The 72089-nt window shown below is 40.5% G+C and overlaps 1 protein-coding gene and 1 pseudogene across 1 annotated transcript; both read left to right on the forward strand.

Annotated features, from left to right (window-relative positions):
* The first annotated feature begins 27617 nt into the window (after nt 1-27617).
* Nucleotides 27618-46548, forward strand: LOC122360223 (lysophosphatidylcholine acyltransferase 1). Its single transcript, XM_043260644.1, is given in 15 exon segments — nt 27618-27942; nt 37013-37152; nt 37753-37967; nt 39044-39156; nt 39372-39432; nt 39785-39843; nt 39944-39978; nt 40055-40109; nt 40953-40999; nt 41001-41033; nt 44068-44184; nt 44688-44841; nt 44969-45067; nt 45154-45295; nt 46186-46548. Coding segments are annotated over 15 exon segments (1533 nt in total). The 5' UTR covers nt 27618-27831; the 3' UTR covers nt 46338-46548.
* A 12415-nt stretch (nt 46549-58963) lies between these two features.
* The window catches only part of LOC122360794, a 23803-nt pseudogene continuing 10677 nt past the window's right edge, over nt 58964-72089 (forward strand).

The following is a 72089-nucleotide window of genomic DNA, read 5'->3' on the forward strand; positions in this document are numbered from 1 at the left end:
GTGTGTGTGTGTGTGTGTGTGTGTGTACACTGGTATTGATTTGGTGTAAATAACAAATGCTACAATAATAAAACACAATTATCTGAGCCTAAAATTCAAGTTATGAGGGCAAAAAAACTTAACCTCTTCTACGTATGTCAAATTATATAGTTATATCACAAGAGCTCTGTTTCTGCCCAATGTCTGCGCCATGGCTAATATGATACTGATTTTATGCAGTAGTCCATTTCTTTGACAAAACTGCATTGCTTTTGCTCAGTTTTGCCAACAAAAATAATTCCAATCAAAGCCACAGCAGAACTATCGTGTGTTTCTTTGCTCATCTAGAGAGTCAGTTCAGTGAATGATTCAATAAGAAGGTCACTCGTTCCTTAATGAATTAACTGTTTGTGTGTAAATACACCTAAATGCCACTTCAGGCACATCTTCTGGAAACACTGTTGTCTTAAATGATTATGTGTAAGAAATTCTACTTTGAATCAAAATATTCCTTTCTAAATGTTTATTCAATGTGTTTCTCATTTAACACAGTAATGACTGTAAACGAGTCAATCGTGATGTGTGATCTGCGTATCCTGCGATTAATTATAATTAGATATAACTGTTTGACAGTCGGTGCTAATTTTAGTTTTGATGTACGTTTCATGTTTTGGATCCTCAATACTGAATTGATTTAGTCTAGTTACAGTTTACTAAATATCATAAGACTGTAGTCATGCAGTCATGCCGTAAAGTTTAGTTAAACATTTCTCAAAAATACACAAGGTCGTAAACTCATTTTTATGACAGAAGGGTCAATAGGTTTTCTCTATTCGGCAACGATATCAACACTGCACTAAATAATAGACGTGTTTGTTTAACAAGCGCAGTAGATGCATCACTCTAAAGGGTGCTTCAGAGTTGCCTAAAGAGGCCGATCAGCCCTAAAGAGCGCTGCGCCTCATCGATCTGTAGAAGTAAACTTGAGCGGTTTCCCGCCGGCTGCGCCTTCCTCAGCTGCGTCTCCAGCTCTGACAACATAAAAGATGCGCTCTCGCCCGATGCGCAATTCAGAATGGCGTCGAGAAGTAAAATACAGCGCAGACAGGAGAGCGGCCGCTGATGAAACAGAATGCAAATGAAACAGGTGAGGTGAGGAAGGCAGAGCGCGAGGACAGCGAACGCGCCGCCATCTGCCTCTCTCCAAACCTCCAGAAACATCCATCCAGAACAGACAACATATTCCCCTCATCAGCCGCGCGGTGACAAGCCTCTGTCACACTACAGCGCAGCCCAGGCAAATTAGAGTCGCCCGCTGAGAGCTTGTAAATGGGAAATGGAGGGGAAAGTCAGAGCTCCCGATGTGAGAAACTCGCACAGACAGACACACCGAGCGACTGTACAGACGCGGGACAAATATTTGATAGCCATGCTGTCACTGCTTCTTAACAGCGTCAATGAAATCGACTTGACAGCCACAGCGCAGGCGCTCACGAGCCAACAATGGACAGGCGCTCACCATTTCGGGAGCTTTTTTCAAGCGAGTCGGCTTGAGTGACACCGGCGCTAACCTCCCAGGTTACACTAACAGACATCAAGGCACCAATCAAGGCTGCCAAAGAGGGCCTGTCTCGCCGAGTTTGGATGGGAGCTTTCCGCTCGGCCGTCTCCGACTGACAAGCACCTTAAAAAGGCCTGTCAGTTGGACATGAATTGCAGTGACCTCCAGGGCCTCATCCAGGAAATTCAAAAATTAATGTAAATGTACTTGAGGGCTGAGCCATTCTTCTGTGAAGCATTGCCAAAAATGAAATATTCAAAGGTGAGAGTTAATACCTAGGAACACGGTGGACAGATCTCCTCGCCTCCGTTTGGGGAGAATTCTAGCCGAATATATTTCAGCCTCTCCTGATTTGAGAGACAATTTCCAGCCACTGAATTATTCAGATGGAGAGCGTTTGGAAACGATACGCTGCTTTATCTGAGCGCGGGTGTAATAGGTCGTCATGTGACGCTTTGGGGCTCGCTAAACGAAACGCTCATCTCCTTTGTGATTTCAGTGAAGTCTTTTGGTTTTACTGCGATTTCTTGAGCTCGAAAGGATCGGCACGCACACCAAAAATTAAACCTGTCGATGAATTACAATGACTGAAGCTTCAAAAAGAAAGCAAAAGCAGGCTAAATGGATCATAGCCGCGATGTGTGCCGATTCCCAAGCCAGCTGAACCAATTTTGTGAACAAAATTTAGGTTGCTTTTTCATGAGAATCCTCACGAGCTCCTAACCAGGGTCAGTGGTTTGTGTTCAACTGATAAATGGCAAAAATCAACAGTTGACTAAAATAAGGGATTTCTTTAGTAATCGGTAAGATTTATGAACGCATAAATTTTCAGTAAATTCAGTAACACTTTAGTACAGTGACCAGATCGCACTCTGAACAAGCCTGTTATTAACGTATTGGCTGTTCTTATTAGATTCTGCATGACCACATTTTGCATCCCTAATTCTACCTAATACCTAAACTTTACAACTACCTCACCTGGAAAGTATCATAACTGATATGTGAGGTGCACTAGATTCCAGACCTTTTGAGACAATTCGGTGTGCAGCAGACAAAAGAGTCACTGTACATTCAATTAAGTCAATGTACATTTCAACAGTTGCAGAACTTGACAACTGATGCATGGAATTAATTTTTTTTTCAGACGGCACCAAGGTTATGGTACTTTTAAATATCGTGAATGACCCTTGCCAATTATACAACAACATAAGTTGAAGAACGGATGGAATCACTAATCGACACTGGCTACTAGCCCTTGACCTTCAGCTGAACCTTGGCTTTTGACCCTAGCCTGAGAAGATCAAGTGGTGAAAACACGCTTGTCTGCCGTGCCTGTGGAAACATAAATGCATGAATACATCCATGTGTGTCGTATGAGTTGTGAAAAAAGAGAAATGTAGATGCATAGCTACCAGATGAACTAAGAGCATGCACAAATATACATTAATTAAGAGCACAATCCTACAATGAGACCTGTCATGATGCCGTGGCTAAGCGACAAAAGGCTGCTATCAAGCAGATTCTTCTCCAATGTGGGATACGTGTAAGAAGAGAAGAAAAAGTGGAATCATTATATATATATATAATAACACAGTGAAACACAAAGCACACTGAGCAACCCTACAATAGTGAGCTGCACTACTCAAAACAGAACAAATGAACCCAGCGCACTGCATGCCTTGATTTTCAACCGCACTTGCGTCGAGTACAGATAGTAAGTACGGATACAGATTGTAGTTAAGAATTGTAATCGTGTGGAATTTTCCAAGTGTTTTACACTCGTACGCCGTCCTGGAACAGGTACGGTGTGAAGCATCTGATGAACAGTGTATTTCTGGAGACCGGAGAGTGCTGGGAGATCAGGTTGAGGTTCATTGCGCACATTTCTATTCCTCACACCTGCTCTGTTCACATTTCCTCTACAGACTCACTCCAGCGCTGTCTGTCATTTAATCTCCTCAAACAGAGCAGCTCGTCCTCACGCCTCATCTGCCAGGGTGGGCTGAAGCCGTCCTGTGGTTTCCAACATCTCAGCTCCACGTACGGATGAATAAAACACCATATTAATGAATTTTGGATGAAAGCTTCACAGAGGGGGCCGGTGTGGCTCATTAGCACCTATATTATTGATCACAGGATTCCTCTGCGCTCAGGAACGCGCTGCTCTTCAAAAATGCAAATAACCAGCAAACTGAATAATGCCTCTTTGACTGAACATATTATAAACAAATCAGCATCAACGGGCGACGCTGAAATCCACATGATTAATGCAGTAAAGATTGTCACGCTTGATTAATGTTTCACTGTGTTTCAGAATTACGGGTCATGCAAAATACAGCAGGAGCAGAGAGACGCTTCGTCTCCTGTGATGTTTTCTGTTGATCTCAGGATTTCAACAGGGGCCTTTTTAAAGTTTAAGGACTTGATTCATTAACAGAGACAAACGGTTTATAAGAGACATAAACAACCATATGAACTTATGATCTAGATTAAAAGCACAACACAATGCTATTTTAGGATTTGTTGAGCAAAAAGGTGATCGAAAATACAGTTTGTACAGTAGAAAAAATAAAAAATAAAAATATGCTCATGAACCCGATATTATGGAAACCCAACATGTGCTTGTGTGACTGGAGGCTTATGTCCGCCTCAGGCTATGGGCTTTTACCATCGGACGACTGGAGACTAGGGTCTGTGGACGGATGAGGTTCTCAAGAGACTGCTTTTTTGAGTGAATATACAGTATTCATCATGTCTGTGTACGATCTAATGTCACACACACTCACTCCATATCCAGAGGACTCACAGTGCACTGATGACTGACCATACACACACAGTCTGCTTGACTTAGTAACGGTGGGAGACAAAATACCTTCAAGAGACGATTGCTGTTCATCCAAACTGGTATGTTTGAAGAATATCCAGATTGAAGAAAACATGATATTTTTAAGAATATCCTGGCTGCTTCCCAGTGATGGTACTAAGGGTGTCAAACTGCAAATGTACCATAAAAACCCCATAAATTCAGTAGGAGTTGTGCACCATGTTCTAGGTCAAAGTCTGTGATCAAATGAAGCTTTTTTGTGAAAAAAGTGTAGATAATGTTGTAAACGCTATACAATGATCATAAATATGGCACCTCAAAGATGTTCAGGGAAACTGATTTAAATTTGTTCCTCACATGAAACATCATAGTGGAGAAGTCATATGCACTTCTGTTGGTATTACTTCTGTTTATTTATTTGAAGCTTGGCAGACACTGCCATAATCCACTTTTATTATATATATGTGTATATGTAGCAATTTTTGATTTTCAAAACAGGTCTTAATTTTGATTTATAAGCTTGATTCCTAATGAGGACCAAGAAAATGTCCTGTTATTACTATTCTTGTGTGTATTCTTGTGTGGACATTTGGTTCTTATAATGTAGGGAATACCAGCGCGCACACACACACACACACACACACACACACACACACACACACACACACACACACACACAGCTCTTCTCTCATGAGGCTCCAATCCTAGAGCTGTTTGTTACTGTGCATCGGCCTCTGATGTCTTTATGATGGGATGAAGTGGGAGGGATAAATGACAGTAATACTAATTACAGCATATCGAATGTGTTTTTATGCACATAAAGCCTTTTTTAATCATCAAGCGCTAAGAGGATTTGCTTTGCATTTGAGAAATCAGAACGAGTTATTTATTGCTTTTAGCTGTGATTTATTATCTGAGGGTTCATAATGCAGCACACAATCGTTATACAGGATGTTATAAATAATAACGAATGAATCATTTATTTATCTTCTTTAACTTGGTGTAGTGGTATTGCTGGTTCCTTGTCTGTCGGTCACCACAAGTTAGGTTTAATTGTCATCTTGGTTGCGCCGCACATGATTGTTGTCTTCAGCGTCTGGCCATCTGTTCGTGAATGACTTATGCCTCTATGTCGGATGCATGAGCATGCCATCACTGCAATCTTTCTCCTCGCGGGAAAGGAGTGGCAGCCTCTGTCTCTATCCATTCCGGTTTCTGTGTAACAGGCAGGGGAGATCTTTGGGAGATCTGAGGGTTACGGGGAGAGCTTCTCTGCCAGGTCCATCCCTGCAGACCTCTCCTCCTACAGTAAATGTCCCATATCGAGTATTTCAGCCACCACCAAATAGTACACGGAATTGACCAGCCAGCCATGAACATCAAGCTTGAGGTGGTTCCTCAACATGAGTGCTAGTGTTTTTTCTTCCCAGAAGTGCATAAGGAGCTGATTGGCCCCTTTTTGGGCAAAAAGTTGCTCATCTGCTTCCTCTATCCTCACTGCCCTTGATGGCGGGCGGCTCGGGGAATCTTTGACATTCCCCAGGTGGAGCAGCCGCCGCCACTTGGAGGACTGTCCTTGTCTCCCATCCAAAGCCTGTAAGCCGACAGTGGCTCTCACTGCCAAAGCTTACAGTGTTGCAGGATAAGACACCTCTGCCCCGCATGACATGGCTATCCTGCAGGTCCATCAAGCCAAGGCACTCAAACAAGAGAACGGGGGTTGATGCAGACCCAGCTATGGAGCAGTCCTTCATGAAGTGATATAAACTCAGCTTTGCTAAGATTATAGATGTCGACAAAGTCCACTTTCTTGATACTCCGCAATTTGGCAGGTTGGCCTGTTTGGCAACACCTTTGAGGACTTTGCCCAGCAGTTCTAGGCAGTGCAGAAACACACTAGCATCCAGGTCATCAATCAATTAATCATTTTTATTTATATAGTGCTTTTAACAACACAGGTTGCATCAAAGTCATCTAGCACATCCTACCTCGCAATGGTCCTCCAGCAACCACTGCAGACCGTGCCTGATCATCGACCAGGATAAGGAAATTATTCCGTCTCTCTGTTCTCAGTATGGTGAGTATATGTGCGTCTCACAAATGAGTATGCACGGTCAGTGCTTAGTAGCCTGAGTTCCTTCAGAGGTTACTCCCTGACCAAGGCCGCCCTCAGCACAGATGCACCGGCACAGACCTGGCCTTGAAAAAGGTTCTATGAAAGTAAACATTTAACAGGTCTTACTGGTTGCTCCTTACTAGTCCAACACCAGAACCAGATTTTCTGTATTCATGCTCTTTTTGCCCCTCTCACACTGTCCATTTCTCACATTGTCCTAAGACGGGGTACACAAGTACTGTCCTGGAGAGTCGCAGTCCACCCTTAAAAAATAGCTGAAATCTGCAGGGCTGCAAATTTCCATGAACAAACTAGCCTACCCCTGTCCTAAGACCACGGCCTGGATACGTGCCCAAGGTTACCACCAAGGCTTTTCCACGATAAGGTGGTGAACCTGCAAACACTGCCCTTGACAGATCCAGCTTTGCCATTTCTTGGACCCGTAAGAGTGTTGTGTATATACGATGGTGATATGATGCTCATATCAACACTTCAGTATATACGTGGACCGGCAGCCGTGCTCCAGTACTCTCCTTTGGTCCTCGTGGGTGCCAAGGTCAGCAATGTTTGCGTAACCTTTGTCATGTATGTAACCAAGACATTCTCCCTATTGCATTGTAGTTAAGAATTACTGATGTTTGTAATATGATAATTCTGAAAATATACTGGATATATATTTTATTGGCACAGATGTAGTGATTGATGAATGAGCTAAAGAGCTTGAGTTCTGCTGAAGGGCAGACTAGAGTTTCTGATGAAAAAAAAAGAAGAATTCCTGTTCCTTATCATATTCTGATGTTCCTGCATAGAAGCAGCTTGTTTCAGCAAATGTGCTGAACTCCAGTTGCAGCATCTCTGATGTTTTCTTCTAGGTGGCTATTTTGCTTTCTCGAGAACAGCTTGCCATGAAAAATTTAGCAAATGCAAAGTGACTAATGCATTTTCTCAGTCTTGGATAAGAGCAATGAAAAATTAACAATGAAAATAATTAATTTGATTGCTGCCTACAGAACTAAAAACTCATGTTGTGTTGGATTACTTATTCATGCCGATGCAAATTCCTCACTCAGCAACACCCAAAATAACGTAAGAGCTTGTTCTATAAATTCTGAAGGACTCTTAACTTATGTTTCTGCATGTAGAGATTACCACACGCTCCCCTGCACATCGCAATGCTGAAAAATTAATTGTTTTTATTTCAATTCAGCCCAGGCATTTAAAATGCATATAACCAGAGGTAAACAAGCATTCTTAGCAGTGTTTCATTTTGTAACTATTAATGCTTACCTTATTTCTGCCATGTCTCCGTGTCACACTAACATGCTGCTTTCTTTTCCTCTGGCTGCCTCACTTGATGCTCATATCAACACTTCATTCTCATGCGCTTTAATACGGCACCTGCTTCACTTTATGTGTCACGTCAGAGCAGAAAACTACATTTCATCCGAAAGAATTTGAATACCGCAATAAACTTTTTCAGAGGTCCTGCAAAACACTTCTGGAAAACACTTCTCAAATTAAGGACTTAAATCATCTTAAATTAGAGCAGAAAGTTGTCCATTAAGTCGTGGCGTTAAATGTTGCAAAAAAAACAACTAATATATGAAGTCTGAGAAACAGTGAGTTTAGTGCAATGAGGAATTAAATCCTGTTTTTCCTTGTTTTTCTGTTAATTTTACACATGTACATACTTTTACACACACACATGCATATATTTAAGAAATAAAAACACTACTACTAACAATAATAGTCTTGAAATTGAGTTACCTGTACAAACATACACTGCATGAAAACAGAAGCTCTGAGAGTGTATGAGTGTTTCCTCATCTCAGTCTCGACCTCACAGGCTCAATGCATCTTGACAACAAATGGATATAAGCAGGAGAATATGTTTCTCTTCACCCCACACGTATTACTAATACATATTCTGTTGGCTGCATGGCATAAATACTTGAATAGGCCTCCATTTGTAACTTGCAGCAAACATTTGGGGAGATATGAAATATATATTGTCGTTTGTAATGGTCCTTTGTGTCACGGTCTGCGGGGACGATATTGTTCTGCGCACGACGGAGTAAATTGAAATGCTTTCTGTGGGGAGTTAGCTGAGTACAGAGAAAATACATTTCATCTGACACTGTCACTGTAATTATGCTCTCCTATTATCTTTCAGCGAAGGGAGAGAGAGTCCAGGCTGTCGCTGTGCTTACTGAGGCGACCGCAGCATTTGCACCAGGGAAATGATCTGCTAAAAGCAGGTAACATCCAGAGGAGTCTGATGGAAGCCCGAGGTGAAGGACGCAGGATCTCTCCAGACCGACAAACGCTGTGCAGCCTCACCACGAGTCAGACGGTTTTAGAGAGCTTGTCCTACATCTCCCGTACAACTCTGAACTCCAGTCCGTGTCTGCTGCCGCTGCTTGAGAAACATCTGCTCTGCTTGTCTGGAGATCGAGGAACACGGCAAATAGATTGAAGTTACACAGATCACGACGAGCCAGATCAGAGTGTCATGACTTAAACCTGGGCCTCACGCAGAGACCAGATGTGCCTTGCCTTTTTGCCTTTACTAAGGACTGAGATCAAAAACTCTGTTACTGAGTATGAAATAGCGCACCAACAAATGAGCTTTCTCATTTATTTATTCAAACTCTTGCTCCTGGACTTCAGTAGGACTTAAAGTCCCTAATTTTATCCCTTAAAATGTCAGCTTTGAGCTTTAAACCTTTTTTTTATGGCGATGAAAACTATTTATGTCTTACAGTTGAGTGCAACTCGACACCGTTTAATATACATGGATCATGAATATGCTAATTAGCCCCCCATTAGTTCTGAATCTCTAACTGTTTCCAGAACCAAATGTATTCTGACTGAAACGCCTCTGATTGGCCAATGTGTTCAAGAAATTTATATATTTGTGATTGGTTGCAATGCTCAACACGAGCTGAGAAACACAACAACAACAAAAAAAAAACTCCAGTGGAGAAATCATGTGAAAAGCAACGGCGTTCAACAGGTTGAACCTCAAACCTGGCTTCATAACTCTTGGAATATAATGCACAAGTTGTACAGATTTCCTTCATGGCATTTGCTTTTAGGAGCTCAACGGCATCCGTCCATATTCATCACCGAGTAAAGCCTTTCTAAAATATATTGTTTTGTATTTCACTAAAGAAAAAAGTGCTTAACGCAATATTTTAATAAGATCAGATCGGTTCAGTAGAATCAATAGCACTGCTGAATATAACTGTACTGAGTGTAAGTTACTTGAGTTGAGTTATTGATTGCATTATTCTTAATTCTCAAAGTTCAACAGATTATTGTTGTTGCTAGAAACGGGTGTATTTTGAAGCTGCTAATATCTGCACTTCGTGTGTAAGTGTTTCCTCTCGGCCGTCTGACCCGACCCAATCTCTCTTAACCCTGCCGGCTGCAGACCGACTGACGGGACGCTGGGATTCGCTCGACTGACCCCTATTTTGGGAAGGCCAAGCGCTTTGTGTGTGTATGTGTGTGTGTGTGTGCAGACCTCAGATACAGCACAGCACCAGGGAAAGAAGGAGGTCAACACTGTCACTCACACACACACACACACACAGGTCTGGCGTGGGCCTCATTACCCCCGCAGCTTAAACACACAGAGTCCATGAGCCTGCAGACAGGAGTGAAAGCAGTCTGACTGTGCCTGAGCTGCTCATGTCAGAACACACACACACACACACACACACACACACACACACACACACACACACACACACACACACACACACACACACACACACACACACACACACACACACACACACACACACACACACACACACACACACACACACACACACACACACACACACACACACACACACACACACACACACACACACACACACACACACACACACACACACACACACACACACACACACTCACACACTCACACACTCACATACACACACACTCAAATACACACACACCCCAACAGAAAAAAACTGTAAACTGATTATTAGTTTTGACTTCAGGGATCAATTTAGTGATCAAATTAATCAAGGTTAATCAAGGCTATATTAATGAATACTAATGATGTTCATTGTCACAATATTTTGAAAACTTACAAATGTCACATTTTACAAACTAACTATATAAAGATATTCTTTATAAAAGTTATGACTCATCCACACCCCCCTAAAACACTCCCACTTTTCTACATCACTGAGTTTATTTTCAAACTCCGCCCAAATGTCTATATAGCCCAGAGACTAGAAAGTGAGTGATTTTAACTCTAGAAGAACAGTCTGGTGCTTCTGACTCACAACCTTTCAGTTTGTTATGTTTTCTTATTAAAAGAACCTGCTACTTACTAATCAAATTAGACTTTTGAGCAGTGAAGGGTAACATTATTGCTTGTTGTTTGCCATTTCTCTGATCAAGGTATAACATTTGTGAGGTGCAATGTATAAATAGACAGTACTGAACCATGATAACGAGTGAATATGTCGTCACTGGATGCAAAAAATGCCTCATTTGTAATGGCTTTTATTGTTTTTGTGTCATAGAGCCAGGACGCGGCACCTATAAATTAATCCCCAATGTAAAATGTGCAATCAAAATGATTTTATTAATGGCCAGGCTTTCACAATCATATATTTATATGCATTTTTAGATATTACATAAAAGGAAAAACCACAAAGCTAAAAAAAAATTGCACATACATTGTTTTAAGTTGTTGTTGTTGCAGTAAAATATACATTTAAAATTGAGTAGATGAAAGAAGCACAAAAGTAATTAAGTAACGCAACATTACTTCTAAAAGTTACTTTTTTAACACTCTTTCCAAGAACAGCTTATTATTTTAACTTAAGTACTAAAATATCATCTACCATCTCACTTCTAATTCGGACACAGTCACAGTTGTACATTTGAAATGCTACATATGTTGACTTTAAAACCAGAGTGTAGTGAAGGACCCACAAGTGCAAACACACACACACACACACACACACACTCTCTGTCAGGAGCTCTTACAAGCTCTTTCATCATTTGACAAGAATCAGATTGAGCTGCGGCTGCAGAGAGCGGCTCTGATGGGACGAAGGCCACCGTGAGGTTATCAGGCCCTCCTCTCCCTCAGGACCTTTATCTAAAGCCTCTTTGATTGGAGGCCCAACTCACTTTATAGTGCCAAGAGACCCAGCCCGTCCGGACAAGCAGATAAACGAGGCCGGTTACTGATGTCCGGCCCGCCTGACACCAGCCGGTCGCTCTGGTGGACTTCTGTCCCTCGACCCCTCTCGACGCGCTACGACCTTCAGGACAGGACTGCGGCTCCTCTACAGGGCTTGATAAGGCCACGAGGACTCGATCTAGTGTCCGAAAGCCTGGCAGATTAAAGAGTGGCAGGACAGATAGAAGCGCTGGCCTTCGATCCGCCGATAATCTCCTCATCCTGCTGTGATAATATATATTGGATGGTCTGGTCTGACTGGAGGCTGTCTGGAGAAACACACAGGGGATGGATAGCGTTACAGTTAAACGGCAGCGCTGATGGATAATGGGCTAATGGAGAGCGCTAAAGGTTAATACGTCTTGGAGGGAATATTGTATGGCAGGAATGGTGATCTCTTCATAACTATCCCATCTGCTTCCATTAAGCAGCTTCAGCCACTGGCTCTCGCTGAGAGACTTAATCGTTTTGAGATCCTCCACGGCAGTCAGGTTTATCACACGCCATTGAACTTTCGCTTTATTTGATGAGTTAATGGACTGGCATAATGTTAACAGTGGGAAAGATGGGGTGCTTTACGTCTGAATGTATTAATGAAAGGGCTAAATATTTCACCAGTGGAAATGGATTCAGATCCACGTTATGTATTTGCGTGCACAGACATACCGACGGTTTAAATCCAGATAGATTAGGAGCGCTGGTGGAATGAGGGCACTTCAGTTCTATCATGTGTTTCTAGTGCTCTCGTGATTTATATCTGACTGGAGACGCTGACGTGCTTCGGATTATACTGATCCTCCAATGAAAATCACATCCTGGAGAATTATTTAAAATGACTAATATTCACACGCTGTTTTTTTTTTTACAGAACGACTCTACTATTACTCATCGAAGCTGTAGTCCATACCTTTTTTTGGTTAAAAATGATCCAAGATCAATATTTCAGTAAATACATAACCAGCCAGTGTTCAAAACTATCACCTTACTTTATTCCGATTCACAACGGTTAGTTTATAGTAATGTTTTCTAATCTGAGCGGTACGAGTACATCATTACGTCACGTCTGTAAACATAAAGAAATCGTCCCGGCCATGCACTAGCTATCACACGAGGATTCTGCAGGAGGAGGATCGTTTAGCTTTTCTTACAGCAGCTGGAATAATTCAATCGCTTTGATGGCAAATTGTAATCCACAAAGGGTTATGAAACACATCTGAATTTACAGATAGCGTGGGATTACACAATATTTGTATCATAAAAACAACCGTTTCAAAGGGAGCATAGTTTGCTTTTTGGGTTAAAAGGGGTGAGGTTAAATCTAGATCTAACTCCTCCCACCTTACATACACCTAAGCCTACCAACTCCGCCCCCTGGACGTCGAGCAAGCCACGCCCCCTTTATATTTTGTTCTGCAGCAAGGGGATACTGGACAGATACACATTCACCTCAAAATATTAGATTAATCCGCGCTGAAGTATGAACCCGTGCAAGCAACATTATTCCACAAGGAAATGCAGGTTTTAAAACAGAGATGGCGAAAAGAGGCAAGACCTTTTAGACCTCTTGTTTAAATATACATATTTGCTTGTTATTTATTTGCAAGTAACTGATACAATTATAAATCACTTATACAATTCTAAAAAAATAATGAATGAATTCATTTATTTATAATATTATGAAAATAAATATTAATATGGTGACACAATTATTACTGGGAGTGTACGCCATCAATCTCTATACACAAATGTTTTTTGGCAACTATATACATTACAACATTAGGGGTTCATTCTGACAGAGCACTATAGACATTCTAGTAAATAAAAGCAACTACATGTCAACTAATTGTCTTTACTTCACTTCTACATGTGTACTACCTCTCAGAGTAGACTGTTAGGGTAGGGTTAGGGTTAGTAGAAGAAGGTTCTGGTAGTCAGTATGTAGTATGTAGTGAACTCATCAAAATAAAGTGTTAAGATAAAAATATTAAGCAGACGGTCTACTAATACTCTAATGACTGCTAGTTAACATGTAGTTACAGAGTTACTCGTCTAAAGTGGATAAATTGTAAATATATTGTTACTGGGGTGAATTTCTTATTCCTAAAGGAACAGTATTTGTATTTCAATGCTTTGTGTATTTTTAAGCAAAAAGAACTGTATTTGCCTCAGAAACCCTTTGCAGTTTTCTCCTAACTAATATTTTTTCCATCAACGCTTTTGGTGAGAGAATGCAAAATCATTGAGACATAATATAAGAGCTCCCCAACCATAACTCTAAATCAAAATAAACACGCTGATCAGTTAGATGAAAATTAGTTGGATGAAATCTATAGAATGGTTGAATCCGCATCCTAACGGTCTCTGACAGAAGCTCACGGTCTGCGTGTGTTTATGCACGCTTGAGAAGCTGTAGTGTGCACTGGATAGGGCTTGTAATGTAAGGCTTCAGCATGTGGCTCACGTCCGTTTCCATCCGAAGCGCATGCAGATGCAGCCGAAACATTACAGTCGCTAACAAATGAACTAACAGACAGTCCTCTTTATTTATTGGCTTGTTCTCTCTAATAAGAGATATTATTCACCCAAATGCAAATGCAGTCTCAATCAATTTGCGGCGTGTCTCACATAATAAAAGCGATCCATTTCACGCGTGTATCTAACAAGCTCCTTGCAGCCGAATACAGTCTCCGGCCGGGGGCCAGAGCCCGATAACGCACGCAAAGCAGAGCATTAACCAATAGTCAAATTTAATTAATGGCTTTCCCATATGCATCAGGAGGATAATTAAGCATTCGCAGGTGAAAGGGACCGATAGGAGTGGCCTTCCTGGACAAATCAAATGAGCAGCGATAGCATCGACGGATAGCCTCGCTTTCTTCAGCCCGCCGGTGTCCTTCGGTTATCAAATTATCACCAAAATTTGTCCAGCGTCCTTCGGCGAGAAGAACTTTAATTATGGTCCTGTCTGATGGCAGGTCATTAATAAAAGCTAGTTATCTTCATTCAGAGGACGGGGAAGGCCTCTCTCCCGTCCCGGCCTTATCTCATAAAGAAATTTGGGATTTTCCTCCAGAATAATTCAAGATGCTATCCAGCCGGATATTCAAAATGCTGTAACGTGATAATCGTTGTGTAATGGAAAACTTCCTCGTGTGTGTTCTGTGGACAAATGTGCTGGAATTACTCGCGCCGGCTTCATAAACATTGATGGATCTTACCAACCTGCGAATGCAGATAAGGAGCGAATCACGGCCGGCTTTACTTCTGCCACATTTATATTTAAGGGCCTATAGGTTACATATGCATTACTGACTCCTCGGCCACATACATCAATGCCACGGCCGAGAAAAATGAAGGGCCGGTAATAACGCTGAACGTGCATGTGTTAGCGGCCGGCTATCGCTCACAAATGCTGGGTAATGGTGATCTCATTTCCTCCTCTCTCACCTCCACGGCCGCTGAGGTGTGTTGTGTATGAACCCGGGGAGCAGAAACATGCTTTAACCAGCTCATCCATCTCAGCTGAACTCGAGCTTCTTGAAGGAGTTCAATCAAATCAGTCGTTCAGCTTCAGGTCCAGGGTTCATATTCATTCCTGGAGAAGAGTTCGTGATCAACTTGAGATGTTTGAATCTAGGTTATGTTTATGTATATGATGAACTAAACAAGTTGCGTAATATACCAGTTTATACTTCACTTAAAGGAATAATTCACCTAAAAAAAAGTGAAATCGGCCCATAATTTATTCACCCCCAAGCCACATGTCGGCGCATAGCACAGAAGAAGCTGTTACACCTTTTATTGTAGCGCACCTAGCGATTGCATCCGTAGCGACTGCCATCGTTGTTTTGCGGGCTGTGTGACGCCAGAGCTGGGAAACGGGAATGCATTGATTTAGTACGAGTTCACGGATGGGAAATCCAGCGCACTTTGACGGTTGGAAAAACGCAGGTTACAGGTTGACAGGAACGCAACACAAGCTCAGAAGAGGACAGACGAACAATGCTAATCGCTATTAACAAATTAAAAGTTAAAAAATATGTCAGAGGATTTTATTATGACATAATCTGCATTGGTTCTTATGTCATTCTAATATAAAATGTAAATGTACCAGTCAATTTTATACCATGCCTCTTTAAATATTAGTTTAGTATTGTATGCACTAAATTTGTTGACTGCATTAACTAGTGGCAGGACTAGTCAGTTCAGATGTACATGTGAATATGAGACTGTAGACAGACGTGACGTGACGCCGGACCCCAGGGCTCAAGCGGTGCACAGGTGCAGGTGTAGTTTTATCATCAAAACGCTGCATGTGTTTCAAATCACTGTTTATTAGCAGATTTATTCATCAGGTGAGTATTTTGTAATTCATGATATGAAATCGTACAAAACACGACATCCTTTTGTGGAAGTTCTGTGGTCTGTTCCACCCAAAACTTTCTTTATTTATTCATGCCTTTAGCAGGTTTTAGTTTAATTCAAAGAGACTTGCAAAAGCAGTGACTTCAGAAGATTGCATGGGACTGAAACGTTGATGGTGATTTTTTTTTTAAGTCTAATAACTTTTGTAGTTTGAGAACAACATGAGAGTAGATTAAGTAATTTTTTTACGTATTTAATATTTCACACCAACCTTTGTCAGCATCCTCTTTTCTTACAATCAGCGGGCTGAACCCTGTCTCTCGGTTTCTTTGTTTGAGGATCAGGCCTCAGTGAGACTCCGAGTGGAAAGTTCTTGAAGTGGAAAATGTGTTTGCTGAGGAGGGATATTTTGGCTCCGGAGTGTGACTTATGTCTCCTTTTCAGCTGTAATGTTACTGTAATAATAAGCCAACGCACCGCTGCACAGACACAAACACAGATTGCCATCCTTCAGAGTTTATGTGCACGAGACGTCCAAGAACTCCTTGCAAGATACTACTTGCTATTGTCCAAACCAGAAAAAAAACCCAAAACAAAGTATTTGGTTTTAGTATGTGACTCATCAAACAGACATGATGGACACCTTTAAACGTATAACTCTGGCAAAGTAACCCTTATTTATGGATGCCAAAATTATGAAGCTAAGAAATATCGATCGATTGATTGATTGAACTACATTCTACTGTGTAATGGTATATATTCCTGTTATAATTTCTTCATGTTAAAGTGAAGCTTTTATTTTGGTGGGTTGTTTTGAAGTCTTTCATTTCTGTGTGTATAGCTTTTCTCAGACGAAACGATGAAATGCTCCTAAAGTGACTCATTTAACATAAGAATACGATACTAAACCTGGTGGTTTTCTTTATGAGAGCATGTTGATCGTTACCTGTGGGACGTCCCAGCGCTAATGATGCTGCTTTCAGTTCCCAGCTCTGATTTATTCTCCCCATCAAAGCTACAGCACTGGAGAACAAGGAGCTGAGAGCTGATTAAGGGATCAATAGTGAGTTCTGTCGGGTCATTGAGCGGCCCAGACGTGCCTGTTGTTCAAACGTCCAGATCTATAGCCGGTGTCACTTCTCACGGCTATCGAGGAAAACCAGAGCTTGCTTAAAGAAGGACTTTAATGAAACATCTGATGTAAAACAGTCCTCCACTCACCGACATGGAGAGCCCAAATCAGATCTAAGCTGTCTGCTGAGATGACTTGATCGGCGCTGGCTGGTGGAGTTATGCTGAAGTGCTTCATGCTAGCAGGCGAACCCTGAGCCGGCTGTCCCGCGCTGGCACACGGATGCTGAAAACCATGAGGGCTTCGTTCCTGAAACTACTGGGGAAACACATTCAGGTCGTGATAAGGGATGTGACCGCGGAGGCTCTATCAGCTGTTAAACAGAGACGTTGCATGCAAGTGAGATTGATGATTAGCATTTGTGGCCTTGGGAACGCAGGTCTCCTGCGCCTGAGATAACCGGGAGCAGAGAGATGGACGAACCTCAGCCAGTATGCAATTATTCCTGCGTCCGCTCTGGCAAACAAACGGCGGCAATGAGCTTGTATGGCATTGTCTCTGAGTCAGTGTAATCTGTGAGAAGTGCACAACAGCCAATCCCTCGTGACACAGCCTTAGACTGGAGAAGAAAGCCAGATACAAGCTGTTCTGACACACACACACACACACACACACACACACGTTTATTTCTGTGAATTGTGGGGACTTCCCATAGACTTCTATTACTTTTATACTGACCAAACAACATTTTCTATCCCCTAACCCTAAATCTACCCCTTATAGAAATGATGTTTGCATTTTCAGATAAATATCATTTACTTTTACATTTTTTTCCCTGGCGAGAACCACAGGCCAGCTCCACAATGTCCAAAATGTCAGGTTGTACTATACTAGTGGGGACATTTGGTGCTTACAGTATAGCATAAAGAAGAACACACACATGCACACAAACACACAACCCTGACAGATGAAGACTTTGCTAATACACACACACACACTAATGATGAGTTCAAGTTTGATTTAAAAAAAAAAAGTCTATTAAATACTATTAAATGTACTGTTTTTTAACTGCTTACATTTTCAAAACTCTTTTTTTTTAAAGCTTTACCCACAAATCCAAGAGCCACACACACAAAATGCATCTTTTGCAAAATAAAGCACTGTATTCAAAACATCACATCTCAAGGGAAAACATTTGCAAACACATTTGTCATAATATTAATTCCTTTTAGATGTGTGTGTGTGTGTGTATAGATATGTGTGTGTTGTGTTTTATGAAATTCATCTGAGAAATATTGTATGGTTTTGCAGGTTTTGTTTGTGCTTCTGCTGCTTGAGAGTCAGCTTTCAGAAACTGTGTGGCAGGTAAAGAAGGGTTTTTTTGTATTCTCTGTAGTTTTTAAGCCATGTTATTCCATCTATTTTCAGTGGCGTAAAATTACATTTAATTGAATGGGAAAAGAACAGAAGCTACACAACTACTGATGGGATTACAGTCTAGTAACATATTTAGAAACGCACTGGCCTGATCAGCTCACCTCTTCTACTGTGAAGTCCTGCTGTAGTAATATCTGTAGTCTGTGGTAGAGTTGTCCTTCTCTGAAATAGACGTCATCCGGAGGGGAGCATATGTTGCTCTAAAACCTGTATATACCATTCGGTATTCATGGAGCTGCCCATGCCGTGAATTGTTGACGTAATGTACCGTAGATGATTACATTTTCAAAGCCGTATCATTTTGATGTGGAGGAATCTAGTTTTTAAAGTATTTGCACACCCTTTCACAGATTGGAGAGCCTCTCTCCACCTTTATTTCTGACATATTCTGCCTCTCTAAGACATCCCTTTTATAGCTAATCCTGTCAATTAACATAATTAGTTGCTATATGTTCTCCCAGCTGAATATTTTCGAACGTTCTAGCTTTTTCAGCCCTCTGTTGCCCATTCATCAACTTTTTTGAGACCTGTAGCAGCTGTTAAAATTTAGAAACACTAACATAGTAAACTATTTTAGATTATTTTATGATATTACTCTTAGTACTGTACTGAGCAGAAAAGAGTTCTTTCAGCAACAACGGCAGCAAAGATTTAATGTATTTGTTCTCTGGTACGACGATAAGATGGGGATTCGCTGGTTTTGTATTTCCTCTGTCCTCACAAGCCAAACTCCAGGTGAGAAGAAAAGGCTTGACATGCGATGCCTGCATGAGATATTGTTTTTTTAGCATCTCCATCTGTGTCTCGGTCCCTCTCTCGCTTGGCCACATGATGGTAAAACATCACTAGAGCTCCTCCATCTGGCAGCACTGCGGCACATCTCCTCAAACACTTAGAAACATTCTGGAGTTCAAAGACAAACTAAACCTGTCTTTTAAAGTGTGACGGCTATGTAACAGTACAGCTGCTAACGTCTTCAGAAACATATAACATACACCTCAAAACGGCTGATTTTAGCCACATGTTGTTGTGCCGCAGCCACAGCCGTTGTGACGCTAAAACGCTGATATATGAATGACCCTTGTGTGTTTACCATTCCGCTCTCATTGTCTTACCAATTACAAGTATGTTTGGGGTTCGGCCAGCGTTTGAAAGCTCTCTCGGGTCACTGATCTTTACCCAAACACACTGCTCTCAGTGGCTAGGAGACAAAAACCAAAAAGTGCACGCCGGCCCTGGAGAGCCATATAAAAGCGGGCTCTGTTTGAGACACTTGAGCCCGCCGGAGGAAACGCAGGAGGAATTTCATCACTTTGATACGGCACTCATCACCACAGATGCTTTCCGCATTAGACCAAACAGCATATGCCTCTCGCAGGCATTCTTTGTGTGAGATCGTACACTGCTGCCCCGCTCCAGCTCCGCGCATTTGTCGCCACGATGACGGACAAACTGATGCGAAAGGGCACCTTCCTACGCTTCCTGGAAACACAAGAAGGAACAAATAGGGCGGCGAGAGCCACTCGGCCAATCAAAGGCCCTGCTTCCACCGTCTTTTTGATCCGGCTTGTCGAGCAAGCATTTGCGGTTGTTCAGACTTTCTTCTGTCATGTTTGACATCGGTCTGTCTGCTGACAAACGCAGCCGCTCGCCTTTGATGCCAGGGTTTAATTATGGCAAAGCTGCCGGCGCTGACTGATCGCAGTGTTGTTAATTGCTCTTGTACAGTAGTTGCGCATTTGAGCTCTGGTAAATCGGTGTGCGACGTTTAGATCAAATCGCCCCGGCAGAAACAATTAGCCCGATGGCGTGCTAGGATGATAGCGGCCGGCGAGATAATTGTTTTATTTCAAGAGTCGTTTCTGAAAGCTAGTAAACGCTATGAACCATCTGCAGATAAGAAAACAAGCAAACAAGTGCTATTCGGACCATTTCGAGTCAAGCGCTCCTCGGAAATGCCGGAGGCGAGAGGAGACGCGCTCAAGAGCTTCGTCAAGGACTACAACTCCAGATAACCTTAAAATAACAAATGATGCTTGGGTCAATCGCCCGGACTCTTATCAGCTTCGGACGGAGCTGGAGATCCGTGCTCACTGTCAGCTAACACTCGGATCTGTCAATACCTCGCAGTGAGCCAACAACCTCAAATCTGAGGCCAGTTACGTAAACACAGCCAAAGTGTTAAAGGAACGGGTCGTCCGAGATGTAGACGAGTTGGTTTCTTCTTCAGATTTGGAGAAATGCTGCATTGCATCAAACAGCCACTAAAAGCATCACAATAATCCACAGCGCTCCATCAGTTAACATCTGGAGAAGACAAAAGCCGCAAAAGTGACTGGGTTTGGATGCGGAAGACAACAGGAGACGCACTGGAGGAAGAGTTGTTGTGGATTCTGGACTATTTTAACCAGAATTCCTTTTTTTGTCAAATGTCTATGTTCTGGACATAAAGAAAGATGTGGTATCTCGCTCGAGCTTTTGCAGCGTCTCCAGTTTCACAGCATCAGAAGAAAGGCAGACAAGCACATCAGCGTGAACCTGAGAGACACAGACGAGATGTTTCTCCATGACACCTGTGAGCCCGGAGAGCGACCCTCTGGCCTTTCATCTGTCAGACGCGCTCTGAGCGTTTAACATTACGGAGCACAGGTGTTTCGCAGCCGGGACGGGGCTGACAGACGGGAATGTCACCACACAGCCAAACACTTGTGTTCTCCACAAAGATCTCTCTTGTCCAACAACAGCCTCGCCTCTGTAACATCAAGGCTTCGGTTTCCTCGCTCATATCGCAGTGGCGCAGGCCGGGTTTCAAAGCTGCCGCAGGTTTTTCCAGGATCCTGTCTGAAACGGAGAGCAGCTGTCGGTGACGAACGCCTGAAGATCCATGTTTAACAGCCTCATCCTCATCTTCATCCTCACCGCAGCTCATGAAGACTATATATTACATACGGATCGCCTCTGTCGACCTCTAAACATTAGCGGGGTGAAAAGCTATGTTTATTCCATCGAAAAAGCAAATATTAATCTGTATGTGTAGCATGTATTAAACCCATGAACGAGTTTCCAATCCCTGTTCTTTGTTTTATGCTGTTCTGTTATATGTATTTGTCATAATGCCTGTTGTTAGTTTATTTATCACTGACTGACTGTTCACTTTTCTTTCTTAACCTTTGAATGTTACTTTTAGCTTTTTCTGTGAAATCTGAATTCAAAAAAACAACCAACAAAACCCTAACTTTTTAAGTTATTTAAATTATTAGACTCTAGACTTACACGTTTATCCACTAAATGAACTTATTTCAAATTTCTAAATAGTCTGGGAATAAAGGTTATGATTTTCTGGTGTTTAAATTCGGCCCCAGTCGAGCCTTACATAGGTCTCCAGCTGCTGGATATTTTATTTTTATTGTCTTTCACAATTTTTTTTTCATATAATGACGCTCCAAATGTTCTGTATATGATAGATCTGGACTTCAGCACTTGTCCCATTTTAAATGAGTCTTGGCCCTCATTTCCAACATTTCCAGAATTCGGCCTGTATTACAATTTGAGATTGCATGGGTCAAAAAAAGAGAATAAAATAAACAACTGAGCCTTAAAATAAAAAAAAAATCTATCAATTCAAACAATTGTGCCATGATATGATTAAAAACATAAACATGATATAAAAAAATAACATGACATTTAACACACAAACATATATATATATATATACAGTATATGTGTGTGTGTGTGTGTGTGTGTGTGTGTGTGTGTGTGTGTGTGTGTGTGTGTGTGAGAGAGAGAGAATTTTACCATCAGTGACACACATCATCTCGACACTCGATTGAATTTTGCGTTTGCTTTGTACTTCTCACAGCTCAACTTTGTTTGTTAAAGGAACGTTATTTGTTAACACACTTTCTGTGTGAAAGTCGTGCAGGAAAGCGAGGAACACGCGCCCCGGAGGCTGCGGTTCTCGCAGCTAATGCATGTTGATATTAGTGTTTGGATATGTTGTGAGCAGGGCAGTGTGTGATTGACAGGCGGCTGCGGCTGGTAACACAACATCAGTCCGTCTGTCAGCGGCGCTCCGCTCTGGCCCCGGGCTTCGCTATAATGCAGCTGAAGCAGAAACACAGCTCTGACAGACACAGCTTCTCTCTCTCGGCTTATTTCTGCCTTCTTCTTCATCGTGGGGGAGACTTATTGGATCGGTGGCGTAATAAGCCAATACGCTAATGAACAAATAATGCACTAAAACGCACCGCTGTGTGCTATCAGCTGTTGGTTTGTCTCCTACAGGAGAAGTTCTCATGAAAACATCACACGCACACATCAGGCCTGGCCTCACTGTAGAGTACTGATAAACACACCCAAAAAAACTCTTTGATGCAATAATTATCGTAACCCAGAGTGTGTGGTTTTTGATCGTGTATGTTTTATGTAAATATAGAGTAAATAATAGTAAGATATTCACGTAAGTCAATCATATACTAAATATATACTCTCAACGTAAACTATACAGTTGGTACATTACAGTGATTAGTAGTAGTAGCATTCATATTAAAGGAGCTAAGATTATTGTGATCATAATTCAATGGCGGCTTCAACAAATAGTGGTTGATTAAGTTCAGCAAACACTGATTCTTGGGATTTCAAACCGAACACTGGTTCATCATCATGATCGATTAAAGCTGAGAGATTCATATTTTTAGCTTATGACTTATATCATACTGTTACATACAGATACATAGAACCGGTTACTTTTCTGGTTACCAGAGAATCAGAACACAAAGTGAACTTATCAAGAGAGCTGCGAAAACGTAAAACGCACCTAAATGTGGAGTTTAATGTGAATCCGTGGTGGGTTTGCTAGTAATGGTCTGCGGTCTCAGGTAATTGTGCTGCATTTGCACAGAGCCTCTTCTGGAGCGCTGCGGTGTATAAAACACAATGTTTGATTGTGTGAAATGTCACAGGGATTGATTCTGCTCCTGCATTACCATTCTAATCAGTGGTGTAGAACCACGTGTAGAGAAACACACGCGCCCCGGGCTACCGCGGAATTGGACAAGGCCCGGGAAATTGTGTCCGCGCTCCAAACAAGTGTTAGGTGATTGTTTACTTCATGTCTTTAAATTGCATTTCTTCCGTTTTAATTCCTGCGGCGTCGGGAGAGCGAGGGCGGGAGGTTTTCTCTGGACGGGCGACGCCTCTCGGATGCTTACCGAATGCAAAAGTCAGGACCCGAGGGCCGCGGCGGGATATTAGAACTCAATACAGGGCTGCTTTCCACTTCAGCAGGGCTGTCCGACCCGCCTCGCCTTTACACGAGTCAAGGAAACGTTCTGCAGGGATCCGTCGCATGCACCTCCAGATCATCTCCACGGATCCTCAAGTCATCAGCTGTCTATATATAATCGATTACAGAGACGTCTCTGCATTTAATAACAAACTGTTCACTCTCGTCATTATACATCCCTGTCAGTGTATTCTTCTGCTTTCTACTGTTCAGTGCTTTCATGCAACCTGTGTTGTTAAAAGTGCTATAGAAATAAGAATGATTGATTGATTGATTGATTGATCGATTGCTCAGTGACGAGTGGTTACATGAACCACGGAGAATGTTAAAGGTTCTCCCGTTTATTATTATATATTTGATGATTATTCCTGCTCAGTTCAGGTCGTCCTCGTGCCATTGTTACAGACCTGTGTGATTTTTCTCTCTTTAGGAACATGCGTGAAAATACAATAAAAATATGATTGCTGCAAAAGGTCCAGTCGTCGCATTTCTATATTTTCAGTGTCTTTGAGATATCTTTTTATTATTCATATTAGTTTTATTTTAAGTTTTGTCATTTTTTATTTTTATTGCTTATAGTTTCTAGTGCTGTCCGAGGATTATTCGTGATTAATGGCATACAAAATAAAAGTCATAAACGTGTGTGCTCTGTGTATATTAATTATGAATATGTAAATGCACGTGCATACAGTATATCATTTTGAGAATATTTACATGTCTGTATTTATATTATGAACACATATATTTAATATAGAAACTTAACATATTTTTCTGAAATATCTGCATGCACGTGATGTATTAATATCTGTATAGTAAGTATACACAGCACACACATTGTGTAACGAAAACATATTCTTACATGATTTATCGACTGACAGCAATAACAGTATCTAATAACTTCTACTTCAGTTCCAAATGTTGCAAATAAAATCATTTCATGAGATAGTTTTAAAAAAGAATAATTCAGTATGTTTAGCTATAGCAGTGTTTCATAAGATCTGTTAAGAAACCAATCATCCAGGTGCTCATGGTTCTCAGGTTCTCCAAGAAATCAAATCAAATCAGCTTTAACGAGAGCTTCTTTAAATACTCCTTATTAGAATCCTTTCCTTGGTGTTCAGTCTTTCCTCTTATTCTCGCCGCTGTCAAACAGGCTGTGGCATCATTTATTTTCAGTTCAGTTTTCTTCAGGAGTGTGTGTCTCCCTCTGCTGTCTGATCCTCTGAGAGGAAGTGTCCGGCCAGCAGAGGGAGGCAGAGCCTGGGCAGGAGCCTGGGACAAGAGCACCACACCAACACACGGAGGACACTCTCAGGATCGTTGTTCTGCTGCTTTTGATGCTTTGGATTGAACCTTCAGGCATACATTTATTTATTCTTTAGATTTTATTTGTATATGTGTTTTTGATGATTGTCATCCAGCCTTTATGTCTCGTATAAAGTCATTAGGATGTATTTATATAGAGCTTTTCACAGATAAAGAGTCACAGAGTGCTTTTTAACAATATCATGCGATCAGATGTAGGCTAGAATAAAAGAGAAATCAAAACCAATATCACACAAATTCAATAGAAGTCTAAGCACGGTGTTAGTTAAAAGAGTATTTCTCAGTGTTAGACACATACATCTACATAGATTTAAGTCCTGTCAAGGACAAGATATACTTTACAGGGAGATAAAGCTGATTGTCTTCAACAGAAAAGTCATATGATATAGATATTTGGTTTATTATCCAGAAAAAGCATGTTGTTGAAGCACTGAGCGGGCGAGTGTGAGATCTCTGTTCTTTAGGACGTTCACAGAGGTCAGACGATCTAAATCAAGCATGCCATCTTTCCTCACGAATCTTATGATTACTTCTCATGAACTAATGTATAAAGATGAAACACTTAACTGTTTATCAAAGGCACAGAGGGTCTGTGAAATCAAATCCACGATCATCTCTAGAAATGTGTCTTAATGACCTGCACAATCAGGAATAACACTAATATAAGTAATACCTGACTCATCAGAATGATAAATAAAATAAAATAGTTTCAATAAAAAATGACGAATAAATGAATCTTGCCTGTTCTCAGAGACACAGTTGCTGCTTTCATACTTCTGTAATATTTTTTCAGTCAGTATTGAGTGGAAAAAGAACCGAGAGTGTTCATGTTCTCAGTGTTACTGTAAATGAAACACATGCTGAATACTAGACTTTCATGTCAATATCTGTCCAAACTGAAGAAATCCATAACTGTGTGAAGAAGTGGAGAAAAGGCCACACCCACAGGAAGAAACGGGCTCATCTGATTGGCTGATCAACCTGTCAATCACTTCTAACTCTTCTAACTCTTGAAATCACATGGAAATTAACATGTGTTTTTGTCCAACGGGATTTGCTAGATATGTAATACAAATTGTTGCACATTTTTGCATAATTGAATCAATTTGGCCTGGCTTGTTTGTAAAGTGTATCCTGATTTTTTGGGACTGCGCTGTAATCACAAGAAGAAACACATCTTCATTTATCATTTATCTAAACAAATCTTTATTAGGTGCAAAATCAGTCAGTGTCGCGGAAATAATACAATAACTGAGGCCAGCCGAAACCTTTGAATAATTGATAGAAATCAAATAAATATTGCAAGGCTTATTTCATGCTTTGTTCTGTTTATCATAGCTTTAACACAAAATAGAGTCATTATGAGATTTACTTCTAATGGGTTTTTATAGTTTAGGATTGGATCTGAGACAAGAAAACCTTACATGAGAGCGAGCCTAGCAGAGGAAGACATCGCAAAACTTTCCAAACCAAGTTGATTTCATACAAATCATCTGAAAAGAGCAGAACGTGAGACGGATGAGACGGATGTTTCTGTACAGACACACAGATCCTGTTTCTTGGACTGGTTTAGGTCCTGTGCTTTAAATCCACACGAATCAGAGAATATGAATGATTTCACTGGAGCTCAACATAACAGGAGCAGGGCTTTTCATTGGTGGTCAGGATAGACCAATCACAGCCGTCTGTGATGACAAGATAAATAATCTTACAAATGTAAAAATCAATTAAAAATGTAAAAGAATTGTCTGCTGTGGCAGTTTTTTTTTCTCTTAAATTGTATGTATATATACATACATATATATATATATATATATATATACATACACACATATATATATATATATATATATATACACACACACACACACACACACACACATATATATATATTAATGCTGTCAAATGTTAATCACTATAATTCATCGCATCCAAAATATTTTTTGTTTACATATGCATATGTACTGTATTTATTTTATCATGCATATATATAATTACTCACACACACATATATATATATATATATATATATATATATATATATATATATATATATATATATATACTGAAAATATTTACACTCTTCAGTCTTATAAGTGCATTTACTTATAATAATGACTTTCCACCTTTCCATTCCTCTTTAAATAAATCCCTCTTTACTAACTGTGGGGGAGTTGCATACATTTGCAGCAACCATGTGACACAGTACATGCACAGTGTTTATTTATTCTGTACGTACAGATACACGGAACACACACGCACTATCACGCTTTGCACGCGATTAATCGCGATTAATCGTTCAACGGCGCTATTCTTATCCTTCGATGACAAACCAGACGTAACGATTCCCCACGAGAGGATCCTTGAGGAGCGTCCGCGCACGCGCAGTGACGGCGGAGCATCATCTTATGGCGTGAGCGGAGGAGGAGCGGCCCGCGCATGCGCACCGCGGCAGGATTGATTCTGCCCCTCCATGACATCCAGCGGGACCGAGCGACTGCTGCTGCTGCTGCGCTATCGTCAAATACATGATCCGCCTAATCCCGCCGCCCTCCTCGAGCTCCGGTACCGATAGATAATAACGCGCTCGAGGCTGACGCACGCAGACGCGCTTCGGGGACGGTAATCGATCGCGGTTCGTCGAGGATGAGGCTGGTCGAGACGCGCGCGGATGGAGAGGAGAAGCGCGAGCTGCCGCCTCCGTTCAGAAACCCGTTCGCGCACGAGCTGCGCTTCACGGCGGCGGAGAAGCTGCAGGTAGGTGCGGCGGGGCCGGGGTTCGCCGTTGCGGCCTGCGCGTCGCCGCTCTGGAAGCGGAGTTTCCTTCCTGTGCTACATGTTGCGCTCGGCGCGAGAGCCAATCAGGATCGAGGATGCGCCGCGTTCGGCTCTGCGGCACGCGCGAGCGGCCTTTGTCTGAGCCAGCAGATGCGTTTCAGACATGTGCTCCGCCTGCACGTTCAGTTCGGATTGCTTTATCGGCATGACTGTGAATCGGAAAGGAACAATAACACGAAGGTCTGCTTGTGACCTTTTTAAAGTTAAGCAGCGCGTGACATGTGAACCGGCTGATGGTCAGTGTGGTGTACTGCAGGAAACGCGTTACACACGCGTTACACACGCGTTACACACACTCACCTGCTGTCTGTCAGGCTGAGACACATTCACACACATCTTTCACAGCTGCTGCGCTCCTAATAATATCCTAAAGACATGAGTAAACTGTAAAAAGTAAATGTGACCGTAAACAGTTGCAAATTAAAATGCTTTTACTTTTAAGCTCTTATGGTCCTGAATGTAAAGGTAACCTCAGAATGATTTTGTGGTAGCTGTGCTTTAAAATTAAATAGAAAATGATGTTGCAGTCACATTGCTTTAATAAAGTAATTGAAGTAGACGGGTAACTTGTCTATTTCTTCGGTGAGCGGTGTCTCTCTTCATGATGTGTGTGATCTTGTTGATGTTCAGGTCTCTTGGTGTAAAGAGATGCTCCACAGATAATCAGCTCTTCTGGGTGAACATCAGCCCGTGTGTCTCCACGGACGCCTCTCAGTTAGCTTTCTAAGGAAAGTCCGCTACTTCAAATACTTCGGTGTTGTTTTTTGTTCATTTCGTGTAGCAGACCAATGTGAGCGGAGCTTCCAGAACTAAATGCATCGAGGCTGTCGTCCTGCAGGATCTGAGATGATCAGAGGAAATGTCCTGTTCTCTTGTTAATTGGTTAATGGGCTGTTAATAATGCTTAAATGGGATATTTGCATGAAAAAGTGCAGGTTTTCGGCGTGTTTTCAGACTCTTGGGGGTGATATTTCATGAGATAAACATTGCGTAAGCGTCTGCCGCTTCTCAGGGTGACGCTGTCGTTCGGTCTGAAAGCATCAGCACACGTGAAGGTGTGTGACCCGTCGGCTTTTCAAGGACTGCCAAGCAATTACCATGAACTCAATCGCCCTCTCCGGGATCCTTCAGCATCACAATGTCGAAGGCTTTGCTTCTCCGCTCTGTGCTCCTGAAATCCTTTAAGTCTTCAGCTCTCTAATTAACAGACGGATCGTGAAGCTTCAGGTAATGAGCCATTGAAGTCGAGAGTTTCTTCTGAATAATCATTCTTCGGCGCTGGATGTCAGTCACATGCTCTCTTCTTCTCTGTCAGCGAGTTTTAACGCTCCATGACGTTGATCTCAGAAGAAGCTCTTCTATTCCTGTCATCCTGACTTCCTTCTGATCGTCCAGCTCTCATCTCTCGTCTCTTTTTTCCCTCCAAAGGCTGCTTTAAAGCTTGATCTGAACTTTTACTGCGAGGACGTTTCTGGAGGAAAATGTCCAGATCAGCGTGAGACCTTCATGCCTTCACGTCCGTGTAGGAGCACACGTTCTCACTTTTAGACCGTTTTTCCACCGAAGGAACCGTTATATGTTAAAAGCATCATCTGTGCACCGGGTGTGATGGTTTCTGATTCGTGGTAGTTTTCTGTTTGCGTGAACGCAGCAGTTTCTTCTAATTACACGCTTTCTTTCTGCTTGCTCAGCTCTGAAGTGTGTGCATTAGATTATTGTGTGAATGTTAATGGGCTCCTTGAGGAATCATTATATAGATATAATATTTAACTTGTTTACAAGTGGCGTAAGTGCAGGGGATTTTTACTGCAGAAGCAGAAGCGTTCTGGTCTTTATTCCGTCTGTCATCAGTTCAGAGTGTTTTAGTGCTCATTTAAAGTGCCTCCATTAGCATCGTTTTCCCCAGAGCTCCAGTCATCTGCTGCTGTCTTGTTTTAAAGGGCTAGTTCGTCCAAATATAGAGTCAAACTCCAAAATATATAAAGCGTTTAAAAGTAGGTTTATGAGAGCTTTGAGTGAATAAAGATAGTCATGAGTCGGTAATAAAAGTTTCCTCTTTCTGCTGTTTAAAACACACTCCTTGTATCTTGTACTCCTTGTACTTCTATACTATTACTACTGTTCTGCATTCATAAATACTAATAATATTGACACTAATATTTCATGCTTTTTGTGTTTATACCATTGACAGTAAAGCTTGAGTTATTAACTAACATGCAAAATCTGATTCTTTATATATCCCTCTCTCATTAAAAAGATTGACGATAAGAACATTTTATGACACAAAAAAAGTGTACAAAGTGATCATTTGATATTTTGTAATAGTGATTTTATAATTTCAAAATACTAAGCAAACAGTAGAAATAGATGACTAATAAACCAATAATTGGTCCTCTTCTGCCACCTACTAGTTATAAAGTTGAGCTTATTATTATTGTTGTTTTATTTTATTTTACATGGGCATCCCAGTAAAGATGAAAATATATTAAATAGTTAATTATTTTAGAGCTTTAAAGCGTTTCACACAACTATCTCAAAGTTTTCAGAATTTCTCTCAAAAGGTTGTAAAGGTTGTTTTTTTTAGTGAACTAGTTGATTAAATGGAGCTGAATCTGCTCAAAAACACCTCTCTCACGGCAGTCACTCGAAACGAACCAATTGCGTCACTTTAAAAAAAGAATATGCTGATGGAGTGAATGAACCGACTTACAAGTAAATGAAGGCAGATTTCTCAGCTTCACAAATAATAATGGTTTGTGTTTTGCAGCCGCCTGAGAATCAAGCTTCTGTCGCGTAGTTCCTCTCTGACCGTGTCCTGCTCTTTATGGCTGTATTTTAACGTGATCTTTTAGCTTTCTTTCAGTCGGTGAGATGATTCAGATCGCTTGCTTCTCGACAGACCTGCTTATTTTGGTTCACTTAGCCGTTTGTAGAGACGTGACCCGAAGCCGAGGTCACGGAGGCTCCAGATGATCTCCAGACCGGCTCTGCTCTCCAGGAGAACGCTTTCCTCTCTTCACGGAGAGATTGAGCAGTGAATGGAAACTCGGATCTCTGATCCAAAGGACAGGAAGACCGCGGCTCAGAATAAACAGGACACTTTAATCTACTTTGCATGAGTTTTCAAAAGGAGGAGGCTTTTTCTTCAAATGCGTGGAATAGGTTTGAGAAGTGCTGGGTTATTTGCTGAACCTCTGATTATAAAAGTCAGTTCCCAAAAGCAAACTGTGTTTGTTGAGAAGTGCTTGAGTTCATCGTGACTTCCTGTCTGAGCTTTTGGGTGCTTCACACCTCCTCTGGCGTGGCTTGATTTGAAGGACGTTTTCTGTACTTTACGGGAAGGTTGGCCTGTGATGAGACGCTGAATCGACTTTGATCCGGTTCTGAGGGTTCCTGACCAGTGAATGTCAGCGACGTGTGTTAGTTTGAGGAAGTGCGTTGCGATATGTTTTCATCAGCATTCAGCTCAGTTTGTTGCGCTGTGTGAGCGTTCGGTTTCTCCTGTTGCCAAACACATCTGTCTAAAATACCACGATATCATAGATGGAATGCTGTTGAAGACTAGATGACTAATACACAAAACACTAGTCTTCATAGAAAAGTGTTTGTAGAGTAAACACCACGCTGCACTTGTTCAAAGAACCAGTTCTTCACTTCATTGAGGGTGGAGCTGTGAGCGTCTGTTGAGTTCTCACTGCTTACAGACTGGGATGAAACCATTAGTGGACTTTTATCAACAGTGCCAACAAAGGCATGCAGATGAGAGATTTCTGAATATAACTAGGAAAATTGATAGGGCTGTCCAAAGCAGAAGGTAAAAAAATACAATAAAATAAAAAAAAAAAAAAAAAAAAACATTTTAGATGTCGTTCTGTTCCTGTAATTGAATCGTTTTACATCACGGTAAAATGCAAACACAGGAGTCATTCGTCTGAATGCAGGCGTCTTCTCCAATCTCCTCTTCCTGGACGTTTGGAATCTGAACCGGTTTTTGATGCCTAACCCTAAACCGTAGTAGAACTATATCAGTTCTACTGAACAATAGTATATAGTGATATATTTCTGGCACAGTGTCTTCAAGTTTGTTTGTTTTCTGACAGGTTGCCATAAATTTATATTTCAGTGTTTATGATACTGATTTTTAATGTGCTCATTAGAGCAGTTCTGGAGATGTTGATGTATTCCTGACTTCTTCATTCAGTGAGACCGCGGTGTGTGTGTGTGTGTGTGTGTGTGTGTGTTAGAGGTTAACTATGCGTGTTAAGCCATCATTAAAACCACTTTTGGTGTGTGTGTGTGCTGCACAAGAACCAGTGAAGTCTTTCCTAGCACGTCACACGTTTCGTCTCCAGTGTTGTGTTTGATGTTCATTGACTATCATGTATTTAATCTTCAGTGCCTTGCTGTAAGTTGCGTCTTAATTCAGGTTTGACTGACAGACTGCATTCTGACACCATGAGCTTCATGCTTTCTAACTATATCTTCACTATTTGCTGTAATTGTCATCAGTTTTACAAGTTTACATCAGTAGTGCAATAGATGTGCAAATATATACATAGAGGGCATCTGTTATATTTAAATGATTTTACTCTGCACAACTCCGTATGCATTTGGTTGGTTTTAATAACTGTACTTGAATTGTGCTTTAAGTAAGATACTAGTATAGGATTGGGACTTCATAGAATTGAATGAAGTTGACCGATGCTGCAGTGTGAGTCCTGTCTTCTGTGGAGAACATCCTGAAGATCAGGGACCACATGTGAGACTCTCTCTCACACAGTTATTGATTATTGAATTACTTTGGGGCTCATAACTGAGCAGAATGTCTCCTGTTTCCCAGTGAATGAATGATTTCCAAAAGCATCGCTAGCTAACTATGATGGTGAGTTGGTAAGGACGGCTCTCTCGAGGTCAAGTTTCTGTGAGGTGATGAAGTACCGTCTCTGTCTGGTGTTCGCTCCGAGCGTGTTTTTGTGATTCTGATGAGTGACGGGGGAATGATTCGCTGACTCTCATGACCTGCTAAACAGAACTGGATTTTAAGACCTTTCTTTGCCAAAACGTTCATCTCGGCGCAGAAGGAAACAGATGCTTGGCAGAAAGACTCACCTGTCAATTCTCTCCATCTGTTTTCTGTACGGAAACTAATTGGAAAATAAGAGCGACGTCCCCATGTGTGTTCCACAGAGGGGCAGTCTTACAGTTTAGATAAAGTATGTTCTACTTTAGATAGTGCATATGAAAAATGCTTTTCCATCGTTTGTGTAAAAATGATTTATTTACAGCAGTCAGTTAAAGACTAGTGATACACCAAAATGAAAATTCTGGGCCAAAACTGAAAATGCTTTGTAATGTTAATTATTACAACTATTTTTGTACAACTTTTTAATTGAACACAAGATAATGAAGAACAACAACAATTATAATAATAATAATAATAATAATAGTTGTTCCTGTTGTCAGGTAATGCACTCTGAATGAACATGAACTAATAGTGAACAACTGTATTATCATTAACTTTAAGACTGATTAATAAATGTAATGTTCGTTGGTGACCTTCACGCTCCGCTCTTACTGGAGGAAGACTGTAGTGATCAGATCTGGTCTCTGTGGTGCTGAGCTCCAGGTGGTCTGATCCACACTGGACTGTTCTTCATGTCCAAGTCTGTCTCTGTTTGGAGGTGCTTTAGTCCAGGTGTGACGATTTGACAGACTCTCTGAAGAACGAACACGAGGAATCGCTCGACGTGGAGGAAGTGAATCAGGATTGTTTCAGAACATGCACGATGAGTCGCCAGTCAAAACAGTCAAAACAAGGAGATGTAGGTTTCTTGAGGACAGCATTAAATAGACTGGTGTGTGTCTTTAAAGATGGGCCGTGTGAAAAGTGACCGAGCTGAGCGTCGTATTAACATCAGATCAGCTTTCTAGCGCTGGGAAGGACTCGAGGAGCGCTTCGTTTCTTTCCTGTAGACTCGGTGTTACTAACCTAAAGTCTGTCTACACCGGTCGCGACAAAGCGACTGTTGAATCATTAGAAATTTGTGTCAGCGCGTCATAAATAGAACGTGGCAGCAGGTTTGTGTCGGAGGTTTGTCATGCAGCGCTGATTATAATGATAGTTGGTGTGGACGCTGTAGAGTGTTGCTCTAGCATTGTTTCACAGAACTAATCTTTGCCTGGCTAGGCTACGTGTGTGTGGGGGGGCGGAGCTATCAAAATAGGGGCAAGACCATTTTGGGGTAGGGGGGTGTTTGTTTTGGTGATTTCAAATATCAACCTTGGCTTCCAGAAATCACTTTAGCCCGTCATTCACTTTCACCTTTTGATCATCCTCCCATGTGCATTTCTCCTGTGGGATACGCAAGATTAGATTTTAGACACTGATTCATAGTAAGCACAAAATACTTGAGATGGTTTCCAAAAAACATGTCTTCAGTGTTCCTCTCAAGGAAGGTCCGTTGACTTGTTGGCCGTGTCACACACAAGACCCAGTCCTTTCTACCTTCTTCTTTACAGTATTCCTGTAGCTCAAACAGGGAATCATTTCACCATAGGTTTGTGAATGAACTGACCGAATGTCTTAAGTGCTTTGTAAGCTCCTTTGGAAAGCGATGCCATGTGTGTAAATGTGAGTGGACCTGATCAGGAAAATACCCAAGTCTCGCTGGAAAACTACACGCCGAACTCGTATTTTAAACAAGCAATCAAATACTTCATGAGCTGCCCCGTAAAGGCTTAAACCATTACTTTTAAAAAGCTAAATAAAAAGACGAACTGGTGACATAATTTCCAACAAAATCACAGGACCCTAAAAAGTTTATTTATTCTTTTTTCTGCAATCTTGTTTTTAACAGTTACATTTAAAGATAAAATAGTTACATCTAAAGATAAAAGCTACACTTTAACAAAGGCTGTAACTGATATGAAAATGGATGCCCATAAAGACAGTCAATTAACTTTTACTGAACATTTGGTTTATAATTAATGAAAAGTTGCAATTTCTTTTATTCGGCCTGTAGAGGCCAGACACACACTCACACACACACACAGACAGACAAGTTGCAATTTCATTCGACAGACACACACACTCACACACACACACACACTAGTGAAAACACCGTAGAGCTGCTTTACTGTAGAAACTCTTAGAGAAGTTGTAACTCTATGTAACTCTGACATGGCAGCACTGCTTTTACTCCTGAGCAAAGAATAAAAACGTGCAATCACATTGTTACAAACAAAAGGAGATCTTATTATTATTCTTCTTCTTCTCAAGCAGTTTAGTTCTATCCCAGATCGAGCATGTTAAGTTGTCTTGAGCTGTATTGCGGGGAGGTCTCTTGTTGTGAGTGTTGAGTGAATGGCATCACGCTGGAGCCCATGGCTTGCTTCCCGTGATATTTCCAGTGAGAAGCTGGTGGAATCAGCAGATCTCTGTATTTTTAGCGCGCTCGTCCCACGCCTCCGCTAGCTGATATGGGATTTGGCAGGCTGTCGGTCTGTGATCAACTCAATTAAAGCGGCTCAGTGGAAAGCGAGGAGGCATCCTGAACGTCCTCCAGCGCTGTTAATTGGTCACTTTGAAAGCTATCAGTGTGCAAACGCGGTCGAGTGCTGATAAGAGCAAGGCAAATATTGACTGCTGATATCCCGTATCTCGCTGCGCTGATAAGAGCCGCTTGCGTTTGATAATCACAGGTTCAGGGCCCGTGAAGCTTGTGTTTGTTTGTGTTGTAATCGTGTCACACCTCGTCCTCCAGGATCTTGAGACGGCCTGGACGACCGCCGTACTCCACTGACTTCAGCAAGCCGCTTGATTCACTGTTTAATGGCTGATGGTCGTCTTTGCGCAGTATAGAAAGGATCTTTTAACAGCGCTGTCAAATGATGTCAACCTGCAGGACACTGATGTTGTGCAGTATAAGATAATATATCATGCATACTATATGAGCCATAAAAGCTTGACGTATCAAACATGATCCTCAGAAAACATATGCAAACGTGTGTGTGTGTGTGTGTGTGTGTGTGTGTGTGTGTGTGTGTGAGAATGTTTTAAAACATTTCTCCTTTTTTTGCTCCCTCAGCTTTTCCAAATAGTTCTCAGTCATCAAATACTGTCCTGTCCTAAACAATAAATCAATGGAAATATTATTTATTCAGCTTTCAGATGATTTTTAAATCTCTTAAAAAAACTATAATAATAATAATAATAATAATAATAATAAATCTATTTAAAAATAATTTATATATAATTTAATATTCATGTATATTTAGAAAAGATTTACAGTATGTGTATACAAACACATAATATACACAGTACACACATGTAAATAAACTTTTATTTTGAATGTGATTTAATCGTTTGACAGCATTAAACTTTTAAAAAAGGCATAAAGTACAAGTAGCATTCAGTTAAGAACAATGACATTTAATAAAAATATTTTAGTCAAATAAACAATTTAAATGAGCCCAGGGATCCTAAGAACATTCAAAAAGATTTTCATAACAGCAGCATTTTGCTTACTTTCATAGTTTTTTTTTTTTTTTTTTTTTTGTATTTCTATGATGTACTAGCCTTGTTTAACATTGAAAGAAATGATCTTAAAGTGTCTCAAACGCTCACGCTGATGGTTATTTCCTCCTCGCTGCGAAGCGAAGGCCTTACAGACGAGTGTGAAACAGGGTTTGGGGACACTTAACTTCTAGTGACTATCGTTGAATCGACTACAGAGACCGTCTCTGCATTTAATAAGAAATTGGTCACTCTCGTCATTACACATCCCTGTCATTATACTGTACAGTGCTTTGATGCAACCTGTGTTGTTAAAAGCGCTATATAAATAAAAATGATTGATTGATTGATTGATTGATTGAACACTGGTCTGAAGGAAACTAACCTCAGCTCTCCAAGCTTCCTTCTGCTTTAACACTGTACTGAACTCTGACCTCTGGCCTGACCGTGTGTGTGTGTGTGTGTTCTCTGCAGATCGGTTTGATGACGGTGACTCTCTTCCCCGTGCGGCTCTTCATCGCGGCGTTCATGATGCTGCTGGCCTGGCCGTTTGCCTTCATCGCTTCGGTGGGCCGCTCCGAGACGGCGGTGGAGCCCCAGAGCTTGTGGAGAAAGTAAAGAGCTGAATGACAGCCGTTATTACTCTGCTCTCTGCAGTGTTTCTAGTGTGTCTGTGGTGAGGTCAATCTCACTTCAGATCCTCTATTTGGTAAATCAGGAAGTTACTGAGAGAACTGAAGACAATCACAGCTCGAGTCAGCGTCAGCAGACACGCTAATGCTCCCGCTTCGGCTTTTTAACACGCCAGAGTGACGCACATCTGCTTAAACATCGGCATTACGCTGTGGTTCAGAAGATTGGGGTCAGTCAGACCTCTGCGCTCCATTTATTTGATCAAAAACAGTAAAAATAAGAAAATTAAATAGGAGCGCACAAATGATATAATAAGCTATACAGAATCATATTAACAAGAAAAACCTGCAACAAGTATAGGCTACAATCGTTTGTTTGTTTTCATTTTATTTTTATTTATTGCATATATTTGTTTCGTTTATGTAGCAATAATCATACAGAAATCTAATCATACAATAATTATTTTACAAGGATTGGAAATGTGGGAGTGTTTTTTTTAAGTATTAAGTAATTTTTCAGCTCTATAAAGTGATTGACAGACAGGTTGAGATGTTCAGCCGCTGATCTCTGCTCTTCTTCAGGCTGGTGGACGTGGTGCTGAAGACCATCATGCGGGTCATGTGGTTCGCCGGGGGCTTTCACTGGATCAGTATTAAGGGCAGACAGGCTCTTCCCGCCGAGGCGCCCATCCTCACCCTCGGCCCGCACTCGTCCTACTTCGACGCCATTCCTGTCACCATGACCATGGCGTCCATCGTGATGAAAGCTGAGAGCAAAGACATCCCGGTGTGGGGCAGTAAGTCTTCTCTTCTGATGCTTCTTAACTCCTGTTCATCCAAGAACTGCGGAGAACGTCGCCTCCGAGACGCTTCCAGAAAGCTCCTCACACGTACCTGATACAGTCCAAATAATGTCATATGTACATTTTCTTTATCAGTTATCTTCTGTGTAAACAGTATCTTTGTGTTTAAAGCAGCTTTTGAGTTTCTTTGCAGGTATCTTTCTCGAAGCGTCTCGGAGTTTCTTCTTGTCGTTCAGGCAGACTGATGATGATCAGAAACAATCCTAATTATTCAGAATAGTTTCTGCACTTTGCGCTAATGACTCTCTCCTCAGATTCATCCAGGAGCTGTGTAGAGTTTTAGGGTTTACGACGAATGCCACAAACCACAGCTTGGTCCCGTTCAAGCGCTCTTTAGACCTGAGGCCGAGATCGCGGCCGAGTGCTGGTTTAGATTAGATGAAGCTGGTTAGGGCTAATTTTGGTGTGAGAGCTAAGCCTCTGCTCAGCCGGCCGCTCTGAGCCTCTAATCCTCACAGACTGAAGATCTCCGTCCAGCGGCTGAGGAAGAGGAGCTCAGTGTGAAAGACAAACATCTGATTCTGTGGCAAACAAAAACTTACTAAACGGCTGTTTTCTCTCTAAACGTCTGGTATAGTGTCATTTATTGCCGCGAGTTTTTCAGAATCATTAGTTTCCAGTGTCACGTGATCTTCAGAAATCATTTAAATGATTAGATCTGCCGCTAAGAAACATGTCTGATTATCATCAATGTCGTGCCTCATGACGTGCATTAGAACGGCGTTTATTTAAAATGGAAATATTTTGTGAAGGTATAAATGTCTTACTGTGACTTTTGATCAATTCAATGCAATTAGAGGAATAAAAACATCATTTAAAAGATTAGCAGTAAAGCATGTTGAGTTCCACACAGCTCCTCAGATTATTAGAAGCATCGCTAGCTCTCTGAGCTTCACCCTGATGGAAAGCGGTTGGAGAGATCCGCTCAAGACGTCTTTGTGCCGCTCTGGAGAGTAAGAATAGCTCCTCACCTCTAGAAAACCTCTGAAAGCTGTCTGTCTGTGTCTCAGCTCTCATCAAATACATCCGGCCCGTGTTCGTGTCGCGCTCCGATCAGGACTCCAGGAGGAAGACGGTGGAGGAGATCAAGAGAAGAGCTCACTCTGGAGGAGAGTGGCCGCAGGTATCCTTACAGCTTCATATCGGCAGCCATCCTCTCAAACTTTATCAATTAATGTTAAATATGGAGCAGAAATTTAAAAAATGGCTTGCAGTTGTGTTTATGTATATTTTTATATCCTGTTGCTGAAATAGGCTTCCGTGTGCATGCTTGCACTTTATAGTTCTCTTTTAATGTTCCTCAAAAAAAAAAAACTAAACGAAAAAAACTCTTTTCAGATAATGATTTTTCCAGAAGGGACGTGCACCAATAGAACCTGCCTGATCACATTCAAACCAGGTGTGTGTGTGGTGTGTGTGTGTTGGATAATACATTATGTGATATTGTGCTGATTTATTTCATTATGTACTTTGTTTAATTTCCAGAAAGTGAACCATCCATGTTTTAGTATGAATTTGTATTTAGGATAACAATTTAATAGAAACACAGCACTAATTTAATGCTTACTTTCCTGGTATTTAAACAGCAGCTGCAAAAAATGAACAGCACCAAAAAACATTTACTTTACCAAAGAACATCATCACTGAACTGTGCTCTTTCTGCCTAATGAGCATCCCTACATTCAGAAGTGTGTGTGTGTGTGTGTGTGTGTGTGTGTGTGTGTGTGTGTGTGTGTGTGTGTGTGATCCAGGAGCGTTCATCCCTGCGGTTCCTGTCCAGCCTGTCGTGATCCGTTACCCAAACAAACTGGTGAGACATCTAAACTCAGATCAGCCCGATCTCACGAAGCCTGCATCTTTAAGTAACGATCAGTCAGCGGTGTGTGTTTGTGTTGTGCTTCTCGTTGCAGGACACGATCACGTGGACGTGGCAGGGCCCCGGAGCGTGAGTGCTTTTCTTTGGGCTCTCATAGCTGTAGTGCAGAATATATTCAAGGAGGGATAACTCTGCTCTGTTGCAGGTTTAAGATCCTGTGGTTGACTCTGTGTCAGCTTCACAATGAGTTCGAGATCGAGGTGAGGCTCTTTTCTCCGTCATGTAGAAGATCTTCTGAAGAGCGTGTGAGAGATGTGTGTTTGGGTTGTTGTGAGGATCAGTGGTGTTCAGCACTTCAGTAGAGATGACTTCAGACAGAAGACAGGAGATCTCGTGGAATATTAGATCAATCATGCAGAATTCTGTGCATTTAATCAGATGGTGATGTGGACGTGTGTGTGTGTGTGTGTCTCTGTGTGTGTGTGTCTCTGTGTGTGTGTGTCTCTGTCTGTGTGTGTGTGTCTGTGTGTGTGTCTGTCTGTGTGTGTCTGTGTCTGTGTGTGTGTGTGTGTGTCTGTGTGTGTGTGTGTGTCTGTGTGTGTGTGTGTCTGTGTGTGTGTGTGTGTTCACTGAAAACAGTATATTTACACATGAACGTCATCTAAGAGTCTTTCAGCAGCATTTATTTAAAAAAAAAAAAATCTAATAAGAGATACAGAGAAAACCCAAATAAAATCTATTAGCTTGTAGTACTAATATTTTGTATCAGATAATTAAATATCACATAATTTTCAGTTTTAACAGTAGAGCTCTGTTAAACAGCACAAATTTTCACATTTTTTAAAAGAAATTAATTGTTTTATGCCTTCATTTGTTCAGTACAGATTTTTTTTTAATTTTTTAGATTACATAAGTCCAGGGAAATTCTGATAGCACTTTTAGAAAACAATGAAATATTTCATAGGGCACTATTATATCAAAACTAGAAAATGTAAACATGCATTACAATAATTCTGAAAGCGTTGCGGTGTTCTCGGTGTGCCGAGCGGTCTTTAGAAGTCCCTCAGACCAGTCTTCACTGTGCCTCTCTCTTCCTCTCTCAGTATCTGCCCATCTACTCGCCCTCAGAGGAGGAGAAGAAGAAGAACCCGCGCTCTTCACAACGTGCGCCGCTTGATGGCAAAGTAAGAAAATATTTACAGAAATGTGTTGGTTTAAATATTTGTTATTGTCCGTATGCTACATGTTCTAAATGACTGTTTAGTGCATTATATACAGCGTTATGATTATGATTATTTTATTTGTAGTATTTATTTATTTAAAACGACAAACTCAGCAGCAACAGAAAACCTGCTTGCAGTTTATATTTTATTTAGGTGGAAACGGGCCTTTTGTGGAGGAATTAAAACAAAACAGTAAAATCACGAAACGTAACCTAAAATATGAATTAATAAAAAATATGTTTTTAATAAATAACTCTTAAAAACTACTTCTTTTTTTTTTTCCCTCCTCATTAATTACGATGCCTCTGTTAATCATTTACATTATAAAATCATTGTTAATCTAGTGATTAATAGTTTTTTTGTAGTTCACTCATTTTTGCATCTTCTTGAGTAAGGAACGCTATAGAACACCTCCAAATAAATACAATCTTAATCTTGTAAAACTAAATAAATAAATGCATTCTTTTAAATACAATTAAGCTCTCTAATTCTGATACATACAGCTATAAATGCCTTGTTCTTTATTTATAAGCATATCTATTACGAAGGAGATTAAAAGGCTCAGTTATCATCCTGACAGAACAAATAAACAACACCGAAGAATACAGAACTATTTCAAGATGCAAAAATATGAAACTGTATTCATTTATCAAGTGTACAGTCATACAGCTTCATTTTTTTATCATGAAACAATACAATATTTCTGTGTTCTGTATCCCTCTGTGATGTTTAACTACTTTTAACTTAATCTGACTTGATCATAAATTAACAGGAACATGTTAATAAAGCATTTTTTAACACACTGAGCAATTATTATTGTTTAAATAATAAGATATAATCATGTATATTTAAATAATTTCTCAAGAACAAGGCATTATAGCCTCAACTGCTAAATTACTGCATAATAATGTTGGAACGATGGTTTATGAAGGTCGTTATAAACCATGAGTATTTAGTAATGCGTAACTAAAGATTCATAGCGTGTAGTGTTTGTGTTTTGTTTCTGCGTCTCTTCACTCGCAGCATCCATCTACGAGCCCTTGTTTCAGAGCACTTATTTGCTTCTTGTAGGGCGTCACTTCCTTCCGCAGATAAAAGGCTGAAATGTTAGTCCAATCAGACAATACAACAGTGTTTGCTTAAACAGGGGTCAGGGGTCCGATGGAGGAGTGGCTTGTTGTCTCTGAGGGACACGTGCTCCGGGCCGAATGAGTATCAGAGCAGACCTCATCCAGAGGTGGGCAGGGGATATGGGACAAGTACGGTCAGGCAAGAGAGAATCTATTTTCCTCAGAGGAGAACACACATCATCCTCTGTACTTCTCACTAAAGGAGGTGAACGTGTCACTACGGATCTCCAGAATCAGATCGTAGAGGATAAGGCTGCTCCTGATAGCCAGGGAGGATGTGGACCACAGAGATGGATCTCTCTCTGACACGGGGAGGGTTTTCATCCGCATCCAGAGAGCTTGAATCTTTGGGTCTGGCCTATGAGAGGTCTTGAACGCTCTGGACCTGATCTGACCTGAATGTGATCTTGACCATATAGAGTGCTAGAGCGGACTCCAGCAGATCTCTGGATGAGGCAAAATAGAGAGGCTTTGAGGCCTGAGGTGCTTTCGTACCGTGAAGTTCTAGGAAAACGGTTTGATCGTTCCTAGAGAACCAGTTTCTCCCTCGGACGTTTTTCTGGTAATTTGTGGAGGCTGGGAAAAGAACAAATTGTTTCTTATGTGTTTGGTCAATCAGTGTATGCTTGCATCACGAATAGTTCCTATAAAAGTGTTTTAGAAGTAGGAGCTAATTTAGTTCCCCTAAATGAAGAACTAGAACTAAATGTGTTTCTATTTGGAACGTCTGCAAGTAGTTCTAGGAAGTATGAAAAGGTTCCTTCAGTGCTAAAACTACTGTGGTGTTAGGAAAGAGAAAATATAGTTTGTTTCATCAGAGTTAGACATTCTCACCTTGCTTTTAAGTGATACTACAATAAAACAAACAACAACTGTACGGCCGTTCCCTCATGTCATATGAGATTTAATGGTGAAACAGTAGGAAAGTATCCTTTCGTAAGTAGATTTAGGAAGAGTGTGCACCGTCTTGAGACCAATTACCAGACTGGACGCACTCAGGGAAATTGTCATACGAGGTATCTTTACAGCTTGCCCAGTCATCTATGAAGCATTTTGAAGAGTTGCATGCATTGTCCATCAATCCTGCACGAATCAGGTATACACGCAAGCTTTCCAGAGTTATCTTGCTCCCAAAACCAGCATCCGTGCACAAGCTAACCATGCCTGACTGTTTATGTATGGATGTAAAGAAATGCAGGCTTTCCACCCTCCTCCCTGAGTCCACGGAGAAACTTGTGTCTGATAAGGGCATTACGGATTTACTTGGATGAGATACAGGCTTTTATATGATCTGAAAACCTCTGAAACTCTAAGAAGGGCAAAGCGCTGTCAAAACAGTATCTCACTGGATAAGAGTGGGCTATAAAGCTGGGTCCACTATTTCCAGCAAACCCAAGGGCCCATTCTACGAGAGGAACGGCTGCGTCTTGGGTGTCCTTTAAAGCAGCTTCACATACATTTTTGAGATTTTGTAAAGTGCCTTTGTGCAGGCAGTGCTGAAAGCACAATAAAAATAATAAAGGAAAGAAGAACATTTAACTTGTAAGTTAAGTGAGGAAGGTAGGGATGCCTGAATGTTGGGGCTTTTCTATAACATTGCGACATCGATTATAGAGAACATTTAGTTATGACTATAACCTTGACTCTCTGAGGAAGATGAGGAAGACGTCTCACCAGAGGACCCGTTATTCTTTTGCTCGAAAGAGGTGTAAAGTATGCCATTCTGGGCCAGCTCTGTGGTTTATATATGAAGGGGTGGGTCTCGTTGGGCGTGATTAAATATGGCTTTATGAATGACCACATAGTGAGACAGAACCAGCGTCATAATCATAACCAATGTGTGTTATGTCTGAAGGGCCCTACAGGTCCCCGCACACAGACTACTCGTTTGAAGACTGTCAGCTGGCCATGGCGGAGGGTCAGATCCGGCTGCCCGTAGACACGTGTCTGCTGGAGTTCGCTAAACTGGTGCGCAGTCTGGGGTGAGTCTCGAGATCCTTCCAGACCTTGAGGAGGACGATCAGAATGCAGGAGATAAAATATTTTAGGTTTCTCAAAATAATTATTTTTCAGTTTTGTGTTGAAATTAATTTTTAATTTAATAGATATTTCCACTGGAAAAATTACAGTAATTGAATATATATTTTTTTATTTTTCCAGTATTAAATTATTTAAATAATTTGTTTAAAATATCTAATCTAAATTTTTCTAGAGAGTTTTATGATTTAATGTAAATGTATGGTCAAAAAAAGGCATTAGCACTTTTTAGAATGCAATAAAATGATTATATTTTTTTTGTTAAAAGTGCTGCTCATGACAGGTTTACAGTATTTACTTGAGTTACTGATAAGTTCACTCTGTGGCTTCGTATCACGTCCTTCTGATGTATTCATGCGACACGTTTCTGGCCGCATCGTGTGATTTCTGTATCTGATGTGAATGGATGTGTGCTGGTTGTGTCTGAACTGCTGGTGTTGGGTCTCAGGCTGAAGCGTGTGAACTCCGAGAAGCTCCTGCAGGGTTACGGGAAGCGGGCTTGTAAACTTCAGGGTCAGAGACTGAGTCTGGAGGACTTCGCCCAGTTCCTGGAGCTGCCCGTGTCAGGCGAGCTCAGACACATGTTCGCTCTCTTTGACGAGGTAAAGAAATATCCGTCCTCACAGGAGGTTAATCATCCACCATCAGATGCGATCGAATGTCCGTTTACTCTCTTTTCACTGATGAACTCAAACAACAGCTAAATCCGTCTCGTCTCTCTCTGAGCAGAATGACGATCACTCGATGGACGTCCGGGAGTTCGTGATCGCCTTCTCTGTGGTGTGTCGGCCCGCAAAAACACTGGACACCATCAGGCTGGCCTTCCAGGTCAGATGAGTCGATCGGTTTGGCTTTTCTGCAGCGTGGCGATGATGCTCGGCTCTGAGAGTCTGCTGCTTTCTGTGATTCTTCAGATGTTCGAGGCAGAGGAGGACGGCGCGATCACGGAGAACGAGCTGATGTGCATCTTGAGGACGGCGCTGGGCGTCGGAGAGCTCAAAGTCAGCCGTCTCTTCAGAGCCATCGATGAAGAGGACTCGGGCAAAATCACCTTCGGTAAGAGCATAGCATTGTGTAGAAGATAAACAAGTTTCGGGAGGATCACGGAGGGCCACTTACTCATTAGTGATTATACTGGTTATCCTCCTGAGCAGTGCTCATCTAGTGACGTCCGGCACCCCTCATAAAAAACAAAAGAGAAGCTTTAAGGGCTCCCTGCAGTTTCCATCAAAATAAACATCTGAGAGTTTATTGTTAGAAAATGAGAAAATTATTAGGAATTATAGCCGTAAATGTGAGTATTGCAGTTTGACCTTATAATGTAATATAAAATTATTTGTTATATAACTTTTCCTCTTTTCTTTGTTGTTGTGGTTTGGAATATTTCAATAGTAACACATATTTTACTTTTATTTAGTCATTGTATATTAATATTGAGAGTTTATTGTAATGTTTTGTACATATGTTATATTATTATTATTATTATTATAAATATTTACACATGCAGTATGTTCTGAAAATATTTGTACGTTTACATTTATATACAATATAAATTATGTGAACATTAATATAAATATATAAATGTATGATGTAAGCAACTTATTTTTCATAAATATATACATGCATGTATGTGTAAATTTATAAAACACACACACATACATATACACACACATATATATATATATATATATATATATATATATATATATATATATATATATATATATATATATATATGTATATATATATATATATGTATATGTGTATATGTGTGTGTATGTATAAAAAATATATTGGATGTGATTAAGCATTCGACAGTTTCTTAATAATACTAAAATAGAAACGATGCAGTAGCTTAGCGGCGGTTAGCATTGACACGCTTGAGGTCAGGTTAGCAGCTTCGTCTGAACGGGGTTGTCCTGCTCTGACTCGTGTTTCTCTGGCAGAGAGTTTTCGGGAGTTTGCGGATCAGCATCCAGACTTCGCCGAGCAGTACCTCTACTCGGATAACGCCGGCTTCGGCAGCAGCTCCCCGACCCACGCCGCCAACGGCTTCTGCGCCGACTTCAGCCCCAGAGAGCAGAAGAAGCTGGACTGAGTGTTTACTTCCTGCTGTCTGTGACATTTGATTGGTTCCTGTACGCTTGCTGGTTTTCTCTTCCCCTCGGCATCATTTCAGCATCACTGTTTTAAAAGCAAATTGAAGGGAAATTTATGTCTTTTGCTTTTTTTTTGTGTTTGTTTTTTTTTTGGTCGGAGAAATACTTGAAAGCCAAGCACTTCTTTAGTTAGTCATCGGGGGACAGATACTGACCAACTGCATGTTTTTGTAATACGGGATGGAAACGTCCAGTCAGTAATGAATGCAAGCTGTTTTCGCTCCCGTCCACGTCTTTGGTTTTCAGTCTGCCATGACTGTAGATGCCTTTATGAATTGCTAAGTGAGTATTTGCATGGGCTCGATGCTTGATAACAGTATTCTTCAGTGTTTGATCTGCTCGTGAGCGCCAGTGACAGATATCTGATCTCTGTCTCCTCCTGCTGGACCGACCCGAAGGCCAGATTTGAGGCGCACAAAACGACTAGATGAAGTGCTGGTCTGAATCAGAACGAGCCGGTTTTATTATATTATTATTATTATTATATCTCCTGATTCCTTAATATTTGGTCCCTTCGCTCAGGGGAAAGCGGCTAACGGTATTTGTATGTTTTATTTCTTCCCTCGTTCTTTTGTAGAGTCAGTTGCGCAGACAACCCAACAATCATTTCACCATCGCATCGCAATCAGCTCTTTTTGGTTTGTTTTGAATCTATTTTTTACATTTTTTTTTTCAGGTACTTCAGATCTTCTTGCGTTAATATGGACCAAATCCAGAATACAGACTGAGAGTCAGGAATCTGATCCGTGTTATTCATCAGATAAAGTCAATAACAGAGTGTTTACCTTTTGATAAACATATTCCTGTATTTTTCTATTTTTCACCCACTGAGGCAAGTGAAAAATTGGCGTCAAGTCCAGTAATTTGGCCGATTCAAGTGGCTCATTCTAATATTCTAGTGGATTTTTATCGTCAAGTCTTCCTTTCTTCCCTTGAGCTTGTCACGTTCGCTCCCTAATGAATGATGTTTTGGGGTAAAAACGAGTTTTAACACGCACCCGAGGGAAAGAATCTACTGCCTGATGTAATAGACAACATTTGCTGATTTTTATTTATCTATTTATTTTTTCCGAGTCACACAACGAGGCCGAAGTGAAGGGTTTATTTTGCTAAAAGATGCTGTTAATGTTGGTGAGCTGAAGGTCTGATGAGTTTCGTGTTTGATTCACACCTTTCTAGTGAAATCTCAGAAAGGACTTCTCTGTCGGTTCTCAATTCAACTCACTTTTTTGGCGAAGCAATATTTTATTGATGTCACCACCTTTTTAAAAAAAAAAATATTTCTGATATGTATTTTGAATATTCCGAGTGCTGGGCATTTTGTGAATTTTGATATACATAAAAGAATTTCTTCTCACTGCCATGACAGATTTGTGATCTAAAGTGTTATTTTCAGATTGACCTGACTAGTTAGCTAGTAGCTAGTATGATTAGCTTTTGTCTTTCTACACATTCTGTGATGGTTTCCTCGCTGATGGCACGATGTATGTAACTGTGTTTTTTGTTCTCAAATCGATAGGTTATTTTTTGGCCTTGTATTTCAATGTAAAGTTTAATGAGGAAAAGAGAATGTATCGACAATCCATCACAATCAGCAGTCAACGTCCCGTCTCAAACAGGAAGTGAGCGGCGGCTCCGGAGCCCGACGTACGGGGTCTCTGTGCTCATGACGGCTCCGGTCTCCGGCTCGTCGGTCCGTTTTCGTATTAGCTCATGCTGGCACTTTAGATTTTGAAGCGTTCTTTTCACGAATCCTCTAGAAACGTGACGGTCTGCTGGTGTAACCGGTTACTATCTACAAGTTAAAGTGATCGGTTACTGTTTTCTGTGTTACACCGATTGGCTTCTGTTACGTTACTTCTATTTAGCTGTAACCGGGTTACAGTGATCATACTGTATTGCGCAGAAAGGGATTGTGGGTTTGCTCTGGATCTGATGGGGATGTAGTTCTTGGGCGGGTCTTAGCTGATGGCAATCATTGCCTTGGTTTTTGACCACGGACCACGGACAAAAACGGTTTATTAACTAGTTATTTCATTGTGATTTTATTTTTGTTTTATGACGCATTGACCCCAAATGAAAATCATCACAATGAAGCAAAGCGTTATTTCTGTGAAGAGAAAAAGAAATAATAATAATATAATAATAACAACAATGCTGTTTTCAATTAAGCAATCATTTCATTGGTGTTTTGAATTAGACTGATGGTAAGGCGGTCAAAAGTGTATTCAGTTGTCATGAAAATATCACGTTTGCTGGAGTATTACTGACTTTAAGTCGTGTGTGATCTGAGCAAACCTCGGTCTCCTTTCTCCCAATCAGAAGCTGTGATTTTTACAATCTTTGTTTTTCATCAGCTTTGTAATCTAATGAAATGAGGACCCAGCATCTCTCTGGTGTGTAACTTTCTTTGATTTGAAATACCTCACAGAAGACCTGCTCTGCTCTGTGTTCGTAAAGGTTCCTGTATTTATTTCTCTGGTGTCTGTGACGCATGTCTAACACCGAGCTGAAGAAGAAAGGCTGAACTCCTCCGGGTCATGTGTCTTTCTGATGGCTCTCCTGACACTCGTCCGGCTGAAGTAGATCTTAGCTCTGTTTTCTATTTTGCCCTGACTTTTATTTTGTAATGTATCGAGAGTCATTTTTACAAGATTCCTGGGCTTGTCTGTTTTGACTGCTATGAAATGACTTGTCATTCTGACTCTTTAATAAAAAAGGGACACTTGACCACATCCTCTCTGTCTCTGCTTGTTTTCTAGCGCCCTCTAGAGGAGCGGATGAGACGATGGGTTCAGACCTTCATCGTAGAAAAACAATAACCATTAAACTGTTGTTTCAGAGTTTCTGCAGATCTTAGAGAGTCTTAAGTCTTTAAAATATCTTTCGTTGGTGTTTTGTTTTTCACTACAAATATCTAAACATCCTTAAATAATCATGCATTTACTTGATGTACATCACAGATAGGATGCCTTGTTTTCTGAGAAATTTCTCAAAAAGCATTTATCCTTAAAACCTGATCTGTCAATACATCAGGGAAGAAAAACTCGTTTTCTCTTTAAATTCATTCCATTTTTTTTTCTGAGCAGGTACCAGGCACTATATTAGTTCTTGCTTTACTCATATTAGTTTAGTTTTTCTTTTCTGTCGTTTTTCTTTTCATGTAAATGAATTTTGATTCGGGAATCCTTAGATGGTTTTGGTAACACTTCAGGGTTCCTTAAGGGTTGTTAGACAGTATGATGCATTATAATGTCTGTTGTAATACTTTTATTTATTGATGTTAATAAGTGTAAGCAAGTTCATGTCGTGTAACAATGAATTGATAAATCTTATAATGTATTAACTAATTATTGGTTATAATTATTCATGCGATTGTACAGGTCATTAAAAGGTATACTTAATGCATTAAAACTAATTTATTTCTCATTTATTATGTGTAAAGACTATAAGTGTCACAGTAACACTCATCTTTGCAGAACTGTAGTAATTCAGCCACACTGAAGGCTTTTCCATCATGAAGTGTCTTTTTAAGGTCATGCCACAGCATCTCAATAGGATTCAGGTCAGGACACTCAAGTCTTTGTTTTTCTTCAGCCACTCAGAGGTGGACCTGCTGGTGTGCTTTGGATCATTGTCCTGCTGCAGAACCCAAGTTCATTTCCGCTTGAGGTCACAAACAGATGGCTGGACATTGTCCTTCAGGATTTTATGGTAGACAGCAGAATTCATGGATCCATTTATGACAGCAAGTCTTCAGGTCCATCACACTACCACCATATTTTACTGTTAGTATGATGTTCTTTTTCTGAAGTGCTGTGTTTCTTTTACTCCAGATGTAATGGGACAAACACCTTCCAAAAAGTACAACTTTTGTCTCATCGGTCCACAGAGTATTTTCCCAAAAGTCTTGGTCATCAAGATGTTTTCTGGCAGAACTGAGACAATCTTATATATTTTCTCTCAGCAGCGTTTTTTTTTGTCTTGAACATTTCTGTCCAGTCTCTTTCTTACGGAGGACTCATGAACACTGACCTTAACTGAAGCGAGTGAGGCCTGCAGATCTTGGGGTGTTGTTGTGGGGTCTTTTGTGAGCTCTTGGAGTAATGTTGTTCGGCCGGTCACTCCAGAGAAGATTCACCACTGTTCCATGTTTTCTCCATTTGTGGATAATGGCTCTCAGTGGTTCGCTGCTGTCCCAAAGCTTTAGAAAAGGCTTTATAACATTTCCCGATAGATTTCAGTTACTTTCTTTCTAATTTGTTCCTGAATTTCATTGGATCTCAGCATGATGTGCAGCTTTTGAGGATATTTGGTCTACTTCACTTTGTCAGGCAGGTCTTATTTAACTGATTTCTTGATTGCGATCAGATGTTGCTGTAATCAGGCCTGGCTGTAAAAACTGCATGCTGTGTTTACTTGTGTTACCTTTGATTAATATTTAAATTTGTTTGATGATCTGAAACATTAAAGTGTGACATGCAAAAAAAAAAAATACAAAACTAGCAAGGGGGCCAACATCTTTTGACACCGCTGTATATTCTAGTTTTAGTGTTCTAGTAAAGACATTTACCTTTGAAACCAAGCCTTATTCCTCAGATTTGCCCTGATAAATCCAGCAGAAACCCTGCTTTTCCCTCATTTATACTCGCAGTTAAACCTAAATGTATTCAGACACTTTCAACATTTCTCACATTATCACAGTTATGTGCTAAAGTTTAGAAAATGTTAATAAAATACGAAAGAATTTAAACTGTGTAAGAAGAAATGAATCTTAATATAGGATAAGGTAGAAAATAATGAGGGTTTAGAAGTTATAGAGGATCTTTATCAGAGGTATTTTATAAGATTCATCTGAACACTTTTGATGAATGGAATGTTAAAATATAGGTTCAGTGTTCAGACATGATTATTTCAAGGAAAATCGTTCTGCCTGGTCTATTTGTCAGTTTTTTAAATGAATGTTTCTTTATTGTTTTAAGCTGTATAACTGTGCTGGGATCAGGGTCTCTCTCTCTCGTTTCTCTGAATTATTTGATTCATATGTACAGTGTATAGATTGCTGGAAATCATAATTCTTTAATGGCCTGATGTGATTGAATGATCAGTCATGGATCAGCATCTTCTGAAAGCTCATCGCTGTGTTTTTCCTGCTTCTCTCTTAAATGCATGAGTGGATCCGATGAATAGTGAAAGATCACTGAGTGACAGCAGAATTTCTCCCGCAGTGTCCTTGTTCTCACAGAAGTGTTTTCATGAAATGACGGATGAACTGCTCTTTTAATTGTCTTCAGTCAGGTGTGCAGCGCAGAACGGCTCTATGGAGGATTGTTTAAAAGCAGTGAGTCCTACCATGACAGTCGCTCTGAAGAATCTCTTATTGTCTGTGAGAGAGAGATATGTGGACCATGACCACTCTGTCATACATCATTCATATACCATTCACCCACTGCTTTCTTCTGTCATAGCCTTTTTTTTTTTTTTTTTTTTTTTTAAGCCATTACTGTTTTATTTCATCATTAAGACCCAAGCAGCAAGGGACTTGGTTTGGCATTAAATGTGAAATCTGCAGATCCACATCAAGCCTTCAATCTGTTTGATCATGTTAGCAGGTGGCGTGTGCTGAAAATGAATCTCTGAAAGGTCCTTGATTATTGAATTAGCCCTGTCAGCCACTAATGATAACAAAATTTGTTCAAAGGCCATGCTGGGATATGAATTACCACACGCCTGTGTCATTTGATAAACACCACATTATTTTCATGTTATCATGTTGTTTTGTAAAGATACCGAAAGAGTGCTATTTTAGTATAGTTACTGTACTGTAGACTATATGTAAGAAATAATTGATGACAGGCCATTAAATTATTGGAAAAATAATGCCCACCCATTATTTTGTGCATCATTTTTTGAATAATTCAACAGCTCAGAATCAATTATTCCACTTATACTATGGTTGCCACACCTCAAGACATCAATCAGATGATATATTCAAGGTATTTGTTTTTATTACCTATTGTGAAAAGTTATTTTGTCCAGACCAGCACACACTACCTTCTCTGCCCCTGGCTGTCTGAAGTTCTCCAGGAATGAGCCATAATGAGCCAAAAGCAAATGATCAGATTGAAGATCTTCATCATGTTCATCAATGAGATTTTATTTTTATCTGTGACAGCAAGCATGTGTGCATATAAAACTGACAATTTCCAGCACAGGTTTCATGATGTGGTCTAATTTTTTAGACACTAAGTGCTTTTTGATGGATAATAGAGTGAAACATCTAAAATTCTGGAAAATGATTACCAACGATTATTAGAACAACTTAGACTGCCCTGCTCTCAGTTACTGACGTTCTGAGACTGGCAAAAGCAGCTTTCAAATCTTGATCTGGATCTATCTGCTGCTTTTGATACAGTTAACCACCAGATCCTCCTGTCAATCATCATGAAGATGGATCTCAGGAACCTCACTCCAGTGGTTCAAGTCTTACCTCTCAGGTAGGTCCTATTGGGGGTGTCTTGAAGAGGTGAGTCACAACTTCTTGCTACTGGGGTTCCTCAAGGCTCATTACTTCTGGATTATTTCTCTCTTCATCCACCTCATATTTAGAACCTATCAATCAGAAGCATGGCTTTTCCTATCATTGTTAAACTCATATACACTCACCTTCCACTTTATTAGGTACACCTGTCCAACTGCTCGTTAACGCAAATTTCTACATTCAACATTCGAATGGTAGGGTCAGAATTTGGCGTCAACAGCATAAAAGCATGGATACGTCCTGCCTCGTATCAACTGTTCAGGCCAGTGGTGGTGGTGTAATGGTGTGGGGGATATTTCTTGGCACACTAGAGCATTGTGTCAATGCCACAGCCTACCTGAGTGTTGTTGCTGATCATGTCCATCCCTTTATGACCACAGTATACCCATCCTCTGATGGCCACTTCCAGCAGGATAATGCGCCATTTCATAAAGAGTGAATCATCTCAGACTGGATTCTTGAACATGACAATGAGTTCACTGTACTCAAACGGCCTCCACATTCACCAGATCTCAATCCAATAGAGCACCTTTGGGATGTGGTGGAACGGAAGATTAGCATCATGTATGTGCAGCCGACAAATCTGCAGCAACTGTGTGATGCTATCATGCCATGAAGGATTAAGACAGTTCTGAAGCCAAAAGGGGGTCCAACCTGGTACTAGTAAGGTGTACCTAATAAAATGGCTGGTAGTATAGCTTGTATAGTTGTATAGTTGTTTTTGTATAAGCTTTATTTCTTAATTTATCTGTAATTTTTATATTTTACTTTACTGTTCACCAGGGGTCCAAGAGTAACGCATAGTTTCATTTCTCTGTATGTATGTACTGTACAACTGTAGAATTAACAATAAAGCAGACTTGACTTGACTTGACTGATGACACTCAACTCTACTTCTTATTCCAACCAGATGATCTGACAGTAACTGTTCACATTGTAGCATCTCTGACAGACATTTCTGGCTAGACAAAGGTTCATCATTACGTCTGAACCCCCCATCTGTTCCTGGGCACCACAGGATTGGCTGCCCATTTCCTATGTTTATGTGTAGAGTCTCATGGATTACACAGGGTTTCATCACAACATCTCTATACATTTTCATTAAGCTCCTTCTAGGATAGCCAGGAACCTTGTCCTTGGATTTGTGATTGATCATAATTTAAGCTTCACAGACCATATTGCTACAACGACCCCTTCCTGCGGATTTGCCTCATACAACATTAGGAAGATTAGACTCTTACTACCAGTGGTAAGAAGCTTCTGTTCTCTCCAAACTAGACTATTGCAAGGCTGACCTTCCTGCATGTACTATCAAGCCTATGCAATTGATCCAGAACACAGCAGTCCGAGTGGTCTTCAACTAGCCAAAGAAAGCTCATGTCACAACTCATCAGCTTGCACTGGCTGCCAACAGCCACTCACATCAAATTCAAGACACTGATGCTCATCTACAAGACAACCACTGGCCCTGCACCAATATACCGGAAGCTCACTAGTTTAGACCTATGCACCCTCCAGAAGTATACATTCTGCAAGTAAACAACACCTCATAGTGCCATCACAAAGAGGCACAAAATCACTCTTACTGACCTTTTCCTTGACTGTTCCCAGCTGGAAAACAGATTGGTGAGTTTGGTGTAGCAGAATATGTTGACATGTTATTCAAAAGCACATAATTTTAAAAGTACTGTATGCGTTATTGTATCTCTTCTATGTCCTTATTAGTTTTACCATTCCAGAAAGAGTCATTTTTTTGTATTCTCCTAGACTAACAAAACTGTTGTCCATAAAATGCGTTGCACAAATTCAAACCGAATAGACTGAATAGCGTGTTCAGGTGTGTTTGGTCAGTGTTGGAGCTAAGCTCTTCAGGGACACTAACCCTCCATTACAGAGTTTGCCTATGTCTGAAATAGCCCCTTATCACAGTCCATTCTAGAGATTTGCATTTGAGGGGGTGGCCTATCAATATACCATCCTGCCTATTAGACTGTGTCTAGCTCCATTCATTTTTACGAAGTGTGTGGCTGTAGCTCTTTAAACTCTGAGACAGATGGGAATCTGCATTATAATTTTCTTGGGATAGCCAGATCGAATCAGGAAATTTCTGCTTACAAATAACTGTGGCTCAGTAACCTAGTGTGCGTTGGGCTCAAAATTAATTTAGCTAAGTGCTAACTAAAGTGTCTCCAGCTAAAGGAAGACAGTTATTGATTTAGCCCAGATTCAGAGTCTATTGTTTTTTTTCCATTTGGCCATGGAAGGCCCCTTACCTGTGTTATGTCATGGAGAATGGAGGCTACACCCAAAAGTGCCAGAGATAAAAAGTCTCATAGCCAAACTTATTTCGTGCTTGTCTGCATGCCTTCCCTCTGATTGTCCTGCTCCCTCAGATCTCCTCTCCCAAGGAAAAGGCTTGATTTGGCATCCCCGGCCCAAGCTGTGGAGCCTTCATGTTTGGTCCCTCAGTGTGAGACTTGAAAGCTCCCATGAGAGTAAGTTGCATCATTTTGGGAGTTAGAGCCCCTTCTATGAGACACCTCTATGCCTTCATGTGGTCTGTGTTCTCTGACTGGTGTGCAGTTGAAAATGAGGAACTGTCCTCGTGTGACATGTCATCTATTCTAACCTTTCAGCAAGAGCTGCTGGATAAGGGGCAAACCTCTTCCCTGCTGAAAGTATATGTGACAGCTATTGCAGTGAATCACACTCTTGGGGCTGGCTAGTCAGTCAACAATAATGACTTTGTTGTCAAGTTCCTGAGGGAGCTTGAAGATTGAATCTGCCTCATACTGTGCTGACCCGAACTTATCCACAGTCCTCAGGACCCTTCGGGATCCTCCCTTTAGAGCTGCTCTAGTCAGCCAACTTACAGCTTTAATAAGACCGCCCTTTTATTGGCTTTATTATTAGTCAAGTTAATGGGCGATCTGCAAGAACTTTCACTCAGTGCTTCTTGCTTAATGATTGTAAAGCCTTTCTCAATCCAAGACACATCTATATGCCCAAGGTGCTTTTCACTCCTTCCAAAGCACAGGTTATCACCCTTCTAGCTCTTCTTAACTAAAGAGAAACAGGGTCCTAAAGCACTCTGCCTGGTTCTTAAAAGTTTACGTAGAGTAAACTTTAGGCAATCAGAGCAGCACTCCAGAGGAGTCTCGTTCAGAGATATAAGTGGCTGGTCTTCATTGTCTACATACCCTAGGTTTTATAATTCGGATGTCCTTGCTCTTCAGGAATGGATCTTGTCTGCCTGATCTAGACATCTCTGCATTCAATAATGAAATGCCTTTAGCTTAAAAAAAAAGTGTTTAATCTTGTGATTATACGCTACACGACAGTCCATTCTCCAATTTGATACTGTTCAGTGCTTTGACACAATATGTATTATTAAAAGTGCTATATAAATAAAGGTGATTGATTGATTGACTGATTGATTGATATGGTCAAACTGGATCATCAAAGGTCAGCAGCAAAGACATAAAATGGGATTAGGTACATTTGTGTTAACATATTTAATTATTGCAGGTTTGCATAATTTTTTGTTTCATTTAATTTTGATGAAGGCTGTTTTTTTTCCAGAGTGAGATGAATTTATTCACATTTACATTTAGTCTAGAAATACCCTGTATTCACACAGTGCGTCTAGAAATTTTCTAAAGGGAAAGGCGTATTTGAGCTCCAGTAACTAAAGTAACCTCGGTTATCTGAGATAACAGGAACAAGTGTTCCCCAGACTGCTGTACTATACTACTGCACACTCGATGATGTTGATACTGTTGAGATTACAGTCAGTGCTAAACACAAACTGTTTTGGCGGGCTGAAACTCCATATGTTTGTGCAGCTACACAAACACGCATAAATGAAGCTTTAAAATTCAGAGTTACAGGTGTTTCCCCAGAACGTATTTATGCAACCCTCATTCCTATCATCTCAGAGGACCGAGTTTACATCCGTCTAACCAGACGGCTTGCCTTCTCACAGAAACTGTTTGTATGTTTTGTAAACGGTGGTGAATTCTGAAGGTTTGTGTTCTCATCATAAACACAGGGCTCGTTGTTTGGCTGTGGATCTGTGATATGTGTGAAAGGGTAAGATGATAACCTCCGTTTGATCTGGTATTTGCTGCGCTGGAGCCAAACTGCTGTCTCACTTTAGCAGATGCGTTCTTCAGATGATTAATGCTCAGCCTCAGGCCAAGATTAACACGCTGAAATATCATCAAATCGCCACTATCACGCCACATGCTTCCCTAAAACCACACATCTTGATTGAGCAGTGCGGCCATCGAGATCTCCTCAGTGTTAAAGAAGAGAAAATCTCCTGCTCCTCAGACGTTTCTCTTCATGCCTCTGCAATCAGACAGTCTTCATTACGATTGTCTAGCTGCTTTCAAAATTTATTTCGTAATGTGAAAAAACACAGCTATATGATTTACTTGAAATGATTTGATTTAAAACAGTTCTAGTAAATTTCACAATTATAGAGAAACAGGAGGTAGCGCATTGAAATATAATATTATATTGTAAAATGTATTCTATCAAACTAGATTTAGCGTATTTATTTTACAGCTCTAGATCCAAAATGCAAACTTTTTCAGGTGCCTTTAGCAAAGACCAACCGCTGAGAAATTAAATAAGATATGATTGGTTTTGTTTTCTTGTTTAAAGCATGCATATAACAGTTTGGTTTCACTGTTAAACTGTTGCATTCATGCTTAATACAAGAAAAAAAAGGGAGTTTTAAAAAGGGAAAGAAATGCAATCTCTGAAAAGCAGCCTCGTTGTCTTCTGGTGTTGCTTTTGCTCTGGATTTGATGAGATTTATTGAAATGAAGGAGCAGATGAGGAGGTGTCAGAGAGCAGGAGGAGGAGGAGGAGACATGGAAGGAAGGTGCTCGTCCTTCATATTCCATTTGCTGTGGTCAGTGGAAGAGTGTCTGCTTCTACCTGTGTGGGAGAAAGACCATCCACGCTTAGTCGTTCACGTCTGCATTCGCAAAGAATGGCCGTAATTATTGCACACGCTAACGAGGATCATCAATGCATGGAGAAGTAAGAGGCTGCTTGGAGAAGTGCTTTACCACACACTGAAGGTAGAAGGTTTTTTGTATGCTTTTACAGTGTTTTTATGGCATGATTGCTATTTGGAGAGATAGTTCAGATCACAGAAACTCCACAGGTGCTGCTTTTCTGAGAGTCAGGTTTATATTCATTTAACAATTTGTTGAATTTATTCTATGCACTGAGGGAAAATGTTTCTGCTGGAAACTGCAAGAGTAAATTTCTGAGGTTATTACAAACAAACAACAACTGAAACATTGAATTAAATGTGAAATTTGTGAAGCAGATGGTATTTTATTTGGAGCTTATTTTATTAACATATATTTATTTACTGTGTATATATCAGTTAATTCAACTAACCAATTCTTTATTTAGCAAGACAGGCAACTGAGGTACGTTTTACAAGAAAATACAGTTTCACTCTTTTTACTTCAAAAAATTTAATGTTTAATAATTAATGTTTAGTTCATTTGAGGAAAAATAGTTCTTCACTTTTTTGTGAGTGCATAAACGTTATTTGCAAACAGTAAACTGTAAGGAGTTATATTTTAAAATGACTTTTATTGATAGAAGAATTGTTTATGTGATTAAATAATGTTGTGATTTGAGTCAAAGAGTTGATTTAGATCCCTGTGGTATTTGTTAGAAAGATTTTGACTGGTGAGACATTTATGACATGTTTGTTACAACATAATAACACATTTGTTACTACATAATGACTATTTTGAAGCGCTGTCTTGTCGAATGGCTCTGCATGTGTTGTATTCGTTGCCTGTGGAATAGATCGGTCTAGTTGAGGCTCTCAGCGAGCTCCGTCAGGTCTAGATCTCTGATCAACATGGCTGATTTGCTCCTCCCTCCGTCTCTCTCCTCCTCGCATCCATCTCTGCTCTCCTCATCCCGTCAGAGAGGCTTTCGTGTCTGAGCCGGTCTCTCGTCCTCCACGCCTGCCGGCGACCCATGCTAAGAAGCAGACTCCCGGTCACACACATGTCCTCGACCATCGCCCCGTCAAACCCTCTGGCACCGCCCGATCCCAAAGAGGTGGAGCTGATCCTGGTGAAGGAGCAGAATGGGGTGCAGTTCACCTCCTCGGCTCTGGTCAGTCCCAGCGGTCAGACGCACCCCGTCCGGAGAGGAGCGTGAGACCTGGGGCAAAAGATCGACTTCCTGCTGTCCGTCATCGGCTTCGCCGTGGACCTCGCCAACGTCTGGAGGTTCCTTACCTGTGCTATAAAAACGGTGGAGGTGAGAGACGGACAAGTCTGAGACGTGCTTCACAAAGCCATGTGGATGAGATTGATTAAACTTTTTTGCAGGAATATAGATTTTCGTGAAATCGCCATTTACAAACAATGTTAGACGGTCTGAGAAATCAAGAGAGATGTTGATTTAAAATGTAAAAGCTTCACAAATCAATAATGTGAACTTTAACAATAACAAAAGAAAATAATAATCTGCAAAAAAATGTTTTTTTCTTATTTTAGCTAGTTTAGTTCTCATTTTCATTTAGTTTATCTCGATATACTAAAAAACTTAATTAAAATTACTATTTCAAAATTCTAAATATGAATGAAAAATATAATAAAATAAAAAGTTTTGCTTTTGAGTTTAAATGGGTTATGTAGACATTTGATTTCTTTACATTTTGATGATTATTGATTTTTTTACAAAACAAAATTTATTATGCTATATCAAATTATATAATATTGTATTGTATTGCAAAAGTCACATTTCAGCTATTAATTTTATTAGCTTGTTACAATGAGTTGTTACAGCAGTTCTCCTCAACTCTCCTCAGTTTACAGTAAATCTAGACAAAGAAGCGAGTTTTCATTCGTCATCACGATTCCCAGACTTCCACTGGAGTATTTCACATAACGTATATCTGAGTGTGTTTGTTCTCTATAACGGTGCGAAGGCGCGTCAGGTGCGTTCCTGGTGCCGTACCTCTTCTTCATGGTGATCGCGGGATGCCGCTCTTCTATATGGAGTTAGCTCTGGGCCAGTACAACCGTGAAGGAGCAGCGGAGTCTGGAAGATCTGCCCCATCTTCAAAGGTACGTGACCTCACAGAACGTTCCTCGAGTGTGTGATTTGCTATGATCCTCTGGCCTTTTAAGTCCTCGGGTGACAGCTCCGTTATGATCAGATGTTCACTGGCTTTTGAGGCAGAAGGTGTTTGTGTTCCCGAAACAAACTCATCATGGCAAACGGCGGACAGGTGCTGTTTATCTCCAGCTCAAATCATCTGCAGTCAAATGGAAGACAGAAAAATTGGCTTTTAGTATGAAATTTGCCTGCCAGGCCTCAGATTTCGTGGATCGCAAATTTTGTGTCACTTCACTGCTATCGCCTCATGACACCAGCATACAGAAGAAACCAAAGCCTTAACTGTGCTCCTTAAGTTCTTCCCTGCTCCTCAGTAAACAACACTTTATAGTGAGATATGAGATGCTTTTTGTTCCTCAGAAAACCAGCTATCACAGAAACCAGTGGAGTTTCAGCTAAGCAACGTTTCTCAGTTCCATTTAGTAACTTTCTGTACTAAAATAAATAAAGTTAAAATAAAATGAATACTACATAGACAACATTACTAAAGCTTTAACTAATTAAAGATATTAATAAAAACTATACTAGTTTAATGATAGTAAAAGAACATATTTGGACACACATGTATTCTTGATCAACTTTTGATTTAAAGGCTGTTGCTTGAATAGGTATCGCATAACGTAATTCATTTACAAAACTTACACCTCTGTTGTATTTTACAACACTTCAGAAGATTAAATATAAACAATAAAAAAGGGCTTTTTGATGTGATAAAGAAACAAGTGTTCAGAAGAAGAGAATGGTGTCCAAATAATCAGACCTGCTGCTTGTCTGCAGTGTATTTTGGATATAAAAGCTGTTCCGGTGCTGGTTCGGTTGAATTGTTGATGCGTGTTGGGTTTTAAGTGGGATAATTGTCAAATCAAGATGATTTCAGTGCATCTTCATCTGATACTGTACATCTAAACCTGCTGTTGAGCTGTGAACACTCTTCAAGGCTGACAAAGCATCATCTGCTTCCTGAAGACGCCTGTTTTGCTCGACCGTAGCGGCTGTCAAGCGTCTCACGGAGAGAGAGAGACGGAGACGGACGTTTTAATCACAAGCTCGGCTCTCTGTGAGCCTGGCACTCGAGGAGAGATTACTGTAATTAGCGCTGATCAACATGTTTGCTTCCTCAGGATCGATGGCCTGAGAGGGCCGGAATCACACATGTGTTGCTGATGTATGACGGGAGAATCCTGCTGTTTGCTTTCAGACAAAGACTGAAAAACTAACTCTCAGTGTGCTTCACCGGCTCCTTCGTCGTTTTGATTGACTGAACTTCTTCAGGAGGAAAGACATTGTAGCAGAAAGAACTTAAACGATGAGTCAAATACAATGAGCAAATTCAATTTTATATATATATATATATATATATATATATATATATATATATATATATATATATATACATTATACTGGATAGGGTTGGAAATTTAGTCTAAATTATTCTTTGATCCAGCAGCCAGTAGCTAATTTGGGATTATTTAAAGTCACTATATATTTATCATTGTAGGTTATTGATACAGTTCTTATCAATGTGGTTATTGATGATGCATATTTGTAAATCACAATCACAATGTTTGTATAAATGATTGAAAAGATAGTATGATTATTTACTTGTCCTGTCCAAAGGGTGAAAATGATGTTCTTTTACAAAGGTTTTTGCTAAAAAGGTCATGAAACAAAAGCCTGACAAAGGAAGACGTGTTTGTAAAACTAGTTAGTTATCCAGCACACATAAGGAGCAGGAGTGCAGTATCTTCATGTTTCTGCTGGTTTGCTCAGGCGTGGGCTTCACGGTGATCCTGATCTCACTGTGCACGTGGGCTTCTACTATAACGTGATCATCGCCTGGGCGCTCTTTCTACCTGTTCTCCTCCTTCTCCGGAGAGCTGCCCTGATCAACTGCAACAACACCTGGAACAGTCCCAACTGCTCACGACCTGAACGCCACGCTGCTCAAACGACACACACAAGACCACGCTCAAATGGTACACCTCACAGTACTTCGGCACGCACACACACACACACACACACACACTGACACACTGGGGCCGGGCTGCAGAAACTCTTTTTAAGACTAGTCTTAAAAGTTAGTCATCTGTTTAATTCAGTTCATGTTTATTTGTATAGCACCTTCATTATACACATCGTTGCAAAAGAAGCTTTACAGAAAATATCAGTTTCTGTCTTTAGTATGCTGGCATCATCTCTTCTCGGGCGTTTGGTCATCTCAGATCTTCATGAGGGCAGATCTAGACTAAAGCTTGTGTGATTGCTGGAGGCAGAAACGATTTGCGTGTGAATGATTAAATGATGTGTTCAACCCAAGATAAAGAATGATAATGTGCGTTTGATCAGATATAACTGAAGTACGGGTTATGAGATACATTATGCGACTGCTTGGCTAAAGGGACGCTGCCTTTTAATCTAGATTTAAACAGAGAGCGTGTCTGAACCCCGAACATTATCAGGAAGTCTATTCCAGAGTGTGGCAGACAAACGTGAAGAAGACAAAGACAAATGTGTCCTGTTGTGGGCTTTGCTATCCTAGGAACTACCAAGAGTCCAGAGTTTTGTGACCTTAGGACGTGATGGACTGTAGCGTGATAGAAGACTAGTTAGGGATGCAGGAGCTACACCATTAAGGGGCTTGAAAGGGAGTAGTGATATTGTGTTAATAAAAACATAATAGGTAACCAGTGTAGAAATTGTAAAATTGGTAAGACTGGTCATAACATTTTATTTATTTTAATTCAGTAATGAAAAGGTAGATGTGTTTCTTGTGTATTGGAAAAGTAATGCTGGCTGCACACTAGACTTTAAAGGGGTCGTCTGATGCAAAATTTCACTTACATGATGTTTGAACATAACTGTGTACACATCCTTCCTATAATGATAGGACCCAGTTTTTAAGTATCCTTTCTCAGATCAAGTTGTTCTGAGATTCCTGTCAGAATGATGTAGTTCTGCACAGGCCCCTCCCTACGACAGTTGATTGACAGGTCCGTCTTACCTTAGCCCCGCCCTGAGTGAGCTGTCATCAGTCCGTCACTGAGTTGACTCGGTGCAGGGAAGACTAGATGTCTCTGATAAAAAGAGACTGAAGTGTTTTTTGTTGACATCTGAGTCGCTGAAGACACAGAAGATTAATGTTGCTTTAGTTGTTACTTAGTCTACATGAATGCATCTATGTTTGATCAAATCATTTGTAATTCAGCTTCATCTATAGTAGTGAGTATAATCTTTCCAAATCACTTATCCTATTAATGTGCTAGTTATCCAGTTTACAGTCTGCTTGTCACGTCACTGAAGAAAGGGGCGGGGTCAGCTAAGCTCATTAGCATTTAAAGAAACATGGACTAGAATGGCTTGAAGCATTACAGAACAGATTTTGACAGAGTAAAATGTTTTACTCTATCATTGAGAAATCTTAACCTAAAATATGACTTTTCATTAAGACTCCTAAAGAGTCACATCAAATGGGCATCTGATGACTCATTTAAGGCTGATTTGGATTCTGAATGATTTGAGACTTGTGACAAAGTTCTTTGTTCCAATACTCCTCTATTGTGTGCTGTCATTATGATTGAGGAATCTTGAGGAATAGAACTGCTTCCTCATTGAGGAATAGTTTGATATTTACAACTCTTGATCGGGGCTGCCTCTGATATGATACCCGCTTACTGATGTTGCTTGCTTCTATAACTCAGAAATATGCTATAAAGGCAAAGACCATCACCCATATTCTTTGTTATATTTTATGTTTCACTGTGAAACAGAACTCATGCTGCGTAGAGCCAGCTGGATCTTGAGTCACTAGTGAAATCATCCCCTAAACATCAGTTGAAACTGTCTTCTGTGTCTATTTTCCCATGGTTGAAATCGTGTTAAGATTTGAAAATCCCAGTGTGCAGCCAGCTTGAGGCTAATTACTTCCTTGGGAACTGTTCAGTCAGGACTCACTCTGTTCAAGTCAGAATATTGCAGGAGTCTTTGCTTTAAAGGGTTTAGATATCCACAGACAAACCTCGCTAGAGTTTAAACTCCATTTCTAAACACCAACAAATGCCAGGTATCGTAATACTCAACAGATGTATAGTAGAGTAGATCAATACAAAGTTGTGGCAATGAGTTTGATAGATGATATGTCTTTGTGGGGCGAGCAGTTAGTGACTGCGTATCTGTATAAGGAGGAGCTGGGGATGGAGGAGGGTAAGCATGCTACAGACTATGTCAGAGGTGAGTGTGACGATCTTCTATATCTGATTCATTGTACTGAGAGAAGTTATGATTAGCTGAGCGTCAGCTGACGCTGCAGGCACGCCAAGAGCTATGTTTGATTTAAGTTTAAACCAGTTTATCCCGTGAGTGTGGAGTGTGATCATGTGCTGATGTTGATCTGCAGACGCAGGCGTGCTGCATCTTCACGAGAGCTCGGGGCATCGATGACCTGGGTCTGCCAGCTGGGCAGCTCACCTCCTGCCTGGCCGTGGTCAATCGTGGTGCTCTACTTCAGCCTGTGGAAGGGAGTCAAGACCTCAGGAAAGGTTCGAGATCTCACATCAGCCTCCAGTGGTGTGCTGATCTTCTGCTCTCTCCAGACTGGTGTTTAGTGTGCAAATGCGCAAAGCTCCTTCTAAAACAAACCAGACTGGCTAGACTCAGAAGACCGGCAGACACCAACCGGTCAATGTTTCTGATAGATTAGATATTCTTGCAAACATTTTAAACACAGTTCAACAAAATCTACTTTACTCTGTCTCCATTCTTGAAATAGAGGTGAATGTTTAGTTTGGTAGTTTATGGATTATATAAATGTGATGTGTGTGTGTGTGTGTGTGTGTGTGTGTGTGTGTGTGTGTGTGCGTGTGTGTGTGTGTGTGTGTGCAGGTGGTGTGGATCACAGCCACGATGCCCTATGTTGTCCTCACTGTCCTGCTGCTGCAAGGTGTCACTCTGCCTGGAGCCATCGATGGCATTAAAGCTTACCTGAGCGTGGACTTCTGCGCCTGTGTGACGCCTTCAGGTACACACACACACACACACACAGACCTTTGTTGTTTCTTGTGGTTTATGGGGACATTATATGGGCATAATATCTTTATAATGTACAAAATCTTATTTTCAATCACCCTACACCTACCCTCACAGAAAACATGCACTGACACACTAAACACACGTATAATAATAGCGATTATGTTAAAAGCCTAAGCATACTATAGAGAAAACACCTTTTTAGAATAAAACAATATTCAGTATTTAATAATTGATATTTGGATCGTTTTAGCTTTTGAAGTGTGTCAAAGCTCTTGAACGCTCCTAAAGGAAGGATTTGTCAGATATAATACACTTTCTGTTACTCTCTCTCTCCTTTCTCTCTCTCCCCTTTCACTCACACACACACACTCACTCACACAAAGCACACGACACAAGCACACATACACACACACACACACAGACACCTGCTGAGATGTAAACGCTTCTCCTTAAATGCACATGCAGTGTAATTGCGTTAAAGAGCAGCAGAAGGTTTATCGCCCTGAGCCTGTGACATTTATATTAGAGTTTTGATCAGTCAGCTGTGTGTGTGTGTGTGTGTGTGTGTGTACTGATGTCCTTGTGCATGCAGCGGCAGGTGTGAAGTTACATCAGCTCTTAAGTAAGTTTTTCCAATGATCTGCGATTCTTTCCTGGAGCACCACTTGGCAAAAGAGACCTCAAAGGGTAATTTCAGAATTAGATTAGACACATGTGTGCAGCAGCAATTTGCAAAATTACCCTGTATTCACAAGTGTCTTCATCTTTCTGCTGAATGAGTTTCCTGCAATTATCTCTAATGATAGCTGTTGTGCGGCTCTTTGTGCGGCCGGCCGGGCCATTTGTGTCGTCATGAGTCTGATCGAGGCCGCTTACGCAGATCTGCTTTTTCTCTGGGAGTGGGGTTTGTGTGCTAATCAGCTTTCTCCAGCTACAAATAAATTCAGCAACAACTGCTAAGCAGGTGAGTAGAGGAGTGCTGGAGGTGCAGCGACAACTCAAACACACACATTTGTCTCTGTGAATTGTGAGAGACTTTCTATAGACTTTGATTACTTTTATTCTGACCAAACGATCTATTTCTAACCATATACTTACACCAATTACAGAAAACTGTTGCATGCCTACATTACCACACACACGCACACACACGCACACATACACATTATCGACACACATTACACATATTACAGCACAGACACGCACACACACACACATATTAACTGCCACACACTCACAGACACACACAGACACAGATGTCAGATACACACACACACACACATTACGCCAGTCTCTCACACTTTACTGCTGAATCAAGCCCTTTGATGCGTGGTTTGTGTTTCAGAGACGCCATCATCACCCAGCTCCATCAACTCTCTGACCAGCTTCTTTCTCTGGGTCTGGCTATTTTCTCCTTCCTGGGATACATGTCTCAGAAACACAACGTCGCTCTGATAAAGCCGCTACAGACGGTGAGTGAATTCCTGTTTATTAATATGCATATTATTATTTACTGATCAATTTTAACTGTTAAACTAATGCATTACAAACAAATGTGTTACTATTTCTGTAATTTGTTGCGTTATATTTGCTGAAACAAGATGAATGAAGTGCTGTTGTTTTAATGGCGATGACCGCTGAAATGAGTAGCTTAATGCCTAGAGTTTCATGTTCTGTGGGATCGGTAGTTCATCGTGATAGACTCTGATCAGCAGCGCCTGGAGACAGAGACTTATTTGAGAAAATCAATGACGTGTGAGAAGCAGAATGTCAGGAAACATGTCGATTCATAGCGTCAGAGTGTTTCTGTTGGACTGATTTGTATTTGCTGTCTCAAATGCAGCAACTAATTTATGTTTTCTGATGATCTTTAAACCGTTTGATCTGCCTGAGTTCTGCCTTTAAATACTTGGAATTAATTTTATAAAATATATCTGTTCAAAAAGGAAGATAGGTTATCATCCTCATCTTTGATTGAGAATAAGGCAGGTCTAAAAGCTGCAATAGTTTTCATTTAAATATCGTCTTCTGAGAATATGTGTCTAAAATGTAATGTATTTCTGTGAATTTTCCAGCCTTCAGAATATGACATGATCTTCAGAAATCATTCTAATATACTGATTTACTGATTAAAAACACTTTATAATTATTATCGGTGTTGAAAACATGCTCTATAGCGCTTAATACATTTTGTGGAAACTGTGATGTATTTTATTTTCAGGATTCACAGACGAATAGAAAATTCAAAAGAACAGCATTTATTAGAAAACAAAAAGCACATCATTAATGTCCTCACTACTGAAGTCTCTTTTGACTAGTTTATGTGTCTTTGATGAATAAAAGCACACATTTCGCGCAAACACCTTTCTAAATAGCATGAATTATGCTCATGCAGTGCACATTTCTTTTCAGAATTTAGATGCATAAAGTAATACAGAGGCAGTCTCTGAATCTTCTGCCATGCTCTCCAGGTCCTGGTCTGGTGTCTCATTATTTACCCAGAAGCCATTACTACGCTGCCGGGTCCTCAGTGTGGCTGTGATCTTCTTCATCATGCTGCTGACTCTGGGAATCGACAGCGCTGTGAGTCTTGTCTGATCAGTACATTATTAACCTCATATTACAGCCAAAAATACTGTTTTTACATTAAAGAATAGACACAATAAAACAGTCATCTAATTGTAATAAATAAAATCTTGTAAAAGTAATTTCACTGTAAAAAATATTGCAACAAAATCAACTGATATAATGTTTATATAGCAAACTCTCTGAAATAAAATCCATAACAATATATGATATAATAACCTTCACAAGCAGTTATAAATATTAATATCATTTATAGAGAGAGAGAGAGAGATCACAGTAAAACAACATTAGATGTAACATACAACCCCAATGTACAAAAATAAATATAAAAGAAAGAGTTATTATTTCAATTTTAATTTAGGGAATGCTAATTCACGGTTATTCCCATAAAGTATAATTCTCTTTTCACTTCCAAAACAGTACACTACTGTAAAATCCATGTAATACCCAGTACAGTTTTTTTTACAGTATACAGTAAAGGAACGCCACGTTTACTCAATCAAAATATTTTAATGTAGCATTTTATATTCTTTATAATTCTGTGTATATATTTAGTTCTAACAAAACATCATCATGAATATTACTCAGTGCTGATTTAAAGTACTATATTATTAGTACTACTTTTCAAAACAAAAATATATCTATTTTACTTGCTTTGTAATTTAGTTTTTACTTCAGATGAAAAAGTGCGGTTATTCGAGCTGTAAGCACTCCGTCAATAGACATGCATTCAAGTTTATCAACAAAATTCAGCCCGTAAAGTGAGAGACGTGGAAAAGCCTTTAACACATACTTTTTCCACCTAATGGTGTCTATATATAACTGAACCAAAATAACCTGAAACTCTGTTCATTCATTCATTCATTGACATGGTTATATTTCCTAACTGGTTTTCTAGCAGTTATTTTGTTCAAAGGTTTGTTCCTTTAATGTAAAAGCTGCCTGGTCCGTGCTGTAAATGATGCCTGTACCTGAACGCTATGTTTCAGATGGAGTGCATGGAGTCTGTGATCACGGCCTCACCGACGCAACTCAAGTTCCTTCACAAACACCGAGAGCCTTTCACGCTTCTTCATCGCGGTCCCCACCTTCCCCATCTCTCTCATCTGCGCGACAAACGACGCGAGCTGCTCGCCCGATTCTGGAAGGGTGTGGATGTTTGATTCTCGTGGATGTTTCTCTCTGCAGGGTGGCATCTACGCCTTCACGCTTGTTGATCACTTTGCCGCTGGACGCCGATTCTGTTTGGAGGTTGATAGAGGCCATCGCACGCCTGGTTCTACGGGTGAGACGGCCGGCTTGCTCCTGCATGCGCGGGAAGCCGATGCGCCATTAGGAGCTGATGGTTCATCAGACGGCTGTGTCTTCGGCCGCTGGCGCCATTAGGCCCCCAGAGCTCAGATATCAGCCGAGGGACGCCTTCACACAACACCATCAGCCCTAACTTCTGGACGGCCATTCTGAAATAGTTTTCATCGAAAGCAAGAAAATGTTCATTTAGTGTCGCTTGAAATAAGTAACCAGAGTTGCAGCAAATTACAATAAAAAAATAACAAAATAAATAAATAACGATAATAATAATAATAATGCAAAGCAAACAAACGACTGGTAAAACCAGCAGATTATTTATGTAATAGAAACATCACTATTACTGAAATAAATAGATTTTAATTTGTATTTACTTCTGCAGATGAAGAAACAGTAATCTTTTTTTCAGCCTGTAATGGTTTGTCAATAAGTGATATTCACCTTACCAACTAAATTCTGATGCAAAAATTGTGAGAGACATGGGGAAAAGGCAAATATATATTTATCATAAGATTTTGACGCTGGAAAATAAAAGAAATAATGTTGTCAAACGACACTACGATTAGAGTATAGCTCATCTAGAGTCAGAGTAGAGGAAGTCTCTAGTCTTAAAGAGTTTAAAGGGGCTGATCCAAACTCTGCAAAAGCTTTCATCTTCAGAACAAAACGTCTTTGGATTAGTGACTGTCCTGTGCATTGACTGCCAGAAGGTGCAGAGAAAAGTCATGAAAGATGTCATTGCTCTCAAAAATGAATACTTTTATGGCAAATATTATTATTATTATTATTATTATTATTCAACAATTAGTGTGCTTTTTCTTTCAAATTCTTAGTTTAAAACTTTTTAAGTACTAGGATTTCGTGACTTTCTGAATTTATACTCATAATTTTTAATTATTATTAGTTTTAAGTATTCAGTGGCAGAAACAAGTTTTTGTATTTTGGGGTTAATTAAGAGAAATTATTTTTTCTTTTACTCTGTACATACTAATAATAAATTAATGACTTTCTATTTAATTTTTTCAGTAACCACTAAAGTCCAACAATATTTCCTGGCAAACCAGAACTGTTTTATGTTTTGATATAGTAATCTTCTGATCTCATTCAGTCTGTTTTCTGGATGACGGTTAGTTGAAGCTGATCTTCATCCAGTAAAAGGTCCTTGAACACCTAAGTCTAAAATTCTCTTAATTTTCTTATGATAGGGATGCAGGTGGAAGGTTTCGGAGGTATGGTAGTAAAACGCAGGAAAAGAAGTCTTCACCTCATACAAATAATTCAGCTTTGAGTGTTAGTCTGATTCTCAAATGTTTACTTTGCCACTAAACAGATTATTTTTATCTCTCTGAAGTGGAAATGAGAAGCAGTGTAGACTGACTTATTTACTGTTTTATCAGGGATGAGGTACAGGCTGCAGTTTTGTCTTAATAGTGTGCTAGCCAAAGACTGTTATGTATTAGAAGAGATGATATAGTGTCTTGGACGCGGCATAAATTCTCCTCAAACAATTTCTTTCTCCTGGAAAGGCATTCTTCTCTGCCCTCTGGGCGACGGGCACGCGGTCGAGCAGGGTGAAGTAATCTTTACAACAGACCCCGAGGGCGGCTGCAGCCATTCCTGAAGACCTGATCTTCAGCGTGACTCTGAGAGCTTCTGATCTGCTCTGTTGACGCTGGCCCCGCCCGCTTGGCCTACCGGAGGCTGCTCACCTGCACCTCTGGCCCTGGAGCTCGCCTCTCTGCTCTGCTTTCGATCAAAAGCTCGCGTTCCAGACTCTCTGGAGATCCGCCAGCGTTCAGCAGAAACTCAAAGTGATTTAGTTCGTGGAGTCCGGCTAACGCTAATACTTTGGTCAGCTGCCATACTGGTATGTTAAAACATGTCGTCGGTCAAGTGTGTTTAAGAAGAAGGACCATGGGGAAGCTGTGCTGTTTATTTCAGGGCATCGGTATATGGAGAAATATTTATACTGAAGCCAATAGAGTTTTTCAGAACGGACGCTATTTATTCATCACTTAATGCATTGGTACATCCTTCAGCTGGATAATGTGTATAGGAAGATAAAAGAAGATAAAAACGTTAAATTTCCAATTAATTTAAGTTTAACTATTAGCTGCTCTTTACAGTCCATCCTCACAGCCCTAATTTTTTTTTTTTTTGTGATTATTTATTTATTTTATTTTATTTTTTGGGATAGGGAGCTGTAGAATCAGTTCACCAACAACATATAGATATCAATCAGAGATTGGATTCAAATGTCACGAACACTTGTTGATCAGCTCAGTGTGTGTCTGTGTGTGTGTGTGTGTGTGTGTCTGTGTGTGTGTCTGTGTGTGTCTGTGTGTGTGTGTGTGTGTGTGTCTGTGTGTGTCTGTGTGTGTCTGTGTGTGTGTCTGTGTGTGTGTGTGTGTGTGTGTGTGTCTGTGTGTGTGTGTGTGTGTGTGTGTGTGTGTTCAGGTGTGGATTGCTTCAGTGATGACATCCAGACAGATGATCGACACTAGCCTCTACTGGAGACTGTGCTGCAAAGTTTGTCAGTCCGTGTTTCCTCCTGGTGGCCCACTGGCCTCTCTGTCTCACAGCATTACCCCTGAACTCCCTCTCAGCACACTAACCTGCCTGCTCTCCCTTCTCAGTCTATGGTTGTTGCAAAGCCGCCACGCTCAATCCTCCCAAGTACGGCTCCCACTTACTTCTGGTACGTGGGCGTACGGCGTAGGCTGGGTGTTTCATCCATCTCTCCATGAGATCATGGTGCCGCCACGCCATTCATAAGTTCTGCTCTCTGCCCGGAAGCTTGGTGTGACGCGGAGTAACCGATACTGTCACTTCTACAGCGCTCGGATTTCCAAGCAGTCATACAGTGCACAAAGTGGAAGACAGAATAATCTATTAATTAGGAAAAATAATTCAGTCAAGCTCTCTACAAAGACAATAGTGTTTATTCAGATCAATTCCAGTTCCAGAATTCATCTTCATCCAAATTCAGAAGTGAAGGGACAGAAAATGTAAGAAATCAATAAATTAATTGTGGTTACATGTGATCATATCTATC

Source organism: Puntigrus tetrazona, chromosome 16 (assembly GCF_018831695.1).
Source record: "Puntigrus tetrazona isolate hp1 chromosome 16, ASM1883169v1, whole genome shotgun sequence".
NCBI lineage: Eukaryota > Metazoa > Chordata > Actinopteri > Cypriniformes > Cyprinidae > Puntigrus > Puntigrus tetrazona.